We start from the raw sequence: 72,089 nt of genomic DNA on the forward strand, positions 1-72,089 counted from the left end.
GTATGCACAGTTGGCGATTGATTACCCTGCCAGCTTGACACCTCAGCGTGCATAGAGAGTACTGTACGAACAGGGACAGTACGAGCCGAGAGTCTCTAAGGTGACATGCCTCTCCCGGCCTTGCTTACCGCTACATCTACACCGTTCTTAGCCGATTAGTGAATGGACGTGGTGACAGTACATGGGTGTTGAGCCGTCAGGAGCTACTATACTTATACTTGATGGTGCTGAGTGAGCCAATTTACCTTGGGCACATTGTAGTTGAGTATTTGATGCGTCAGGGGTAGTATGAGAGAGTCAGTGTCCTCTTCTCTGGCCCCTACATTACTAGACTCATCATGGGGATGGGTCTTTTGGACGCCATTCGCGGGGCCGAGAAGACGATCACTCCATCCCCTATTGGTATTGAGACAATGAGATTAATTGGGATGGTTTGCAGGTACCAGCCAGGGGTTTATGTGATGGTCACACCTGCAATTAAGATCACCGAGGATGGTGGAGAGCCAGTAGAGGGGTCTTAGCCTATGCAAGAGCCGCAGCCTGAGCAGATGGAGACCTTGGTACCCACTACAGTACAGGAGCCACCACCTGTTCAGTTGTTTTCTCCATCTCGAGCCTATGATCGCTTTGAGAGGATTGAGAGTATGGTGGGGGTACTGCGGACAGAGATAGCTGAGGTTCGCGTGACATAGGCAGCGAACCATGTAGAGGTGATTTCGCGTCTCGGCACACTACAGCAGTTACTAGAGCAAGATGCGACTTCACCATTTGTGATGAGACCGAGGACTCCTTAGGCATCCCCAACACCACTATCATCTCCAGCAACACCGATTGATCCACGAGCATCCATATCTTCACCAGCACAAGCAATAGCAACAACAGAGCCAGTAGAAGACACCGACACTTGATGCATCTTCACTTTATTTTTACTTGTCTTTATGTTTCCGTATTTCATTTCATCATTATGTTTTGGACTTGTATCACTCAGAAAGGATCTTACTTCGGAGTTTATCTTTTATTTTCAGCTGTCTCGAAATGTATTTCATTTTTCATATCTTTATATACTCGAGTTTATTTTGTTTTTGATTGAGCTTCACTGAACCCCTTGTGTATACGTGTAGATGGTCTTGTGAGTATGGAATTTGAGGACTAGTCATTGGCACGGTCAATGTGACATTCACATGGCTGTGTGTTGTCCACAACCCATTGGAACTCAACTCTTAATGAATATAGCTCCATCAAACATGCCATTATGAGTTTAGGGGAGTATTGTTTCAATTGCCCACCTTCACATATGTTTTTCATTGCTTTATATTTTATTGTACTTGCATGCGTACATCTTAAGTGTGTGTGTGTGGGGTGGGGGGTGGGAGTTCACATTACACATGTTCTATACTTATGCTTTTATTGTTCGTGCTCATGTAGCCAATGGCGGTTCACCTTAGTTGCAATGGTGGTATTCTTAAGTTTAGGAGAATTTTTAACATTGAATTTTTTAATGCTCTAGTTTTTACTTGAATTTGAAGGAATTTTTGCCCGATTGACACATGTTGCACTACTCACTTATTAAACCTTGTGGAAACCCAAGTTTGATGTTTAAGGGATTATTCTAGGTTGTTTCTTGTTTTAATTTTGTTGAAAAAAGTTATTTTTGTTGTGTTGTGAATTGATGGTGGAAAGAGCTACCACCTATGAAGTATGAAGCTACTCTCATAAGTCGGATTCTAGTTATGTCCTAATGAGAGAAAGAGCTATCTCATTGGATGAGTGAAAGCTACTACCCCGGTAGAAAGAGCTAACACCTCGAAAGTGTGATAGCCACCTTAGCGGATGCTTCGGAAAGGGCTACCTTAAAGGATGTGTGAAGCTACTACCATCTTTTTTCTTTCTTTTTGTACATAAATGAGTTCCTTATACTTAGAGCTTTGAGGAGTATACGGTGGGTTGACTTGAGTGAGTTTATACACACTTACACGATTTCGGTTTGTTGTCCTTTTTTATTTTAGTTTTTAGCTAAAGCAATGATTTTTCGTATTTGGTGTTGAAATTTTTCTTTACTTGTAGAATGCCTCCCTTGTATGTTTTTGGTGAAACTAATGCCAATCACTTTCATTATTTCCTTCTTCTATGCTTCAATGTTTTATTTTTGCTTGAGGACAAGCAAAAGCTTAAGTGTGGGGGAGTTTGATAAGTGCTTGTGTAATAGTAATACGAAGTATTCTTTTCTTACATTGAGCATTACTTTTCTCAGGTTTTATCGCTTATACATGTGTATTTGTGTTCTTTTGCGCATGTAGGGTTGTGAAAACAATAATGGAAAAAAGAAACCAAAATTAGATCATGGATATAATTTGTTGAAGAAATCTTTGAGTGAACAAACGTGAAGACACAAGTTGTACTCAAAGACATGTGAGTGTGTGCCAACCTCCGTTGTGCTCGAGTGAACATGCAAATTGGAGGGGCATAAAGGCAGTCACACTCATGTGTTCTGAATTGTGAAACACTAGCAAGATCTTTATCAAATGTGATTTTATTGAAGACGCAACGTGATCTACCGTATGGATGTGTGCCCATTCATGTGGCCTCGATGAAAAGTGTGGATTCGGGAGCATTTTAGTGAAGCAATGCAGTAGTTCACTGCAGCAAATCACTGTAGCGATAACTGTTTATAGTGAGTTGAAAATTCAATTCCTGGAAATTCACATGCCCGTGTGGATGCCCGATTCCAGCCCTATTTAAGTTGCAATTTGAGATATTTTGAAGAATCTTATTCCCTTCTTTTCCCCAACTTTGGAGGTGCTCGGGCTAGGATTTGGAGAGGCTTTGGCAAGGTTTTTGGAGTGGTTCTATGCCTTCAACACCGTGTTCTTTCAGAAGATAGTTATTGGAGGAGCTTTCGTCGGCATCGATTCGGCGAGGTGTGCTCTAGACTTGATGAGGGAACTTTCGGAGAAGACGAGGCTACTCCACAAGACCATCGATACGGACTACAAGGGGGTTTTAGTTATGGATTGCATGTTTTTGTTTCGATTTCATTATTGATTGTATCTTGCTCCATGGAGAGCTAAACTCCTAGTGGGTAGCTGGACTTGTAAAACCTAAGATGATTTTGTTTCATTAACCTTTCATTATGTTTTCTTTAATTGATGTTGTAATTGAGTTCCAATCTTGAATGCTTGTTGAAGTGATTTTTCCTTAGAGTGACACTAGGGTTGAGAATCCATCTTGGTAATGCTTGTGGATGAGTGACACACCATGAGGGATAGATAAAGCTAGATTGGAGAGGGTTGAGATGGTGAGTCGAGAGGTAGTGGAACATCTTTTTTCCTTTCCAGTGTGATTTATTCTATCTTCGTGTTCTAAGAGTTTTTTGCGGTCACAATAGAGTGAAGTGCTAAGAAAAGAACTCTGCTAGGGCTTAGTTGCCCAAGCAACAGAGTGAAGCATTGAAGTAATCGTTAGTGCTGGGGCTTAATTGTGACTAGGGGTCTTTCGCCTAGACCAAAGGGTTAGATCTAGATTAGGGAATAAGGTTTATCACTTGGAGTCCCTAGAGCTTTATGCAACCTTGCACAGTTTGAGGTGTCGAGAGCATTCCTTTCCACAAGGGCACAGGGTAGGGTTAGTCGCAGTTGACCTTAGATTTGGCGCCGTGTGTTTAAGGATTTCCACGACTCATTAAACATTAGTTAATAGATATAATGATTAGTCTTGCACTTGAAGCAATAGTCCTATGGTGAGTAATGTCCGGGTGCCCCACTTTCCATCGATTGCCTCTCCTATCATTTTATTTCGTCTCCTTCTTGTTTTTTTTATTTCTATTTGCGTCGATATTGTTCACACCACTTTGAATCATCTTCACCATAGTTAAATAGTAATTCTTCTATTTCTGATCACTATTACATGTGGATACAGCTACCTACTCACTAGGGTACTTTATTACTTCTATAACCCGTGCACTTGCGGTACACACACACAAGGGGTGTGTTAGGGGTCTTATTACCACTATCTGGGAATTGTTGGGGATAAGATTTAAAGGCAAGCGAATTAACCCATGTGATAAAAATAATGTAAAATATGATGGCTAGGATTAAAAATTGGGTGGGGTTCACAAACTCACCACCCATAAAGAAATGTTTAGTTCTGTAAACTCTCACTTGATTGTCAGAAAAGGTACGAGTATTTCTCCTGCATCTCTAACTCTAACTCCCAGGTGGCCTAGCACTCTGAGTGACTACTCTATTAAACTTTGACATAAGTAATGATCCGCCTTCTCAGTACTTGCTCCTTGAAATCCACCACTTTAGTTGGTTGCTCCTCATATGTTATGTCACTATTAAGTTTACAGTAGGAGAACTGTATGACATGGTCAGGATTCGAAATAAACTTCTTTAGCATTGAAAATGAAACATGATAGGGACGCAAGTATACGTGCTAATCGTGTAATAAAGTGTGCGTAAGTGCAAAGTGTTCATCCATGGGGAAAAAAGTGAATACTAATAATAACTCTAAACCCAAAAAAAATTAGCCTAAATGATCGAATCTTTTGTGTGTGAACAAAAGCAAGAAAGTATAAGAAAATACGGGAAATAATGGGAGATATGTCAAGGAAGAAAGTGATATCCAGGCATAGCATCACTCTAGTGTTATACAGTACAGGACATAGGTTGTCTAAACATGCAATTCTATTTAAACTAAAAGATTTCAGAATTATACTCAACCTTAATTTCTCAGGTGAAGAGTAACTGAATAGGTATAGAGCTGATATATATATATATATATATCCACACAATCACATTAACACTCTATGAAACCTTATCGTGGGCTAAAGACAATCTCTTAAGTAGATAATCTCCCCTTGTAGAGAAAGATTATTCGTAATCTGAATACATAGTAGAAATACAATTTCTCCTAAAATCCAGTCCACATGATTATAAAAAGCATGGAGATTATCACTAACCCACTCAGAAGGATTGTGGAAGATTATGTCTTCAAAGTATCCTAATCAGAGGTGTACTCGCTATCCTCTTAAATTGCGGCAAGTCTATGCTAGGCAGGAATTTCTTCTAGTCACTGATGAGTGCATTTTATATAGATATTTTATATACCCTATTGTGTGATTTACTTGTCCTTTTAGCATATTTTTGGTATAAACTGATGCTACATGAGGTATGTTTGCTAATTGTTGCAGATAATTGTGTTCTGACCAAAAGGAATGAATAGAGATAAATTCTGACACAAAGCAGCATTAGAATGCAATTTTCAGAACAAGCATTGTCCAAAGCACACCCGTGCTTGGAAGCACGGTTAGAAGCTCGGCTTGCTAAGGCCCGTGCATTATACTGGAGTCTGTACAAAGCTTGGAAGAATGGTTTCGCCTCTCTTAGCACCCGCGTGTTGAGGGAGCACGGTCGGTAAGCACGGGTATGCTTACTCCCTTGCTTTTTACTGGAAATATATGAAAAATATTAGCATGATCATAAGGCTCCTTATACCATCATGCTCAGGAAGCACGGGCATGTTAAGCCCCATGTGTTTTATTGGTATCATGCCTAAGATTACTTCTTAGCATCTGGAGCCAAGCACGGTCATTAGCACCACTGTCAACATGGCTGTGCTTGCATTGAGATATGGGTATTTATGCCCTAAAGTTAGATTTTAGAATCATCTTTTTCTCTCTTTTCGGAGGCAGGGGTTAGTGTAGCCATCGGCATCATTTAGGGTTGGATTTAGAGAGGAGATAAGCACTGGATAAGAGGATTGCCAGTATGATCATCGTCAAGCTTTCTTCGACGTGATTGTAAAGCAAGAAGAGAGTCTAATGAATCATCTTTGTTCCTCTTATTAATTTTCTATGATTGCTTGTAGAACCATAAGGGGCTAACTATCTTTCAGTACCTCAGATTATGACCCTTGACATTATGATGTATTTACTTGTGTTATTTGATTATTGAGTTTCCTTGTGAACTCCCTTTTGTTTATGTGGAGTATCTTCTTTTGTTGATTGCCATTGATGTTTATATATTACAAAACTCGATGTGGGGAAAACTGATATTTGTGTGAGATTAATGTGGTGTGCAGTGTCCCCTATAGTTGCAATTGCACCTAAGAGTGCATGTTAACCTTAGAATGATTTCTTGCTGTTTAGAGGATAAGCTTTATTCATCTAGCTAGGGCACACATTAGGAAAGGGGTTGAGTCTGCTCTGAGCCTTGAGTAAGGACATTGTTATCAAATTCTCTGTAGATGGTCACTACAGTCCAAGGAGATATCCATGTAATCAATAGCAGAGTCAGTGCATTTATCAAGGGGATTAGACTGGGGCACTGCCTTTCCCATTACTATCTCTACAACCCTAAACCCTGTCTTTTCATCCTTTCTTCTTTTCTTCTTCTTTAGTAATTTTGATCATTGCAAAACCAATATTTGAACTGGTTAGATATTAGGAAATGAACAAGTATTGAGAGCTTTTACTAATCTTTCTAGATTCAACTACCAGATCCTTTTGGGTGCACTTTACTACTTGTACGACCTGTGGACTTACGATTATGCAAGGGGCGTAACAGTCATGTAGTAATTCCAAATATGATAGCTAGGGCTTTCGTCTTGTTAGCAACCAAGCATTCATTCACAAAATTAGGCTCAAATAGATGAGATTGCGAATAAGAAAATAATTAAAGCATCAAAGATCCAACAACCAATGTCAAAAATATAAACCCTAGAGTTTAACTATACCCAAAAACCTACAAATTAACCCTCCATTAATGGAGGTCAAGCATTCAAGATACAACTAATAGGAGGAAACATAAAATCCATGAAAACCACCTTCTCAATTGTGTTGATGAGGAATCATCGAAGAAACCCTAGATAGGCTTCCACGCACACCGCCAAGGTGAGCTTGATGGCTACAATATTCAATTCCCTTGAATGTTGAGTGAAATCTCCCTTGGAAAATTGCTCCTTAGGTGCTGTAGATTTGTCTCTTATCTTCCCTAAATTAGCCTTGAAGAATGGCTCGAAAGAAAAGAATTGGATCCCCTAAAAATCCTCATCAACCCTATTTATATCCGACTGCTTACAGGCTACTTACGGGCATAAGGACAAGGCCGTTAGGGAGCTGGAAAAGATAGTCACGAGCCTTACAGGACTACTTACGGCCTTAAGTCACAACCATAAGGTCTTCTCTTTGTGTTACAGTCTAGCTTACGGCCGTAACCACTAGACCGTAAACTTCACTCTGTTGCTTCTTGCAACTACCTTTACGACCGTATATTGTGATTGTAAACTCCTCTGGATGGTCCTTACGGGCATACTTAAGGGCGTAAGTCATGCCCGTAAGGTCCTCTGAATTGGCTTTGAATCCTCCCTTACAACCATAAGCATGCCCGCAAAGTCTTCTAGAATTGACTTATGGCCGTAAGTTTGGCAGTAAGCTGCCAGTAAGCCACCCAATTTTTCCTTGTCCTTGTTTAAATTATTTCAAGAGAGCTCTAACTTCGTCATTTGAGGTCTGAAATACTTCTTTTGATGCTCTCTCATCTTGAAGCTCTGCCCTAAACCTATTAATGTAAAACACACTAGATTTAGCATCGAATTCCATAATATGATTCTAATACATGCGGCATGAGTGTACAAATTAGTATAGAACACATGCATATTGTACATTCATCAAAACACATCATACACTAGAGAAGGTGCTGGCGGTAGTGTAAGCCAATACGCCACATCACCAATGTGCTCTAAGATCTCAAACGGATTGACATATCGAGTGCTAAGCTTCCCTTTAACACTAAAATGGATAACTCCTTTAGTGGGAGCTACGCTGAAGAATACATGATCACCAACTTGAAATTCTAAGATTTTTCTTTTATTATATGTATAACTCTTCTGCCTACTTTGAGCTACTTGTAGACGATCTCTAATCAGACGGAGTTTCTCCATTGTCATCTATACAATCAATGGCCCTAACAATCTTTGCTTTCCCACATCATCCCAACAAATAGGTGACATGCACCTCTTTCCATACAATACCTCATAAGGAGTCATCTGAATACTTGCTTGATAATTGTTATTATGAGAAAATTCTATCAAAGGCAAGTGCCGATCCCAAGAACACCCAAAATCAAGCATACAAGCTAGAAGCATGTCCTCCAGAATCTAAATTATCCTCTCAAGCTGCTCATTTGTTTTCTAGTGAAAGGCCAAGTTGAAAGTAAATTTACTTCCTATGGCTTTATACAATCTCTTCCAGAAGTGTGCCACAAACTAAGTATCTCGATCTGACATAATAGTGACTAGAACACCATGAAGCCTCATAATCTGATCAATGTAAGGCTCAGCTAGCTTCTCCGAAGTCATGCCAGTCTTGATAGACATGAAATGAGTAGATTTTGTTAGCTTTTCTACCACCACCCACACACTATCAAAACCTTTAATAGTTCGAGGAAACCCAGACAAAAATCGATAGCAATATTCTCCCACTTCCACAAGGAATGGGAAAAGGATGAAGTAGTCCTGTAAGCCTCTAATGGTCCATTTTAACCTATTGATAGGTTAAGCACTGTACCAAAAACTGAGCAACGTGTCGCTTCATGTTATTTTACAAGAAAACACTCTTCAAATACTTGTACATTTGGTGCTTCCAGGATGCATTGAGTAGCTGGTATAGTGAGCTTCCTCTGTGATCTTTTTTTTTTTTTTTTAACTCTGAGTTATTTGGAACACAAATACGATATCCAAACCTTACTGAGCCATCCTTATAAACTCTTAACTGAACTTGGGAGCCACCTTCCACTTCTAGCTGAATCTTATGCAAATAACTATCTTTTTCTTGTGTTGTGTTAATTCTATCAAATAGAGTGGGTCATACCACTAAACTAGCCAAAGATACACTAGTACCTTGCAACACTACTTGTAGCTCCATTTGTTTTATATCCTCCAAGAGAGGCTTCTTGGAAGTAATTAATGTAGCAACACTGTTAAAAGACTTCCTGCTAAGGGCATCATCCATCACATTTTCTTTTCAAGGATGATGCTGATAGCTAAATTATAATATTTTCATAACTTCAACTATCTCCTCTACCTCATGTTCAAATCTTTTTGAGTGAAAATATATTTAATGCTCTGGTGATGTATAAACACCTCACAAGCCTCACCATACAAGTAATGCCTTTAAATTTTCAAAGCAAAAACTATTGTAGCTAACTCTAGGTCATAAGTGGGGTAATTCTCCTGAAACGGCTTCAACTGTCTAGAAACATAAGCCACCACATGACCATTCAACATCAATACACACCCTAGACTAGTTTTATAAGCATCGCTGTAAATGGTAAACCCTTCAATAGGAGACTGAAGTGTAAGAATAGGTGCAGATACCAACCGATGTTTCACTTCTTGAAAACTCTGCTTGCACTAATCAGACCACTAAATCTCGCTCTTTTCCTAGTGGCCCTTGTTAATGGTGCTGCTAACACCAAAAACCTTTCCATAAATCATTTGTAGTAACCAACTTACCCCAGAAAGTTGCGAACTACTGTTACATTGGTAGGCCTCTTCCACTCAACAATTGATTATATCTTCTAATGCTCAATAGAAATTGCATCCTTAGTTACAACATGACCAACAAAAACCACTCTGTCCAACCAAAACTCACATTTGAAGAATATTTCAAACAAATTTTCCTTCCTCAATATCTCCAATACAACCCTTAAATGCTGCTTATGCTCTGGCTAACTCTTGGAATACACAAGAATATCAATAATAAACACCACCATGAACCTATCCAAGAGGGGTTTGAAGTTTCTATTCATCAGATCCATGAAAGCAACCAGGCATTCATCAACTAGAAAGGCATTACAACAAACTCATAATGCCCATAACAAGTTCGGAATGCATTCTTTGACACATTCCCTACCTTAATCATCAACTAGTGATATCTAAACCTAAGGTTAATATTTGAAAACACCTGTGAACCCTATAATTGATCAAAAATATTGTTGATCCAAGGCAGTGGATTCTGATTCTTCACTATCACCAATGATGAGCACTCGACCGTTAAAAAGCAATGACATGACTCCGAGGCAGCAAGTGCACGGGTCATCAAGTAATAAACTTCCCCCGCAATTATGAGAGAGTCGTATTACCTGGGGTCCTAAGATCTGTTATTAATTCCTTCTTGGTATCACTATCTTGTCTACCAAACGGAGATTATTGTTTCAAAATACAAATACAAAAATAAATAAAAGAAAGAACTATAAGAACAATGGACTCAAACACACCATAAAAGCGAAGGAAGATAGCAAATCATAATGGCTCAAGAAGCCTCGGGCAAGGATCCCCTCAGAAGAAGAACAAGTAAAGATGAATTTGGGACTTTATGTGCAATGTTGGCTAGGTTTGGTCCACTAGACTCGAGGGTCGACTACCTTGAAACCTCCGTAGTGTAGCCCTAATCCAATACAGGTTCCTCCATTTGAAAGATAACCCTATGATGTCTTTGGGAACAAGGAGTCTTGGCTAGGGTAATTCTAATGCTCACTCTGGCTAGAACTACCCTATGCTCACGGGGAGCTACTAGCACCCGAAACCTCCCGCGTACCGATACACCGAATCCCCCTTCAAACATTGTGTGACCTAATGCATGCAAGCATCCCACTATACAAGCATCATTCAAGAGTCAAAATCTATAGAATCCATCCATTGTATGTTGAATATGATAACAATAGAATGAAACCATACAAACATGCCAAAAATCTATTCCAAACAAAGATCATCCATATAAACAAGTTTTTCTCCCAAGTTTCATCGGCTGGCAGGTAGCCTTGGGAGTCTAGTTCAACATCAACAAAGAAGAGGGCTCAAAATACATGTAAAACATGACAAGAATCATAGACAAACTCCCTTAAAATGTTGGCAAGAAGGTGGTGATGAGAACTCATCGGATCCATGCTAGTGAGCTCCTAGATGATCTCCTTAATTGCTACCTTCTTCTCCACATTGAATTTGCTCTATGAATCACATTCTCCAACTTGCTTGAAGTGTTGGTTGGATGTGTGGAGAGATGGGTGAAAAAAGTACCCTTCCAAAAATCCCTAGAATAGCTTTTATAAACTCCCAAAAGTGCTTTGCCTGTGTGTGTCAGGCCGGTATGCGTATCGCACACCAGGCCACACAACCCCAGGCATGATGTATAGCTTATGTACGACCCGCACAGGGTCTTCATTGCCTTGCTATGTTGTGAGGTTTGTTCGATTCGTGTCCGGATCTCACATTAACTTTGGTTCTTTGCTAGTTTCCTTCGAACAACTCAAATAAAGCTTCTCCTTGCATATGTGTCTCCCGATGCCTTGTGATGAATAAAGAGCTTAAATATACATCTATATTAAACAGAAGTGATGAAAGTGCAAAGAATTTATCCATGAAACATGGTGTGCTTAGACACTTATCAGTCACCTTGTTCGGTTTTCGGTAGTTGATACACAATCACAAACAGCTATCTTTCTTCTTCACAAACAAAACTGGAGCTCCCCATAAAGAAACACTAGGATGAATAAAACTTTTCTTAAGCAAATCTTCAAGCTGCCTTTTCAACTCCTTTAGCTCAACAGGTGTCATTCTGTAATAATTCTTAGAGATGTGGTTAGTTCCCATAACTAAATCAATAGCGAATGCTACTTGACTATTAGGAGATAGACCAGGAAGGCTTTATGGAAAGATATCATAAAACTCCTTCACAACAGAGATATCCTCCAACACCATCCCTTCTGATTTGGTATCGTTACCATTGTAAGAAATTCCGAGCGGCCACCTAAAAGTAATTTCTGAGCTTGTAGGGAAGAAATCAGACAAGGTGGTGATGCAGAATTATTTTGGCAAAAGGTGAATTCTACCTCTCTAGGGATTTTAAAAACAACACCTTTTGCATAACAGTCGACTACGACATGGGAGATGGACAGAAAATCCATTCCCAAAATTACATCATAGTCCTTCATACTCATTATATGCAATCGAGCTAGTCACTCATGACTAGCAATTTGAATTGGACAATTCACACAAGCTCTATCTATCAAGAATAATATTGACTCCTAAAGGAGTGGCAACACACAAATCATAGTCAATAGTACTAACAAACAAAGTACGCTTCCGAACAAATGTAGAAGAGACAAATGAATGTGTAGCTCAAAAATCACACAATAGACAAGCATATGTAGAATAAACTTACAAAGTACCTGACACCACTGCATTAGAGGCATGTCCATCCTCCTTAGTCATTACATAAACACATCCTTATGTCTTCAACCTTCCTACCTTTTGATGTGTTAAGGAATATGGTTACTTATTGACCACCTCCTTCCCAGTGTGCTGACCTGAGGATGCTTGAGGCTTTGAGGTAGCCACATACCTAGAATTTTACACAATGGATGCCCTCTATGCTCCAGAAGATTGTTGTGGACATTCTGTAATACAATGCTCCAAACTACCACACCTAAAGCAAGCTTTAATAGTACGCCTGCAATCTACTATCTCATGAGTATCTTCACAAGTATCACATCTCCTCTGGCCAGAATGGTTAGGAACAGATGCGAATCCTCGAGATCGTGGAGCTAGTGGTCCATTAATATTCTAAGACACACTCTATCCTGTATCAAACCTAGGTTTTCCTCCACCCTCAGACTAATGGCTTTCCTTATTATGAAAGCTTCTTGGCCTTTTCTTCTAAAAATTTTCTTTTGCTGATCCTTGGTGTTACTCCTCATGGAAGCCAGTTATTCAGCATAAACCACAACCTCTAAATAGTTGGTTAGGTGTAAAGCGGATAGCCTCCCAAGAAAGTGTGCATGTAGGCCAACCTTGATGTGTCAGGCTCTTCTCTGATCATTATCCACTAATTTTGGAGCATACCTGGAAAGTTTATCAAACTCCATCTCAAACTCATCAATGATCATACTTCCTTGAGTCAGATTAATAAGCTTTTTATCAAACTAAACTATCTTGTCTCTGGTGAAGTACTTGCAAAAGAGGGCTTTCCTCGATTACTCCCAAGACTCAAACTCCTACCCCTAACGAATGTGAAACTCTCCTCTGTACTAATGGTTTGCTGGACCCTTGAGCATATACACCCAAACCAGAGCTTTTCTTTATCAGTGCACTTCAACACTGTGAACTCCTTTTCCATTTTCTCTAGCCAAACTTCCACTTCGTTGAGATTGGTAGTGCCCTCAAAAAGTAGTGGACTAGATCTCTTGAATTCCATCATAGTTATCTGCTTTGGCACAGTAGATGGAGGAGGAAGAGGTGGTGCAAGTGCTTCATGCTGCCTTTGCTTATGCACCAATGATGTATACTTTCCACAAGTGCACGGATCATAACAAGTAATAAAGTGGTACCCTATGAGGGGCAGGGTTTTTGAACATCAAGGACTGGGACTCCTCGTACTAATTACTCTTCTAATCTCTAGTCGATCAACAATGGTTTGGAAAAGATTGAACTAGAGTAAGATAAGGGAGAAAGATAGAAAGGATTGGTGGGCAATGGCTGAGTTGTTACAATAAAGAAAAGTAATATCCAGGACCATTTCCCAAGTGTATTAGTGTACTAACTTGCTTCCAATAACTATCCGGTACATTTTAAGATTCTTACGTATACTCAAGAGCAATGTCATATCTATGGCTCTCAAATACATTGAGCTTGTTAATAGTAACAACAAGTCTCATACATGTCATGTTTTGCATTTCCATAAAGCAATTACAACTATGACAATTGACACACATCAAGTTGTACAACTACAACTACACAAATCAATCACATCATGTTAAATGACACAAAATTTAACATAAGAACACAATGAAACTCCATAGCCATTGGAAACAAGTAAATCAAAGTATACTAAGCAACATGGTTCATAAGCTCGGGGCACCGTAAATGGTTAGGTCCTCAAAGGTTCACACAAATGAGAAAAGGGAGAGATACAAAACAATAAAAATTCATGACTCCCTATTCCATGGGAAATCTCCCCGAATGTGCTCCAAAGAACTTCTTCGGTAGTTAAACTTCACTTCTCAATGTGCCTTCAACTCTATCTTGATCTCCCTAGAAAGTGTGATGAAGATTGCTCATGGCCTCCTTCGATGTCTCAAGGTGGAGAAGAAAATCTTGGCCAAAATAATCCCCAAAATGCGCTAGATTCGAGCTTAAAAAACAATTTTTGGGTTGAGCATAATCTAAGCACGATCGTCCTTAAGCCATGATTTTCTTAGGAATTTTATAAATAATGACTAAGTGTCCAGACAATGAAATGCACTAAAGAGCATAGTCGTGCTCAGCCCATGCTCCCCAGAAGCACACCCGTGAAAGGAGCAGAGAAACGGTGCTTCCCTTGGAGCACACCCATGCTTGCTTTGTTGCTCAATCCTTCTAAAACTAGTAATAAGCACTGTCAATAAGAATGACCGTACTTAGGCCGTGCTTAGCTTGAACACTTAGATTTTGATGTTCTTTTGCTGAATTTTTCTTGGAAACCTCTTTTGTTGTTCTAAAACTTGTCTTTCTGCAAAACAACAACAAAATACCTGGAATAACATGAAATATACAGAAATAATGCTAAAGATGAGAAAATCATAAATAGGAGGCAAACAAAATACGATATGAAATGCATTCATCAACTAACCTTACCATTTCCTTATGAAATCCAAAATCACTCCCTGGTTGTCAGCCGCATTTATTCCGCATTTAGCAGAAACTTCCCTGGTTTCTTTAGCAGGGACTTCACTAGCAGTAGATGCCTGGTCCAACAATTTAGCCACCTTCATGTTTATAGCTCTACAGGTTGGCATTCCGCGATACAAACCCAATTAGAAATCAAGACTACAAAAATAATTTTATAATTTTACTATGATCAAGAAAGTGTCAAGCTAAAATAATGAGATTGTCTTGAGTTTCAAATTAGAAAGTTCTATTTAGGATGCTAAGATCAAATTTAACTAAGATCATTGATACCACTTAGATTTGTCATTCCTTGAACCAGGTCTACTAAGCCTAATACGCTGACAAACGGCTGCATACACACAAGACTTAGACCAAGTGAGTATGTAAGGCCTCAAAACTATGTCTCAACAAAGCAAATAACATCTAGCAAAAGTACCAATTTAAAGAAAAAACTACAACATCTGGACACAAGACAAAATCAAACTAATAATGTTGATAAGAAACAACAAATACACAATGCTAATTTTTAGGTCTACTAGAAGATAGAACATTATTAACTTGAAAGAGAACTAGACTGTGCTTTGCTTAATGGCCCTTGTTAAGCTACCCGCCAACAAACCCTATACATGATTTGAAAAATTGACAAAAAACACATTTATGAGCTGAAAAATCTAGTAAGTAACCACTAAAAACATTGGGATCATAGCAATTCTCAAAACTACAAATTTAGTACAAGATAACAAAGCATAGTATAATATTTGTTAGAATACTGCTAAAAAAACAATATATAAATAATCAAAAATTAAATAAAATTTATGATAATTATGATAATAAATAATCCGAAATGATACCTGATATCTATATGTTTGGTTCTTCCAACAAAAGTTGGATTTTTACCTGATGACTATCCCACAACTGCACGGGGCCATCAAGTAATACCATGTGCATGACACAGGGGTCGAATTCCCTAGGCCCAAGGAGTTACCCTTACTTCCTCTTCGCATGTTGTCTAACCTAGAATTCTAAGAGCAAGTGTTCTAAACTACCAAAAATAAGTAAAGAGAACTAAAGAAAAGAGTCTACAGTCAATGTAAAATGGGTGAAAATATGAGAGATGAAAGTGGTCATAGATGTGGATTCCCCCAGGGATACTGAAGTGAGAAGGATGCTAAGATTACCATGCAACTGGCGGTTTGGACAAAGAGATTCCTAAGATAGGTCAACCCGATGGTCATGGCAATTGACCCCTAATCCCATATGAGTATTGGCACTGAATTTCATCTGACCAAATTCTCATATGATTGCATTAAAATCCGAGTATTCTCTAATTAGGGCTAATACTCAAACTAGGTCCGATCCTGATGGTTGGAGGGATACAAAATACCCAATGGTCATGGCGTATTCATACATGAATCTCTTTCAAGCTAAGTCTGTCTAGTAAAAGGGCGTTGGTTACACAACCAAGTACAACCTAGAAAATGACATACAGAGTACTCATGTATACCAATACATCACAATACACAAAGCTTGAATCTCAAACACACCAATTGCAATAAGAGTAAATCAAACCATCCAACTATGCAAGATCACCCCAAGGTTCACCGAAATTTGGTGACCGATAAGTGTTTGTGTATTAGTAATATGAAGTATTCTTTCCTTACATTGAGCATTACTTTTCTCAGATTTTATTGCTTATGCATGTGTATTTGTGTTTTTTTTTTGTGCATTTAGGGTTGTGGAGACAAGTGTGGAAGAAAGGAACCAAAAGTAGATCGTGGCTGCAATTTTTGATGAAGTTCTTGGATTGAACAAACGTAAAGATACAAGTTGTGCTCAAAGACATTTGGGTGTATGCCAATCTCCATTATGTTCAAAAGAATATACAAATTGGAGGGGCATAAAGGCAGTCATACTCATGTGTTCTGACTTGTGCAATACTAGCAAGATCTTCGTCAATGTGATTTCATTGAAGACACAACGTGATTTACCGCATTGATGTGTGCCCATTCATGTGGCCTCGATGAAAAGTGTGGATTCGGGAGTATTTTAGCTAAGTACTGTAGCAGTTTAATGCAGCAAATCAATGTAGCTATTACTGTTCATAGCTCGCAGAAAATCAACTTCTGGAAATTCACACGGGCGTGTGAAAATTCCACATGCCCGTGTGGATGCCCCATTTCAACCCTTATAAAAGCTGTGATTTAAGACGTTTTGGGGGATTTTTTTCCTATTCTCTTCCTATCTTTTCCCTATCTTTGGAGGCGCTCGCGACTAGGGTTTGGAGAGGCTTTGGCTATGTCTTTGGAGTGGTTCTACGGTGTTAAACATCGAGTTCCTTCAGAAGATAGTTATCGGGGGAGCTTTCGTCGGCTTCGATTCGGTGAGGTGTGCCCTAGGCTTGATGAGAAAACCCTTGGAGAAGATGAGGCAACTCCACAATACCATCGATACGGACTACAAAAGGGGGTTTTACTTATGGTTGACATGTTTTTACATTTGATTTTATTATTGATTGTATCTTGCTCCATGGAGAGCTAAACCCCTAGTGGGTGCTAGGACTTGTAAATCCTAGGATGATTTTGTTTCATTGACTTTTCGTTATATTTCAGTAATTGATGTTTTAATTAAGTTCAAACCTTGAATTCTTGTTGCATTGATTTTCCCTTAGAATGACATTAGGATTGAGAATCTATCTTGGTAATCTTTGTGGATGAGTGACACACTATGAGGATTAGAGAAAGCAAGGTTGGAGAGGGTTGAGAGGGTGAGTGAAAAGGTAGCACAACATCCCTTTTCTCTTCCGATGTGATTTATCCTACCTCCACATTCTAAGAATTCTTTGCAGTCATGATAGAGTGAAGTGCTAAGAGACAAACTCCACTAGGGCTTAGTTGCGCAAGCAACAAAGTGAAGCGTTGAAGTAATCCTTAGTGTTGGGATTTAATTGTGACTAGGGGTCTTTCGCCTGGACCAAAGGGTTAGATCTATATTATGAAATAGGGTTTATCACTTGGAATTCCAAGATCCTCATGCAACCTCATACAGTGTGAGGCCTCGATGGTATCCCTTTCCACCGGGGCATAGTGTGAGGGTTAGTCACGGTTGACCTTAGGTTTAGGACCGTGTGTTTTACAATTTCCATGACTCATTGAATGTTAGTTAGGAGATATAATAATTAGCCTTATACTTGAAACAATAGTCCTAGGGTGAGCAATGTACGGGTGCCCCATCTTCTATCGATTGCCTCTCCTATTATTCTCTTGTATCTCTTTCTTATTTTTTTTTTCCATTTGCATTGGTATTGTTCACACCACTCTTTAATTATCTTCACCATAGTTAAATAGCAATTCTTGTGTTTCCAAGCACTATTCCATGTGGATATGACTACCGACTCACCAAGGTACTTTATTACTTCAACAACCCGTGCACTTGCGGTACGCACTCGCAATGGGTGTGTCAAGTTTTCGGCGCCGTTGCAGGAGAATAGGCATTTTAGAAGCTCTTTGCACTTTGCTATTTTAGCTATTCGTCACTTATTCTATTTCGCACTTTCTTATTCTTCCATCGTTCTGATTTGATTTTCATTTTTTGGTTGCAGCTCCAGGTTATGACCCGACGAAACCCTTCAACTTTAGTTGAAGAAGATCCAGACATTGGAAGGATAATTCACAGAAGGAGAAAAGAACCAGTGCAAGAACAGTCAAATCAAGTTGAGATAGAAGGTGAAGGGTCTGATAATATGACAGAATAGAATGAGCAGTAGAGGAAACTCTCTAATTATGCCAGAGCCGGAGTTCTTGGCACACAGTCTAGTATTGTGCGGCCACCAATTACAGCTCAGAGTTTTGAGCTCAAGCCAGGCTTCATCCAGATGTTACAGAATTCGGCACAATTTAATGGTATGGCCGATGAGGATCCAAATAATCACATTGAGAACCTCTTGGAAGTGTGTGATATGCTCAAGATTAATGGAGTAACGGATGATGCTATTGAGTTGAGGGCCTTCCCATTTTCCTTGAAAGGAAGAGTGAAGTAATGGCTACATTTATTACCTAGAGTGTCGATCATTACATGTGGGAGATGGATGAAGCTTTTCTTGCCGGATATTTCTCTGCCGAAAAATATGCGAAGCTTAGGAATGAGATATCTTCTTTTGTGGAAACGGAATTGGAGTCTCTTTTTTAAGACATGGGACAGGTTCAAGGAGCTCTTGCAGAAATGTCCTCAACATGGATTCTCCGAGTGGATAATTATTCAAGCTTTCTATAGTGATTTGAACCCAAGCACGAAGCAGTTACTTGATGCTGCAATAGGAGGTACCTTATGAAGCAAGACCCCCGAAGAAGCCCGACATCTCATTGAAGAAATGGCTATGAATAGTTATCAGTGGAACACACGGGACAGAAAGAAGATAGCCGGACTTCATGAGATCGATGCAGTCACATCATTAGTGGCCCAGGTAGAGTCATTGAGCAAGATGTTAGACACTCTAACTTCTCCTAGATTGACGGCCGCGATGAGTTGCAATGGGTGTGGGGGAGGGCATGTCTCATCTGATTGCCCTATTTCGATTGGTGGTACTACTTTCGTGGAACAGGTTGATTTTATAGGTAATGCAATGACAAATCAAGGAAATCCATATAACAATACCTGCAATCCGGTGTGATGGAGCCACCCAAACCTTTCGTGGAGTAATCAAGGACAACAGAAGACTATGGCACCACCGGGTTTCCAACCACAACAACAAGCCCCAAAAAATGGAGAATAGAGTTTCAGGGCTGGAAAACCGGATGGCCAACTTAGAGAAGGCTTTGACCAAGTTCATTCAATCGTCGGATACAAGATTTCAATCGGTTGAAGCCACACTTTGCAACCACACCGCTTTACTGCGCAACTTGGAGAACCAAGTGGGACAAATTGTGAAGTCACTCTCGGAAAGACCTCAAAGGAGTTTGCCGAGCAAGACGGAGATCAATCCAAGAGAGCATGTGAAGGCGATCGCTTTGAGAAGTGGTCTTAAAGTTGAAAGTAGGCTCCCTAGTGAGAAGACCAATATTGAGTTACCCAAGGTCATGGAGGTTGAGGAGACAGCAAAAGACAAGGATGTGGCACCCCCACCTTATAAGCCAAGAACCCCTTACCCTTCAAGATTGAGCAACGACTAAAATGATGTGCAATACAAGAAGTTCTTGCGTCTATTTAAGAAGTTGCACATCAACATCCCATTTGTGGAGGCATTAACTCAAATGCCCCGCTGATAAATGTCTAAATGTACATATTTTAGTGTATATATTTAATGTATTTAGCATGTATTTCTATAAGGATTGATGCCCGTTTTGTGCTTAATCGTATGTTATTTTCTTTGCAGGGCACAGAAACGCCATGGAGAACGCGAAGATACAATTTGGACAAAAAAGAGAAGAAAACCAGGTCGCGGTACTGTAGCATATTAGCACATTACTATTGCGGGAGTACTGTAGCAGTGGTACTGTAGCGTCGGCGCTGGGGACAATGTACAACACTAGGTGTGGGGATGGGTGTATTTTTTGATCTAGGGTAATATTTGCATGCTAGTTTACGCATGATGGCTTGTTAATTATTGTAAGACTCTTCTAGCATGGATTAATGATTGATTTGAGTTACATATTTGTTATTGTGCTCTATTGAATCTTGTTTCACCTCTAGTATTGTCTTGTGCACTGAATCTTGTGTTGATGCCCTGGGAATAGCCAACTTGACTACTCGAACTCTCTTGTATGCTTAACACACAACTTTGAGTATTTGGTCTTAGAGTATTAAGTTCTTTCATTCAATGAACTCTTAAGAACTTCTAAGTCTTGTTGTGCTAGCCCTAGTTTTGTGGAATATAGAGTAGTCTGAAGACGTGATCTAGGGTGAATGTGAAAAAGAAAATGTGAAAAAAATGAAATGAAAATGAATGAAAAAGAAAAAAAAATGAAAAAAGAAAAAGAAAAATGAGTATATGTCAGTATTCCTCTGCTAGTGAAGCATGAATGCGTCTATGTAGACTATAATCGAGTAGTTGGGTGGCTCTTGTGCCTAACCAGCATGTGCACCCTCCAGAAAGGTTTCTTTGTGCAGTCTATGTTAGCCGGACTTGAAAAAAATTTGATGAAATGAAGTGAAAATAAACCCTAGTGATCTTGTTGACTACCTACTAGAGGCTTTGAAAAGGAAAAGGGATTTAGTTCAAGTTCAGGACTTAGAAGGATCTTACTTGTTTATTGAAGTAGCACTTAGCATTTTTAAGACATAGTACTCTTTGCATGTGGAGTGATTAGCATCTAGAGCTATACTGATTGAAGTCAGTAAGCTAGACCAGGTCAGGGTAGATGAAATACAAGATTCACACACATGGCACAGACATATAAGAGGTGAGACATGATCTTTTTGTTGTTCTTAATGTTTTGTAACTCATTATCTATATATCATTTTTCAATGCTTGTAGAGTCTTGTATTTATTTGAGCCGGAGGTAATACATTTAGCCACTTATCATTTCCCTTGTTCTTCATGATTTATTTGCTTGAGGACAAGCAAACGATTAGGTGCGGGGATATTTGATAAGTGTCTAAATGTACGTATTTTAGTATATATATTTGATGTATTTCTATAAGGATTGATGCCCATTTTGTGCTTAGTCATATATGATATTTTCTTTTCAGGGCACAGAAACGCCATGGAGAACACGAAGATACAATTTGGGCAAAAAAGAGAAGAAAACCAAGTCGCGGGATGGAGAGTTTTCAAGTCAAAAATTGAACCATGGCGTACGGCCTCAATGCTACCAGGAATGGAGCCCGGGATGATTACTGTAGCTATTGAAGAAGATGATTTGCTTGAAGGCATACTGGCTCAATGAGGTGCACATTGAGCCAGTATAGTGTCTATTCTAAGAGCTTTTTGTGTACTTTGGCTATCACAAACAGCCTCAATGAGCTCCTCTTTGAGCCGTATACAACCTCAATGAGGTCCTCATTGAGCCGATATACCACCCATGTAGAGGCCAATTTGTGAGAGATGTTGGGGGTATATGAGGGTATCTTGAAGGCCATTTGAAGGAGTTTTGGAAGATGACTCTTGGCAGCCATTACTTGGGAGAGAAAAGGAGAACGAAGACGTCATTCTTGGGAGTGTTTTGGCTTGAGGCTTGGCGAGATCAAGAGCTTGAACTTCAAGGGGAGAGCTTCATCATCAAAGGAAGAGGAGCATTCGGCCTTCCTTGGGTTAGAGGAATCGTCATTCGGCCGGCATTCTTCATCGTCATCATCATTCGGACTAGTGAGTGTCATTTATGTATTTACTTCTTATTTTTGTTGAGTTTGAGATACTTGTTTGTATGATGGTGCACTGGACCCCCAAGGCCACCAGATGTAGGTGAACCTTGCGGGGTTCATCATGTATTTTGGATGCTACACTTATATTTGGAATGCATTGGTGTGATTTATGGTTTGACTCATTGTGTTTCATGCCTAGAACTATTATGTGGAGAAATCCTTAGTTCTTGTTTGAGTTGTACACGTAGACGTGACCTACTCGCTTGTACCAGATCGTTAATGAGCTAAAAGGGGTAATCTTTGACCAACATACCAAGAATTTGGATGTAGGTAGCCCCTCCGAACCATGAGGATAAACTTAGGTTAAGTGTATCCTTGTTACGTGATCTCCATTCACTTAATGTAGTCGTAGGGATATGATTAAGGAGAGATCCTTGTCATCATTTGTACGGTATTAGGGTTTAATCGCCGAGAAATTGGGGTTGAACTATTGTTGAGTTCCATCGGTCTAAATCACCTTTACTATTTTATTCTTAAGCATCTATACATCATGATGACCCCTCATGGGGATCCTCGTCCATAGGCCTATTTTTATTATCATTGCTTTTGTGATCTCCTTGCTTGCCTTGGAATTGTTATACTTGTGCTCTATTTACATTCTTGCATGTATTAGAGTAGTATACCATGCTCAAGTTGTAAGGTTAGATAATAGTGATGGATGAGTAATAGGAGCACCTTAGCCCCGTGGAATACGATCCTTGGGCCCTTGCTCAAGGTATTACTTGGCGACCCCATACACTTGCGGGTGATCATTCAAGTTTTTGGTGCCGTTGCCGGGGAGCATAAGGAATTCTAGGAAACTTCTAGCTTATTGCCCTAACTAATTTTCTTTTCTTTTATTTCTTCTTTTCATTTGTTTTACTTCTTTTTGAGCTTAACTTTCTTTATCTTTATTTACTTTGCAAGGTATGGTGCATGACACGAGCAAATCCATCAAACCTAGTTGCACCTGATAGTGAAATTGGAGAAGGTTTTTTATGGCATGTTTGGAATTTACACAAGGGAATGAGCAAGCTGTGGTTGATATCTGGAATTATTGGGTACCACCTATACATCATTTATTCCACATACACAATAATTAGATATGTAGATTCAAGCCATTGGAAGGCACTGTTACAGCAGCTGAAGATAATTTTTGGAAACCCATGCTTACAGACTTCATGAATTATGGAAAAGTTCCAACGAAGGAAGAAGTCAATCTTTCCACTGACAACATAGCAAAACTGGAAGCATGTCAGTCAATTCCGATAGCTAAACCCAGCCGAGATCAAATGGAAAATACTGAGGATAATGGGCAACCTGTGTATGGCATCAGCGACAGTTCAGATGAAAGCTCCATATATGCAGATGAAGATGAACCAGAACAAAGTGATGTGTTGCTGAATAAAAATCTCCAACCTTCAATTGAGGAAGCACCTAAACTGGAATTGACAAAGTTGCCTGAACATCTCGAATATGCATTTCTTGGGGAAGGAACTCAACTTCCTGTCATCATTGCCTCAAACCTTATGGTCGAACAGAAGAGTGATTTGGTGAATGTCTTGAAGAAGCACAAGAAAGCAATTGCCTGGAAGATAGCTGATATTAATGGAATAAATCCTTCGTTCTGCACTCACAAAATCTTAATGGAGGATGATCATAAACCCTCAGCCTTACCACAAAGAAGACTAAACCCAAACATAAAGGAAGTGGTAAAGGCTAAGGTCATCAAACTTCTTGATGCAGGCATTATCTATCCAATTTCTGACAATGAATGGGTGAGCCCGGTGCCAGTAGTTCCTAAAAAGGGGGGATGACTGTGATCACCAATGAGAAGAATGAGTTGATTCCTACTTAAACAATCACAGGGTGGCGTGTCTGCATTGACTACATGAAATTGAACAATGCCACCTGAAAAGACCATTTCCCACTGCCATTTATTGATTAGATGCTCGAGAGGCTTGTTGGGCATTCATATTACTATTTCCTTGATGGCTTTTTAGGATATTTTCAAATCCCCATTGCTCCAGAGGACCAAGAAAAAACCACATTCACATGCCCTTATGGAACATTTGCATATCGCCGAATGCCGTTTGGCCTGTGTAACACCCACGCCACTTTTTAGAGATGCATGTTGGCAATTTTTGACGATATGGTGGAAGACTTCATGGAGGTGTTCATGGATGATTTTTCTTTGTTTGGTGACTCCTTTGAATTATGTCTCAGGAATCTTGAGCGCGTTCTCACTCGATGTGAGGAGACCAACCTTGTACTCAGTTGGGAGAAATGCCACTTCATGGTTCAAGAAGGGATAGTTCTGGGTCACAAAATTTCCAAGGAGGGAATTGAGGTGGACAAAGAAAAAATTTCCATTACAGAGAAATTACCTCCCCCAACTTCAGTAAAAGCTATTAGGAGTTTTCTTGGGCATGCAGGTTTTTATAGAAGGTTTATCAAGGACTTCACCAAAATCGCCAGACCTTTAACGAAATTGCTGGAAAACGATGCACCATTCAAGTTTGATGATGATTGCATGGAAGCTTTTATCACGCTCAAAGAAAAACTCACTCACACCCATAATGGTAGCTCTAGATTGGGAGTCTCCATTTGAATTAATGTGTGATGTAAGTGACTTTGCAGTGGGTTCAGTTCTTGGGCAGCGACGAGACAAACATTTCCATCCTATATACTATGCTAGCAAAACATTAACAGATGCCCAGGAGAACTATACCACAAAAGAAAAAGACTTACTTGCCATTGTGTTCACATTTGATAAATTCAGATCATATCTAGTTCTATCCAAGTGGTGGTATACACTGACCATTCTGCTTTGCGATATCTACTTAGCAAGTTTGATGGCAAGCCACGCTTGATTAGATGGGTCCTATTGCTCCAGGAATTTGATTTGAAGACTAAGGACAAGAGAGGGGCCGAAAATCTCACAGCAGATCATCTATCCCGATTAGAGAATCCCAATCTTGATACTTTGATGGAGAAAGATATCAATGATTCATTTCCTGAGGAACACTTGTACAGTATTCGGACAATAGAAGAGTGTGAACCACCATGGTTTGCCAATTTTGCCAACTATTTAGTCGAGGGTGTCATCCCAAAATGGTTTACACATCAACAACGAATTTTTTTTTTTTTTTAGACCTGAAGCACTATGTGTGGGAAGACCCTTACCTTTTTAGGATTTCTTCAGACCAGGATGTTCGAAGATGTGTATCGCAGACTGAGGGTCTAAGTATCTTGAAACACTGTCATTCAGGACCAACTAGGGGACATTACAATGCAAATCGAACTGCAAAGAAGATTCTTGATTCAGGTTTCTATTGGCCGTCATTATTTCAAGACACCCAAAAGTTCATACAATCTTGTGATAGATGTCAGAGGGTGGGTAACATTTCTCGCCGAGATGAGATGCCCCAGAATTGGAATCAAGCTTGTGAATTTTTTGACGTGTGGGGGATTGACTTCATGGGGCCATTCCCAAGCTCACATGGTTGCAAGTTCATTCTCGTGGCAGTCGATTACATATCTAAATGGGTGGAAGCTCAGGCCCTACCAACAAGCGACACAAGGGAAGTGGTAAAATTCTTAAAGAAAACTTTTCTCCAGGTTTGGAACACCACGGACAATCATTAGCGATCGAGGCACTCACTTTTGTAATGCTCAGTTTGCAAAAATTCTAAAGCGCTACAATGTTTACCACAAACTAGCAACGCCATATCATCCACAAACTAGCGAGCAAGTGGAAGCTTCCAACTGGGATTTAAAAAGAATCTTGGAGAAAAATGTTGCTCAGAATAGAAGAGACTGGGAAGATCACTTGGATAATGCTCTCTGGGCATACAGAATTGCATATAAGACTCCTATAGGGACCACTCCATACAGATTAGTCTATGGAAAAGCTTGCCACTTACCTGTTGAACTTGAACACAAAGCTTATTGGGCTATTAAATTTCTAAATCTTGATTCCACTCTTGCAGGTGAGAAGAGGAAGTTTCATTTGAATGAATTGGATGAATGGTGCGCCATGGCATACGAAAATTCCAAACTTTACAAAGAAAGGGTGAAGCAGTACCATGATAGGCATATCAAGTACCTAAACAATTTCAAGTAGGAGGCCAAGTTTTACTATTCAACTCCAGGCTAAGACTATTCCCAGGAAAGCTTAGGTCACGTTAGTTTGGTCTATATACGGTCACTCAAGTTTCTCCACACGGAGCAATTGAAGTAACTCACCCCAAAAAAGGCACTTTTAAGGTGAATGGATAGAGGTTGAAGCTATATTTTAATACCAACAATTCGAAGTTGACCGGGGGAAATTTCAAATTATTCGAACCCCCATGAGGTAGGTGAAAAGGTACGTCAGGCTCGTGACGTTAAACAAGCGCTTCTTGGGAGGCGACCCAAGCATGCCGGGGTTTATTTTGATGTTTGAGTGTTCTTTGTGTTCATGTTCTTGTTATTTTTCGTATTCTCTTGGAGTTATTAATTTAAATAAGTCCATGCTCTCATTATTTTGTGTATCATGATCATTGTCCATGTGATTGTTTACCTATTTTTATTGTTGCGTAGCACTTGTTTGAAGTATCATTTCATGCATTAGATCAAAATTTTGAACCATTATTTCATGTTGGAGATGATTTTAGAACACTTTGTAGCCTTGCCCATGAGTTTGGAGAAGCATTCAAAGCTTTAAAGCATAATTTTAAGTCCAAACGGCCTCAATGAGGAGCTCATTGAGGCAGTCTGGATTTTTCCAGAAAGTTTGGCTTGCTCCAAACAGCCTCAATGAGTTACTCATTGAGGTCGTTTGGAAATTCCAACAACTTTACACTACTCCAAACGGCATCAATGAGCACCTCATTGAGGCTGTATGGAGTCACATTTTACATGGGAACCTTGCCATCTTTTCTTTCTTTCCATTCTTCTTCTTCTCTAGCCAACCCCTAGCTTCCATCATTCATCAAACCATGGCCGAATCTCACCACTTCTTGTTCTAAATCATCTCCTCATCTCCTTGGGAAGTAGATCTAGTGTTCTTCTTCAAGCTAAACTCAAATGCTCTCAAGCTTTTGTTGGTAAGGAACTTGATGAGAAAAATTTATTCTATTCTTTTCTTCTTGGTTTCTTGAGTTTTTGTGTGGATTGTTTCAAACTTTTAGCTTGTATTGTGTGGTATGAACATCATATCTTTGAATTTTCTTGAAAATATGTACAAAGATTTTCGAATTCATGATGATGGGAGACTCTTGCAAGTTGAATAGTATCCATACGGGCTCCATATGCCCGTATGGATCCTATTCTCTTGAGTTTCATCATGTTTTTATCCATTTTCATGCCACATTATGCATCCTCTTGGATTCCTTTAATTCTTACTTGAATTATTATTGATGTAGGAATGCCACACGTAAAGAAACTCGCATCTAAACGGCCAAGGAACGACTCTCACACCCTCAAAGAACCTCGTTTCTCTTGTTCTCTTCACAAGTCTCGTTATGAAAATTTAAAGACCAAACCATTTGGTACTTTTCAGCATATTGAGTGGAATGTCCTAGGAGAACTTGGTTGGGATGAGCAAGTGAGAGATTTATTTGCTCAAAATGGTTAGACGGAATTATTTTCAATCGATGAACCTACTTTTCGCCAACTCACATTGGAGGTGTTGAGCAAATTTGAGGTGAAGCAAGATGAGAGGAGTGTTCTCATTCGATGACAATGTGCAATTAGGTTCCAAGCTTTTGGCAAGATTCATGAAATGAACCACATGGAGTTTGCAAAATACATGGGAATTTATGATGATGAGTTCATTAGCGCGTCATTGCTTAATTGGCCCCTCATTGATTATCCATTTGGCATGAGTGCAAGCAAATATTGGAAGTCCTTAGCACCTAGTGACACCACAAATATGCAGAAGGTTACTCGTTTGGTGAACCTCCTCCACAGATACATTCATGCTCTCATCTCACGCTTTATTGGAGGTCGGAAAGATAGCACGGGTGTAGTTACACAATCCGACTTGTTCACCATGTATGGCATCCTCGAGGAGTATCCTATCCATCTTGGGCATCTTGTTGCTGAATCGTTCATTCATCAGGGTCAGTTTGTTCATCTGGGATCTATCTTTGCAGGGCCCTACATCACAAGATTAATCCACGGTATGAATTTGTTGGACCGCACTAAAGGCATGACTATAATCGGAGATGTGGCACCTCTTGGAGCGCCTGTCTTGCGAGCAATTGGTTTGTTAGAGAAAAAGAGTGTCATATGCAGACTTGCTTCACACTTGACCATAGGAGAATCCAGTCAGCATAATCATGATGAGTCAGAGTCCAAATATGATGGAGTATCCACTCAGGACCCTCCTGGCACTTCATTCCCATCAGACTTTGACTCTAGATTCAAGACTATGGAGGATGACATTCAGGCTATTCATCATTAGTAGCGCGAGATACGAGGACAGATTTAGCAGGTTTTAGAGGGTCAGCGCCAGCTCATGGAGCATTTCCAGCAGTTTATCATCTCCTCCCGTGGATCATCCTCACAGGCTACTACTGCTTCCTGCTCCATTCCCCCGCCACCTTCAGCGCCATTTGATGATATATTTCATTTTTTAGCATGGACACTTGTTTTTATTTCTGCAGTTTGCTTATTTCGATTTTACTTTTAATGCAAGTGTGTTTGTTTAATTTTAATAAGTCGGGAAGGGGATGCCCTACCAACCTTGTGTTCAACTTTGCTTCCTTTTATCTAGTATGTTTGTGTTTGGGTACTCCTTAGTACTTATTTTTGCAATCTTAATTTTTGTTTGGAATGATAATGCCCCTTTATGCCTTGCAGGGCATTAAGGGAGCTTGGTGAGCCTCTCCACATTCCATGGAAGCTGGATCTGACATGGAAAGCTTGCAACACCTTTTGTTTGGGTCATATCTCGCCTTGTGCACAAGATTTAACCAGTGAAGTTCGTTCCACCCTCCTCCATTGTTTTCATTGTATATATTATTATGTTTTTCATGACTAGTGCACATTGGGGACAATGTACAACACTAGGTGTGGGGATGGGTGGATCTTTTGATCTAGGGTATTATTTGCATGCTAGTTTACGCATGATAGCTTGTTAATTATTGTAAGACTCTTATAGCATGGATTAATGATTGATTTGAGTTACATATTTGTTATTATACTCTATTGAATCTTGTTTCACCTCTAGTATTGTCTTGTGCACTGAATCTTATGTTGATGCCCTCGGAATAGCCAACTTGACTACTCTAACTCTCTTGTATTCTTAACACACAACTTTGAGTATTTGGTTTTAGAGTATTAAGTTCTTTTATTCAATGAACTCTTAAAAACTTCTAAGTCTTGTTGTCCTAGCCCTAGTTTTGTGGAATGTAGAGTAGTCTGAAGATGTGATCTAGGGTGAATGTGAAAAAGAAAATGTGAAAAAAAAATGAAATGAAAATGAATGAAAAAGAAAAAAAATGAAAATAGAAAAAGAAAAATGAGTATATGTCAGTATTCCTCTGCTAGTGAAGCATGAATGCATCTATGTAGAAAGTAATCGAGTAGTTGGGTGGCTCTTGTGACTAACCAGCATGTGCACCCTCCAGAAAGGTTTCTTTGTGCAGTCTATGTTAGCCGGACTTGAAAAAAATTTGATGAAATGAAGTGAAAATAAAAACCCTAGTGATCTTGTTGACTACCTACTAGAGGCTTTGAAAAGGAAAAGGGATTTAGTTCATGTTCAGAACTTAGAAGGATCTTACTTGTTTATTGAAGTAGCACTTAGCATTTTTAAGACATAGTACTCTTTGCATGTGGAGTGATTAGCATCTAGAGCTGTACTGATTGAAGTCAGTAAGCTAGACCAGGTCAGGGTAGATGAAATACAAGATTCACACACATGGCACAGACATATAAGAGGTGAGACATGATCTTTTTGTTGTGCTTAATGTTTTGTAACTCATTATCTATATATCATTTTCCAATGCTTGTAGAGTCTTGTATTTATTTGAGCCGGAGGTAATGCATTTAGCCACTTATCATTTCCCTTGTTCTTCATGATTTATTTGCTTCAGGACAAGCAAACGATTAGGTGCGGGGATATTTGATAAGTGTCTAAATGTACGTATTTTAGTGTATATATTTGATGTATTTAGCATGTATTTCTATAAGGATTGATGCCCATTTTGTGCTTAGCCATATATGATATTTTCTTTTCAGGGCACAGAAACGCCATGGAGAACACAAAGATACAATTTGGGCAAAAAAGAGAAGAAAACCAAGTCATGGTATTGTAGCGGCGCTGTAGCAAAATCACTATAGCTACCACTGTAGCACCTGGAGAGTTTTCAAGTGTGAAATTGAACCATGGTATACGGGCTCAATGCTGCCCGGGATGATTACTGTAGCTATTGAAGAAGATGATTTGCTTGAAGGCATACTGGCTCAATGAGGTGCTCATTGAGCCAGTATAGAGACTATTCTAAGAGCTTTCTGTGTACTTTGCCTACCCCAAACGGCCTCAATGAGCTCCTCATTGAGCCGGTATACCACCTCAATGAGCTCCTCATTGAGCCGATATACCACCCATGTAGAGGCCAATTTGTGAGAGATGTTGGGGGATATCTGAGGGTATCTTGAAGGCCATTTGAGGGACTTTTTGGGGGAGGACTCTGGGCAGCCATTACTTGGGAGAGAAAGGAGAACGAAGACATCATTCTTGGGAGTGTTTTGGTTTGAGGCTTGGAGAGATCAAGATCTTGAACTTCAAGGGGAGAGCTTCATCATCAAAAGAGGAGGAGCATTCGGCCTTCCTTGGGTTAGAGGAATCGTCATTCGGCTGTCATTCTTCATCCTCATCATCATTCGGACTAGGGAGTGTCATTTATGCAATTACTTCTTAATTTTGTTGAGTTTGAGATACTTGTTTGTATGATGGCATACTAGACCCCCAAGGCCACCGGATGTAGGTGAACCTTGCGGGGTTCATCATGTATTTTGGATGCTACACTTAAATTTGGAATGCATTGGTGTGATTTATGGTTTGGCTCATTGTATTTCATGGCTAGAACTATTATGTGGAGAAATCCTTAATTCTTGTTTGAGTTGTACATGTTGACGTGACCTACTCGCGTGTACTAGATCGTTAATGAGCTAAAAGGGGTAATCTTTGACCAACATACCGAGAAATTGGATGTAGGTAGCCCCTCCGAACCATGAGGATAAACTTAGGTTAAGTGTATCCTTGTTGCATGTTCTTCATTCACTTAATGCAATCGTAGGGATATGATTAAGGAGAGATCCTTGTCATCATTTGTACGAGATTAAGGAGAAATTTGGGTTGAACTATTGTTGAAGTCCGTCGGTCTAAATCACCTTTGATATTTTATTCTTATGCATCCATATATCATGATGACCCCTCATGAGGATCCTCGTCCCTAGGCCTATTTTTATTATCATTGCTTTTGTGATTTCCTTGCTTGCCTTGGATTGTGCTCTATTTACATTCTTGCATGTATTAGAGTAGTATACCATGCTCAAGTTGTAAGGTTAGATAATAGGTGATGGATGAGTAATAGGAGCTCCTTAGCCCCGTGGAATACGATGCTTGGGCCCTCGCTCAAAGTATTACTTGGAGACCCCGTACACTTGCGGGTGATCAATCAAGTTTTTGGCGCTGTTGCCGGGGAACATAAGGAATTCTAGGAAACTTCTAGCTTATTGCTCTAACTATTTTTTCTTTTCTTTTATTTCTTCTTTTCATTTGTTTTACTTCTTTTTAAGCTCAACTTTCTTTATCTTTATTGACTTTGCAAGGTGCGGTGCATGACACGAGCAAATCCATCAAACCTAGTTGCACCTAATAGTGAAATTGGAGAAGGTTAATTTCCACATGGCCGTGTGGAACCCTACAGAGGCTTTTCCTCCATCCCGAGAGCACACAGGGACGTGTGAGTACCCTGTGAGTACCGTTATGAGCATCCATATGCCCGTATAGAATTTCCACAGGGGCGTGTGGGCCACTTAGCCATTTTCTCGGTAAGCCAGAGAAGCCACATGGGCGTGTGGGTGCCCCTGTGGGTCGGGTACAAGGGCATGGAGAATTTTCATACGCCCGTGTTGATGCGTTCAAAGGCAACTTAAGCTATCCCGAGAGCACACAGGGGCGTTTGTCTGCCCCTGTGATGCTCCCCTATAGAGTCACACGACCGTATGGAATTTCCCCACACCCGTGTTTATGCACAGAACGCTAAGAGGTGTGGTTTTTCTTTAGAACCTACTAGCGCCTCTTCATCTTTTCACTCCCAAACACTTAGAGAACATATCTCTTTGCTCTCCTGACCCCTCACCATCGATTTATAGAGATTTGAGTGAGTTTTCTGGCCGTATTCAAAGTTTTTTCTTTCCATTTCGTTGGTAAGCCCTCTTTCCTCTTTTCTTCGCCAAATCTTAATTTATTTTATGTAAACTAGTGAATGTTGCTTCGATTTCATGTTTAAATGGTTGGTGTATACTTTTAGAAAAAATTTTGAGTGAATTTGTAATGTATTTTTGGGATTTTTGCATAGTGGTCGTGCGGCTTTCACGCCCCGAAGATCCACATGGGCATGTGGAATTTCCACACGACCGTGTTAATTTCTGCACAATTAGGTTCAAAGTTTATTTGATCAATTTCTATTTAATTCTTCCAGATATGGCACCCAGGACCAAGAAAGCAGCCAACAAGCATCCCTGAGAGCATTCTCCTGAGCCTGAGCACATGGAGTTTGCCATTCCTGAGCATCAGGTCCAATTTGAGCGTTTGTCGAAGCTCAAGTTCAAACAATCGCGTTTGCTCGACTTGAGTGCATTGAGAGAGATACAGCTGGGAGATGATATGGCAGGTGAGGTAAAGGAGCTACTATCAGTGGGTAGCTGGAGGCACTTATTATCGATCAGAGAATCGACGATCTGTATGTTGACATTGGTGGTGCTCGCCTCAGTTGAGTTCGACAGAGCTTACAGCAGTTTCTTGAGTATTGACACTATACAGTTTAGAACATTTGGACAGTATCATAGTATGAGCGTCACACAAATCTCGATCATACTGGGTTTGTATGATGAGGAATTTACAGACATCGAGGAGTATGAGCAGCTGCCGACAGACTACCTCGACAGTTTGACACCGTAGCGTGCATACAGAGCATTATGCAGCCAGGGACAGTATGATTCGGGAGTGTCTAAGTTGACATATCTCTCCCGACTTGCCTATAGGTACATCCATGCTGTTCTGAGTAGATTAGTGAACTGTCGTGGCAATAGACGGGAGTTTTGAGTCGGCAACAGTTACTCTACCCCTATTCTATAGTACTGAGTAAGCCACTCAATCTTGGACACATTATGTAGAGTATCTACCGCATCAGGGTCAGTATACCAGGGTCAGAGTCTTCTTCTGAGGCCCGTACATCAGCAGACTCATCATCAGGATGGGTTTGCGAAATGCGATCAGGGGAGCCAAGAAGATGATAGTACCATCTCCCCTCAGCTTGGAGACTATGAGACTCATGTGGATAATCCGGAGATACACAAATGGAGTTTATGTGATGATCATACCCCCACTAGAGCCAACCGAGGACAAGGGTGAGGCAGTAGAGGGTTTACAGCTTGCTCCTGAGCTACAGCCTTAGAAGATGGAGACTGAGGCACCACCTGCAGCACAGGAGCCACCTATAGTGCGTATGTTTTCTCCATCTCTAGCCTATGATCATTTTGTGAGACTCGAGAGTGTTGTAGGGGTGCTAAGGACAGAGCTAGCTAAGGTTCGTGCGACACAGGCTGTGAACCACACAAAGGTGATTGCTCATCTTGATATTCTACAGCAGTTTCTTGAGCGAGACGCGACCTCGCCTTTTGTGATGAGACCCAGAGCTCCACCGACTCCTCTGGCATCACCAGTACCTCCATTACTGATAAGTGCTTGTGTATTATTAATATGAAGTATTCTTTTCTTACGATAAACATTTCTTTTCTCAGATTTTATTGCTAATACATGTGTTTTTGTGTTCTTTTGTACATGTAGGGTTGTGAAGCCCAATGTAGAAGAAAGAAGCCAAAGTAGATTGCGAATGCATTTTTGTTGATGGAATCTTGAAGTGAACACACGAGAAGACACAAGTTGTGCTCAAAGACATATGAGTCTCTGTGAACCTCCATTATACTTAATGGAATATGTAAATTGGAGGGGCACCAAGGCAATCACACTCATATGTTCTGACTTGTGCAAGGGTAGCAAGATCTTCGTTGATGTTATCCCCTATTAAAGAAGTGACTCAATCTATGGCATAGATGTGTGGCCGTTTATTATGCCTCGATGAAAAGTGTGGACTCATGAGATTTTTTGGCAGAGTACTATAGCGGGTACTTTAGCAAATTACTATGGCAATTTATTGTAGCAGTTACGTGATATAATAGTTGGCTTTGCACTTGTACTTGTTAAACATCAGTTTGGGACCGTGTAGAGTTAGTCACGGTTGACCTTAGGATTGGGACAATGTATTTTAGGATTTCCACAACTTGTTAAACATCAGTTGCCAGATATAATAGTTAGCCTTGCACTTGATGCAATAATCCTAGGGGAGCAATGTCCGAGTGCCCTACTTTCTATCGATTGCCTTTCCTCTCATATTATTGTGCCTCTCTTTCTTATTTTCTTTATTACTTTTCATATTGATTTTGTTCACACCACTATCGATTCATCTTTACTTTAGTTAAGTAGCAAGGTGTGTATCAAGTTTTTGGCGCCGTTGCCGAGAATAGGCATTTTAGAAACACTTTGCACTTTGTTATTTTAGCTATTCATTATTTACTCTATTTCACACTTTCTTATTCTATCATCATTCTGATTTGTTTTTCTTTCTTTTATAGCAACTCCAGGTTATGATCTGAGAGAACCCTTCGACATTGGTTGAAGGATATCCTGAACTTGAACGAACACTTCGTAGAAGGGGGTAAAGAACCTGTGCAAGAACAAAATCATTCAGCTGAGATAGAGGGTGAAGGATCTGAAAACATGGCTGAACAAGAGGGCTAACGAAGAACTCTTTCAGATTTTGTTAGACCTACTATTCATAGGACACAATTGAGCATTGTGAGGCCACCGGTAGCAGCCCAGAATTTTGAGTTGAAGCCAGCCTTTATTCAGATGGTTCAACAGTCCGCATACTTTAATGGGTTAGCCGATGAAGACCTGAAAGTCATATTGAGAACTTCTTTGAAGTTTGTGACATGTTGAAGATTAGTGGGGTTTCTGATGAAGCAATTCGCTTGAGGGCTTTCCCATTCTCTTTGAAAGGAAGGGCCAAACAGTGGCTCCATTCATTGCCAAGAGCTTCCATCACAACATGGAACAAAATGGTCAAAGCTTTCCTTGCAAGGTACTTCCCTCCGGGAAATCGGGTAAAGCTTCGCAATGAGATATCTTCATTTGTTTAGATGGAGCTTGAAACTTTGTTTGAGACTTGGGAACGATTCAAGGACCTTTTACGGAAGTGTCTCCAATATGGGTTCCCTAAGTGGATGATTATTAATACATTTTATAACGGGTTGAGCTCAAGTAACAAATAACTTCGAGATGCCGCCGTAGGAGGTACCATAGGGAACAAAACCCCTGAAGAAGCCCGATAATTGATTAAAGAAATGGGTTTGAATAGCTACCAATGGAATGCAAGAGAAAGGAAGAAAGTGGCCGGACTGCATGAAATTGATGCGGTCACATCCTTGGTAGTCCAAGTAGAGGCACTAAGCAAAAAATTGGATGCACTGACTTCACCAAAGGTAGCCGCAATCATAATTTGTGATGGTTGTGGGGGTTCGCATATGCCATCCGATTGTCCTATTTTGATTACTACTTCAACCCCAACTGAACAAGTAGACTTTGTGGGCAATTTGTTAAGAGGACAAGGCAATCCTTATAGCAACACCTACAACCAAGGGTGGAGAAGCCATCCCAAATTTTCTTGGAATAACCAAGGACAGTAAAAGGCCATGGCACCACCGGGTTTTCAACAACAACAAGCCTCGAACATGGAGAACCGAGTTTAAGGCTTGGAAACCCGGATGACCGATTTAGAGAAAGCTTTAACAAGATTCGTCCAGTCATCAGACACAAGGTTTCAATCTTTTGAAGCTACACTTCACAACCACACCGCGTTATTTCACAATATAGAAAATCAAGTGGGGGAAATTTTGAAGTCTCTATCGGAGAGACCTCAAGGGAGTTTACCTAGCAACACCGAAACCAATCCGAGAGAACATGTGAAGACAATCACTTTGAGAAGTGGTCATGAGGTTGAGGGTAGTCTTCCAAGTGAGAAAACCAATGTTGAAGCACCCGATGTCACGGAGGTTGAGGAGAGAGCAAACAAGGAGAAAGAGGTGGCAACCCCACCTTACAAGCCAGGAATCCCTTATCCTTCGAGATTGAATAACAACCAAAATGCTGAGCAATACAAGAAGTTCTTGGGTCTATTCAAGCAATTGCACATCAACATTCCTTTTGTGGAGGTGTTATCCTAAATGCTTGAGTATGCAAAGTTTTTGAAGGATCTTTTGACCAACAAGAGGAAATTGGAGGAGAGTGCATCGGTGATCTTAGATACCTCTTGTTTGGCGGTGTTGCAAAAGAATATGCTGGACTAGAAGAAAGACCCCAGAAGCTTTGTTATTCCATGCAAAATTGGTAATATGGGTGAAGAGATGGCATTAGTGGATTCAGGGGCTAGTATCAACATCATGCCATACTCGGATGACACTTCAATTGGCCCACTCGGATGACACTTCAATTGGCGAACCGAACGGTTAGACATCCGAGGGGCATTATCGAAGACATACTTGTGAAGGTTGATAAGTACATATTTCATGTGGACTTTGTAGTGTTGTATGTCGACAAGGATGTAGATGTTCCTTTGATACTTGGGAGGCCATTCTTGCACACTTCCAAGGCACTTATCGACATAGACGATGGGGAGTTAACACTGAGGGTTCACGACGACAAGTTGACATACCGTCTCGCCGAAGCCACGTGACATTCTCTTGACTTTGATGATACTCTTTACTTTCTTGACACTACCAATGAACTAATGGATGAATATGTGCAGGAAATGATAAATCCAGATCCATATGAAGAAGTACTAGACCAAGAAGTGGAAAATGAAGAAGTCTTGATGCTTGGTCTAGAAATAAAGGTACCATCTATCCTGAGGATCGTGAAGAAGGTGCTCCGAAAAATGAAGCGAGCAAGGAGATGCCACAAGAAACGCCTCAAGGCTAATGGGGATATACAAGAACGGATTGAGGGTGACAAACCCTCATGTGGTATCATGCTCGATAACTCCTCCTCTACTCTCAAAAGATTATGTTCATCATGCTTTCAAGTTATTGGTAAGAAGGAAACCTTCATCCATGAGCCCCCGTGAGGTAAGGAGAGGTATGTCAAGCTTAGTGACGTTAAACAAGAGCTTCTTGGGAGGCAACACAAGTCTTTACTATTTTTCTAGTTTTAAGTTTGGTACTTGTATGAATAAGGCTTTGAGTGTTGGTGTTTTAATTTTTACATGCAAATTGTTGTGTTTTTCTTGTGGATCATTGATGTTTTCATGTGCATAATTGTGTTTGGCGAAGTTCTTGGTCGTTTGAGCATGTGTTTTATGATTCTCTGGTTACTTTGGCATAATATAGGTAGGCTTTGAATAGGTGTAAATGTTCAAAAATTTTCTGCAAGGTTTGTGATTTTTTCTAAGTCATCTAGAGAAGACACACGGCCATGTGAAAATTACACACGGGCATGTGTTTTCGTTCAGAGCTCCTCCCGAGAGGACATAGGGGCGTGTGTCAACCCCTGTGAATGACTTTGTAATGGTCACACGCCCTTGTGGAATTTACACACGAGCATGTGTTTCTCTGCGGACGTTTAGAGCTCTATCCCGAGAGCACACAAGGGTGTGTGTTTGCCCCTGTGTCTGACATTGTGCATTACACAGGGGCATGGATAATTTCTACACGCCCGTGTGATTTCCAGTAGAGAAGACCTTGCCATGCTGAGAAGACACAGGGGTGTGTGAGTGCCCCTGGGTGTAACCCTATGAAGATCTACACGCTCGTGTGGAATTTCCACAGGGGCGTGTGGAACACTTAGAATTTTTTTCTCGGTTGGACAGAGAAGCCACAGGGGTGTATGTGTGCCCCTGTGGGTCAGGCACACGGGCGTGGGGAATTTCCACACGCTCATGTGGATGCGTTCAGAGACAAAGTGTACTATCCCGAGAGCACACAGGGGCGTGTGTCTACCCCTATGAGGCTCTTTTGTGAAGTCACACGGGTGTGGGTAATTTTCAAACGCCCGTGTGGATGTACAAAACACCAAGAGGCGCGGGTTTTCTTTAAAATCTTTTCGCGTTTCTTCATCTTTTTCACTCCTAAACATTCAGAGAACACATCCATTCACTCCCAAAACCCTGTGAAGTTGATTTGGAGAGGTTTTATTCAAGTTTTCCAGCCGATTTCAAAGTTTTCAACTTCATTTTGTCAGTAAATCCTTATCTTCTCTTTTCTTCACTATACTTGTTTTTATTGGATGAAATTTGTGAATTTGCTTCGTTTCTATGCTAGAATGGTTATTACATGTTTAGAATGAGTTTAGAGATGAATTTGATGTATTTTTCATGGATCTTAGCACAAGGGCCGTGCGGTTTTCAAGTCTCGTGGATCCACACGGTCGTGTGGAACTTCTACACGACTATGTGGATTTTTGCAATATTAATTTGTGAGTGTTTTGATCGATTTTCTTTTCGAATCTTGCAGATATGGTCCCTATATTGAAGAAGCAAGACGGCAAGTATCCCCGAGAGCCCTCACCTAAGCCGGAGGATATAGAGTTCTCGATTCCTGAGCACCTGGCTCGATTCGAGCATTTGTCAAAGCTTAAGTTCGGTCAGACGTGATTTCTTGATTTGAGCTCACTCAAGGAGATGCAGTTAGCTGATGACATGGCCGATGAGATTGATGAGCTCCTCTCAGTGAGTAGTTGGAAACGTTTATTGTTAATCAGGGAGCCATCTATCCGCATACTTATACTAGAGGTGCTCTCATCATTTGAGTTCGATCGCTCTTTGATTGCTTCCTCACAAGTGTACGAGATCGCCAAGTAATACCTCATGTGAAGACACGAGGATCGTATTCTACAGGGCTAAGGATCTCCTCTTACTCCTTCTCGAGCTATTATCTAGCCTAAGATCTCAAGTGAGGGAATTTACTCTAGTAGGTGAAATTAAAACTAAAACAAGATTATCAACAAATTAGAGAGAACAAGCAATAAGCAAGCAAGAAACTCAATGTAATGCAAAGGCCTATGGATGCGGATCCCCTTGAGGGATTATCATGAAACATGGATGATGAATAAAAGATGTAAGGGTAAAATGGACAATGAGATTCCAAGATTAGAACAATCCCAATTTCTCGGCATGATAATACAAGTATCCCCTTCTAATCCAATCATGATCTAATACATGCTAGCAAGTCACATCTACATGCATTACTCATAAAAGAGCTACGGATTTCTCCTTAGTGTAGCACTTAGCATGCAAACACTGGATTAAATCTCAAAATTACCCAAGCATGGAATTAACAAGTCATCATCTAAAATACATTATAAAACCCCCCAAGGTTCACCAACACCCGGTGGCCTTGGGGTCTAGTGTGTCATCATCCCACAACAAGTAATACAATCAAGTGAAACACAAAAGAAAAGCATAAGTGACACTACCTAGATGAAATGGTGGAGGAGGAGATAGAATATATGCCAAATGAAGCTTCCACCGCTAAAGGAATGCCGAATGACGCTTCCTCTAGCCGCAGATCTCCTTCCTTCAAATCGTGGTAGATCTCCCCTTGAATGATGTTGCCTTCTTGTCTTGAGAGTCTTGGACCTTGGCCTTGAATGATCTCCTAGCTTCATTGCCCTTCTTCTCCTTCCCAAGGTCCCCCTAAAGGCTCTCAAGTGGTCTCCCAAAATAAGCCCAGCAAAAAGCCCCTTTGTTCTGCCCTTAAAGTCAGTATTTATACCCCCCACGATATTCGGGCCGTATAGGGGTCGTATGGGGGTTGGATAGCACTCAAAACCCCTAGATTCGCATTTCATACGGGGTGCATACGGCCCCATATACTAGGTAGTATGAAAATCTGGGCAGACAACTCCAAATCATTCTGCTGCTATAGTGCATACGGCCCCCATACTGGGTAGTATGGGGGGTGGTATAAAATTCATGTTTTCTTGTCTTTTCACCTAAATGATATCTTCTTGTTCTCCATGGCTTCCTTATGCCCTACAAAGTAAATAGTAGACGATTAAGCGCAAAACGGGCATCAAACCTCACAAAATATATGCAAAGTGAATACGATATATATATGAAAACACCTACATTTAGACACGATCCAGTTTAGAGTAAAAGACAAGAAAACATGAATTTTATACCACCCCCCATAATGGGTAGTATGGGGGGTGGTATAAAATTCATGTTTTCTTGTCTTTTCACCTAAATGATATCTTCTTGTTCTCCATGGCTTCCTTATGCCCTACAAAGTAAATAGTAGATGATTAAGCACAAAACGGGCATCAAACCTCACAAAATATATGCAATGTGAATACGATATATATATGAAAACACCTACATTTAGACACGATCCAGTTTAGAGTATTTGGACATCACCACAACATGAGTGTCAGTCAGTTTTCAATTCTACTTGGACTATATAATGAGGCATTCACAGACATAGAGGAGTACGCTCAGTTACCGACAGACTATCCTGGTGCTTTGACACCGTAGAGAGCGTATAGAGCATCATGTGGTCAAGGCCAGTACTAGCCAGGGGTGTGCAAGGCCATGTGCCTTTCTCGACCTACATATCGCTACATGCATGCCGTTCTGAGCAGGTCGGTGAATGGCCATGGTGATAGCACAATAATATTGAGCAGACAGGAGCTATTATACCTGTACTCCATGGTATAGAGTCAACCGATCCATCTGGGGCACATTATGGTTGAGTATCTGAGGCACTAGGGGCAGTACGCCAGGATTGGAGTTATTTTCTCAAGACCGTACATTACTAGACTCATCATCGGGATGAGTCTACTGTACGCCATCAGAGGGGCCGAGAAGACGATCATACCTGCACCCCTCGGCCTATAGGCCATGCGACTAATGGGTATGATCCACAGGTATAGAGACAGGGTGTATGTGTTGAACATGCCCCCACCAGAGCCATTTGAGGCTGAGGGAGTTACAACAGAGGGGTCTCAGCCGATTTCTGAGCCTCAGCCCGAGCAGATGGAGACTGAGGGACCTCCTCCAGCACAAGAGCCACCACCAGTGCGCATGTTCTCCCCATCTCGAGCCTATGATCATTTTGAGATGCTCAAGAGTGCTGTAGGGGTGCTCCAGACTGAGATTGCCATGGTTCGCGTGATACAGGCCACGCACCACACGGAGGTCATGGCGTGTCTCAATATCTTGCAGCAGATCATTGATAAGTGTCTAAATGTATGTATTTTCATATATGTATGTGTTGCATATAGCATGTATTTGTATAAGAATTGATGCCCGTTTTATGCTTAATCGTGTGTTATTTGTTTTGTAGGGCACGGAAACGCCATGTAGGACATGAAGATATGATTTGGGCGAAAAAGAGAAGAAAACTAGGTCATGGTACTATATTGTATTGACTGTAGCAAAGTACTGTAGCTGGAGTGCTGCAGTAGTGGTACTGTAGCATCAACACTGTAGCAAGATGCCCTACCAACCTTGTGTAGAACTTTGCTTTACTTTTGATGCAAGTGTATTTGTTTGGTTGTAATAAGTTGGGAAGGGGATGCCCTACCAACCTTGTGTAGAACTTTGCTACTCTTCATCTAATATTGTTGTGTTTTGACTACTCCCTATTATTTATTTTTGCAATATTAATTTTTGTTTGGAATGATGATGCTCCTTTATGCCATGCAGGGCATTAAGGGAGCTTGGTGAGCCTCTCCACATCCCATGGAAGCCGGACCCGACATGAAAAGCTTGCAACACCTTTTATTCGAGTCACATCTCGCCCTGTGCACAAGATTTAACCGGGGAAGTTCGTTCCACCCTCCTCCATTATTTTCATTGCACATATTATTATGTTTTTCATGATTAGTGTACATTGGGGACATTGTACAACACTAGGCGGGGGATGGGTATATTGTATGTGTTAGGGTCATTATTTACATGCTAGCGTACCCATGATGTCTTATTCATTCTTATAAGACTCTTCTACCTTGGTTTAATGAATGATGTGAGTTACATGCTTTGTGTGCTTTATTGAATCTTGTTTCACCTCTAGTATTGTCTTGTGCACTGAATCTTTTGTTGATGCCCTGGGAATAGACAATATGACTACTTTATCTCTCTTGATTGCTTAACACACATCTTCGAGTATCTGGTCTTAGAGTACTAAGTTCCTTCATTCAATGAACTCTTAAGAACTTCTGAGTCTTGTTGAGCTAGCCCTAATTTTGTGGCATGTAGAGTAGTCTGAAGACATGATCTAGGATGAATGTGAAAAAGAAAATGAAAAAAAAAAGAATGAATGAAAAGAGAAAAATGAGTTTATGTCAGTATTCCTCTGCTAATGAAGCATGAATGCGTCTATGTAGACTGTAATCAAGTAGTTGCGTGGCTCTTGTGCCTAATCAGCATGTGCACCCTCCAGAAAGATTTTTGGTGCAGTCTATGTTAGTCGGACTTGAAAAAGAAAAAAAATGAAATGAAATGAAAATAAAAACCCCAGTGATCTTTTTGGCTACCTACTAGAGGCTTTGGAAAAAAAAAGGGAGTTAGTTCGAGTTCAAGACTTAGAAGGATCTTTCTTGTTCATTGGAGTAGCACTTAGCATTTTAAGACTGAGTACTCTTGCATGTGGTGTGATTAGCATCTAGAGCTGTACTGATTGAAGTCAGTAGGCTGGACCAGGTCAGGGCAGATGAAATACAAGGTTCACACACATGGCACAGACATATAGGAGGTGAGACAAGATCTTTTTGTTGTACTTAATGTTTGTAACTCATTATTTTTTATCATTTTCCAATGCTTGTAGAGTCTTGTATTTATTTGAGCCGGAGGTAATACATTTAGCCTCTTATCATTATCTTTGTTTTTCATGATGTGTTTGCTTGGGCACAAGCAAATGCTTAGGTGTGGGGATATTTGATGTGTCTAAATGTACGTATTTTAGTATATGTATGTGTTACGTATAGCATTTATTTGTATAAGAATTGATGCCCGTTTTATGCTTAATCGTGTGTTATTTGTTTTGTAGGGCACAGAAACGCCATGGAGGACACGAAGATATGATTTGGGCGAAAAAGAGAAGAAAACTCGGTCATGGTACTGTATCGTATTCACTGTAGCAAAGTACTATAGTTGGATCACTGTAGGGTCAACAATGTAGTAAGACACTGTAGCTTCCACTGTAGCACCTGGTGGGTTTTCGAGTCAGGAATCTAATCACAGCATACAGCCTCAATGCTGCCTGGTATATAGCCCGGGATGATTACTGTAGGCAATGAAGAGAACAAGTTTTGCTTGAAGGCATACTGGCTCAATGAGGTGCTCATTAAGCCAGTATAGATACTATTCTGAGTGCATTTGTGGAGTTTGCATACCCCAAACAGTGTCAATGAGGAGCTATATGAGGACCTCATGGAGCCAATATACCACCTGAATGAGGTCCTCATAGAGAGGAGTATGCCACCCGGGATTGAATTCATAGAGAGTGGTATACCACTAGGGATGGAGGCCATTTTGGAGGGAGGATGAGTGATATATAGAGAAGGATTTGGAGGAGAGACTGGGAGGATCCTTGGCAGCCAGCACTTGGGAAAAAGAGGAGAAAGAAAGAGATTATTTTGAAGAGTGTTTTGGCTTGAGGCTTGGGAAGATCAAGAGCTAGATCTCAAGGGGAAAGCTTCATCATCAAAGGAGAAGGAGTATTCGGCTTTCCTTGGGTTTGAGGAAGCGTCATTCGGCCGGCATTTTTCCTTCTTCATCATCATTCGGACTAAGGAGTGTCATTTATGCATTTACTTCTTGTTTTTGTTGAGATTAATATGCTTGTTTTTATGATGGCACACTAGACCCCCAAGGCCACCGGATGTAGGTGAACCTTGCGGGGTTCATCATGTATTTTGGATGCTACATTTACATTTGGAGTGTATTGGTGTGATTTATGGTTTGGTTCATTGTGTTTCATGCCTAGAACTATTATGTGGAGAAATCTTTAGTTCTTGTTAGGGTTGTATACGTAGATGTGACCTACTCGCGTGTACTAGATTGTTAATGAACTAAAAGGGATAATCTTTGACCAACATGCCGAGAAATTGGATGTAGGTAGCCCCTCTGAACCATGAGGATAAACTTAGGTTAATTGCATCCTTATCGTGTGATCTCCTTGTACTCATTGCAATCATAGGAATATGATTAAGGAGAGATCCTTGTCATCATTTGTACGGGATTAGGGTTTAGCCGCCAAGAAATTGCGGTTGAACTAATTTTGAGGTCCATCGGTCTAAATCACCCTTGTCATTTATTTTTATGCATCCTTATATCATGATGACCCCACTTGGGAATCCTCATCCCTAGGCCTATTCTTAGCATCATTGCTCTTGTGATTTTCTTGCTTGCCTTGGAATTACTATAACTATGTTTTATTTACATTCTTGCTCGTATTAGAGTAGTATACCATGCTTGAGTTGTAAGGTTGGAAAGTGAGTGATGGAGGAGTAATAGGAGCTCCTTGGCCCCGTGGAATATGATCCTTGGGCTTTTGCACAAGGTATTACTTGGCGACCTCGTACACTTGCGGGTGATTAATCAATCATCGAGCGAGATGCCGCCTCATCATTCATTTTGGGACCCAGGACTCCTCATGCATTTCCAGCACCACCATCACCAGTTCAGGTACCAGTCGATCCACCTATTTCATCGTCACCACTAGCAGCAGCAGAGGCGACCGAGCCAGACACTGACACTTGATGCGTCTTTCCTTTTCTTTTAGTTTCTTATTTTTCGTATTTCATTTCTGTATTTTAGTTTGGACTTGTATCACTTAGAAAGGATCTTCCTTCTAAGTTTATCATTTATTTTTGTTTCGAATTGTATTTCATATCTTTATATACTCGTGTTGATTTTGTTTTTGTTGAGCTTCACTGAACCCCCTTGTGTATACATGTAGTTGGTCTTGTGAGTATGAAATTTAAGAACTAGTCATGGACACTGTCTTATGGCTGTGTGTGTTCCACAACCCATTGGGACTTAACTCTCAATTAATATAGCTCTATCAAATGTACCATTCCGAGTTCAGGGGAGTATTGTTTCAATTACCCACTTCCACATATGCTTTTGATTGATTAATATCATATTGTACTTGCCTGCATACATTGAGGGCAATGTACATCTTAACTGTGGGGGGATGGGGAGTTCACATTACACATGTTCATTACATAAGTTTTGACTGAAATACATGCTAACGTAGCCAATGGCCGTTCGCCTTAGTTGTAATGATTGTATTCTTAAGTTTAGGGGAATTTTTAACATTGAATGTTCTCATGCTCTAGTTTTTACTTGAATTTCTAGGTATTTTTGCCCGATTGGCAATTGTTGCATTACTCGCTCATTAAACCCTTTTGGTAATTCAAGTTCGATGTTTAAGGAAATAGTTAGTTTGATTTCTTGTGTTAATTTTGCTAAAAAATGAAAAGAAAAAAAAATACTTGTTTTAGTTGTGCATTTGGGATAGAAAGAGCTACCACCTATGAAGTATGAAGCTACTCTCATAAGTCAGATACTAGTTATGCCCTAATGAGAGAAAGAGCTATCTCATAGGACGAGTGAAAGCTACTACCCCGGTAGAAAGAGCTACCACCTCGAAAGTGTGAAAGTCACCTTAGCGGCCGCTTTGGAAAGGGCGACCTTAGAGGATGTGTGAAGCTACTACCATATCTTTATTTTATGTTGTTTGTAGATAAATAAGTCCCTTATACCTAGAACTTTGATGAGTATAAGTTGGGTCGACATGAGTGAGTTTACACACACTTACATGATTTCGGGTTGTTGTCCTTTTTTATTCGAGTTTTTAGTTAGAACATTGATGCTTCATATTTGGTGTTGAAAATTTCCTTACTTGTAGAATACTTCCCTTGCATGCTTTGGTGAACCTAAGGCCAAGGACTTTCAATATTTTCTTCTTCTATACTTCAATGTTTTATTTTTACTCGAGGACAAACAAAAGCTTAAGTGTGGGGGCATTTGATAAGTTCTTGTGTATTAGTAATACGAAGTATTCTTTTCTTATGATGAGCATTTCTTTTCTCAGATTTTATCGCTAATACATGTGTTTTTGTTTTCTTTTGTGTATGTAGGGTTGTGGAGTCAAATGTAGAAGAAAGAAGCCAAAGAAGATTGCGAATGCATTTTTGCTGATGGAATCTTGAAGTGAACACACGAGAAGACACAAGTTGTGCTCAAAGACATATGAGTGTGTGCCAACCTCCATTATAATCAATGGAATATGTAAATTGTAGGGTCACAAAGGCAGTCACACTCATGTGTTCTGACTTGTGCAAGGCTAGCAAGATCTTTGTCAATGCTACCCCCTATTGAAGTAACGACGCAATCTATGGCATAGACGTGTGTCCGCTTATTATGCCTCAATGAAAAGTGTGGATTCGAGAGTATTTTTTTGGCGGAGTACTGTAGCAGGTACTGTAATAAAATCACTATAGAAATTTATTGTAGCAGTTACTGTTCATAGGCCGCTGAAAAACTAAGTTCTGCAGATTCACATGGGCGTGTGGAAATTCCACACGCCAGTGTGGATTCCCGATTCCAGCCCTATATAAAGCTATGATTCAGCCTGATTTGAGAAGTCTCTTTTCTATCTTTTCTCCATCATTTCCCTAAATTTGGAGAGGCCTGCGGTTAGGGTTTAGAGGGGTTTTGGCAAGGTTTCTGGAGGTTTCCATGGCCATCGACACCGCGTTCCTTTGGAAGAGAGTTATTGGGGGAGCTTTCATCATCACCGATCCGGCGAGGTGTGCCCTAGGCTTGACGAGGGAACCTTTGAAGAGGACGAGGCTACTCCACAAGACCATCAACATGAATACCAAGGGGGTTTTACTCATGGATTGCATGTTTTTCCTTTTGATTTCATTATTGATTGTATCTTGCTCTATGGAGAGTTAAACCCCTAGTGGGTACTTGGACTTGTAAATTCTAAGATGTTATTGTTTCATTGACCTTCTATTTTGCTTTCCTTAATTGATGTTTTAATTGAGTTCCAATCTTGATTGCTTGTTGAATGATTTCTCCCTTAGAGTGACATTAGGGTTGAGAGTCTACATTGGTAGTCCTTGTGAGTGAGGGACACACCATGAGGGTTATACAAAGCAAGATTGGAGAGGGTCGAGAGGATAAGTCGAGAGGTAGCGGAGAGTCTCCTTTCCTCTTCGTTGTGATTAATCCTACCTCCGTTTTCCAAGAGTTCTTTGTGGTCACAATAGAGTGAAGTGCTAAGAGAGGAAGTCCACTGGGGCTTAGTTGCGGGAGCAATAGAGTGAAGCGTTGAAATAATACTTAGTGCTGAGGCTTAATTGTGACTAGGGGTCTTTCGCTTGGACCGAAAGGTTTGACCTATATTAGGGAATAGGATTTATCACTTGGAATCCCTAGAGCTTCTTGCAACTGTTCATAGTGTGAGGTGTTGAGACTGATTGATTTCTCCACCGGGGCATAGTGTAGAGTTAGTCACGGTTGACCTTAGGTTTGGGACCGTGTATTTTAGGATTTCCACGACTCATTAAACATCATTTATAGGAGATGTAATAGTTGGCCTTGTACTTGAAGAAATAATCCTAGGGGTAGCAATGTCTGAGTGCCCCACTTTGTATCGATTGTCTTTCCTCTCATATTATTGCGCCTCTCTTTCTTATTTTCTTTATTCCTTTTCATATTGATTTTATTCACACCACTATCGATTCATCTTCACTTTAGTCAAGTATCAATCTTTGTGTTTCTGATCACTATTCCCTGTGGATTCGACTACCCACTCACTGGGGCATTATTACTTTGACAAACCTGTGTACTTGTGAGTCACATGCAAGAAGTGTGTCAATCACCACCACCAGCAGCACCATCATCATCATTATCAGTAGCAGCAGCAGTAGTAGAGATAGCACATCAAGACACCAGTCTTTTACCTTATTTAACTTTTCTTTATGTTTTTCATATTTTATTTTAGCACTTATTTTGGACTTGTATTACTCAGAAAGGATCTTCCTTCTGAGTTTATCTTTTACTTTCAGTTGTTTTGAGTAGTATTTCATTTCTATATCTTTATAGACTCGAGTTTATTTTGTTTTTTTTAGCTTCACTGAACCCCCTTGTGTATACATGCAGATGGTCTTGTGAGTCTGGAATTTGAGGAATAGTCATGGGCATGGTCAATTTGATGTTCACATGGCCGTGTGTGCTCCACAACCCATTGGAACTCAACTATCAATGAAATTAGCTCCATCAAATATACCATTAGGAGGTCAAGGGAGTATTATTTCAAATGCTTATCTCCACACATGTTTTGATTGCTTTATATTTTATTGTGCATGCAGGCGTACATTGAGGGCAATGTACTTCTTAAGTGTGTGTGTGTGTGTGGGGGGGGGAGGGGAGAGTTCACATTACACATGTTCTATACTTATGCTTTCATTGTGCATGCTCATGTAGCCAATGGCAGTTCACTTTAGTTGCAATATTCATATTCTTAAGTTTAGGAGAATTTTTAACATTGAATGCTGTCATGCTATAGTTTTTACTTGAGTTTTTTTTAGGAATTTTTGCCCGATTGACACTTGTTGCACTACTCACTCAATAAACCTTGTGGAAACTCAAGTTCAACATTTAAGGGACTATTTTAGTTTGTTTTTTGTTTTAATGTCTCTGACAAAATTAGCATGTTTGTTTTGTTTGTGCATTGGGGGTGGAAATAGCTACCACCTATGAAATATGAAACTACTCTCATAAGTCGGATACTGGCTATGCCCTAATGAGAGAAAGAGCTATCTCATGGGATGAGTGAAAGCTACTACCCCGGTAGAAAGAGTTACCACCTCGAAATTGTGAAAGCAACCTAAGCGGCCTCTTAGGAAAGGGCAACCTTAGAGGATGTGTGAAGCTACTACCTTCTCTTCCCTTTTTGTACATAAATAAGTCCCTCTCACTTAGAGCTTTGAGGAGTATATGTTGGGTTGACTTGAGTGAGTTTACACACAGTTACATGATATCGGGTTGTTGTCCTTTTTTATTCAAGTTTTTAGCTAGAGCATTGATTTTTTCTACTTGGTTTTGAAAGTTTCCTTTGCATGCTTTTGGTGAACCTAATGCCAAGTACTTTCAATTTTCCTTCTTATATGCTCTAATATTATATTTTTGCTTGAGGACAAGCAAAAGCTTACGTGTAGGGGAGTTTGATAAGTGCTTGTGTATTAGTAATACGATGTATTCTTTTCTTACATTGAGCATTACTTTTATCAGATTTTATTGCTTATGCATGTGTATTTATGTTCTTTTGTGCATTTAGGGTTGTGGAGACAAGTGTGGAAGAAAGGAATTGAACGTAGATCGTGGATGCAATTTTTGATGAAGTTCTTGGATTGAATAAACATGATGACACAAGTTGTGCTCAAAGACATTTGGGTGTGTACCAACCTCCATTGTGTTCAAGAGAATATACAAATTGGAAAGGCACAAAGGCAGTCATACTCATGTGTTCCGACTTGTGTAATACTAAGAAGATCTTCGTCAATGTGATTTCATTTAAGACGCAACACGATCTACCGCATGGATGTGTGCCCATTCATGTAGCCTCGATGAAAAGTGTGGATTCAGGAGTGTTTTGGCGAAGTACCATAGCAGCTTAGTGTAGAAAATCACTGTAGTAAAATCACTATAGCAGTTATTATTCACAGCTCGCAGGAAATCACCTTCTAGAAATTCACATGGGCGTGTGGAAATTTGACACGTCCATATAAGCGTGTAAACCGCAAGTGCACGGGTGTCGAAGTAATAATACCAGATGACTAGGTATCGTATCCATATAGAGTAGGGAATAAAGACGTTTAAGTTGTTTCTTAACTAATGTGGAAGATGAATAGTGATATGTGTGACAAGATTCAATTCTCAAAAGTAAAAACAACAAGAAAGAGAGCACAAGTAAAGGAGAAAGTAAGGCAATCGATAAAAATGGGGTACCCGGATATTGCTCCGCCTAGGACAATCGTTTAAGTGCAAGAAACCTCTATTATGCTTCCTAATTAATACAATAGTGAGTCATGGAAATCATTAATTGCATAGTCCCAAATCTAATGTCAACCATGCCTAACTTTATACATGTCCCTGAGGAGAAATCGAATAATCTCAACACCTCGCACTCGTATAGAATTGCAATGAGCTCTAGGGATTCCAAATGATAAACCCTATTCCTATGTATAGACCTAACCCTTTGGTCCAGGTGAAAGATCCATAGCCACAATTAAGCCCTAGATGCTAAAATCACTTCAACGCTTCACTCCATTGCACTCGCAACTAAGCCCCAGCGGAAGGTCATCCCTTAGCCCATTCATTCTACTATGGCCGCAAAGAACTCTTGGAACGTGGAGGTAGGATAGATCACACCGGAGGAGAAAGGGAACGCTCTGTTATCTCTCGACTCACCCTCTCAACTCTCTCCAATCTAGCTTGGTCTAACTCTCATGGTGTGTCACTCACTCACAAGAGTTATCAAGAAGAACTCTCAACCCTAGTGTCACTGATAAACGCCTAAATGAACTTATTTTATATGTATTGATCTTGTATTATTTGTGTATATATTAATGAATTGATGCCCATTTAAGTATAATTTGGTTATTTCGGTGTTGCAGATCTTAAAAGAGCCGAACGAAGCTCAAAAATGCAAATTGGATGAATTCGACACCAAAAACGGCATTTTTGGGGTTCCAGCACTGTAGAAGGATCACTGTTCATGCTGAGGGCATTCGACTGTGAGCTTCACGGGCTCCATGCGCCCGCATGGGTGCCCGTGAGGTTTGCTGGAATTTCACAACCCTTCGGTACTGTAGCGGAACTACTATAGCTAAGTACTGTAGCACCGACATATTTTCTGGGCGAAACGGCAGTGAGCTTCACGGGCTCCATGCGCCCGCATGGAGCCCGTATGGATCTGAAGGGATATATTTTTGACTAATCCCTTAGGGCAAAAGGAGGGGGTTTTTGGAGAAGGCTTTTGGGGGAGTTCTTGGAGCCGACTTCCACCAGTTCAGAGGAGGCAAGATCACACGTTTTGGAAAAGGGGAATCAAAGGGAGAAGCTTGATTTGGCTAGATCTTCATCGATCTCTTCTTTGGGAACTTGTAGACGACAAGGGAAGCCGCCCCGATCGCGGTGTCCGTGGAAGCTTTCCACCTCACTTGGCTTGTCATCTCACTTCTATTGTTTGAGGGAGTTTTCTCATGCCATTTGTAGTTGTTTTCATGGACCTATTATTTGAATTTGTTTGCATGGACGAGTAGACCCCAAGGTCACCGGATGCCGGTAAACCTTGTGGTGAACTTGTGTATTTGGATGATCTAGTTTTGTTTATTGCAATTGTTGTGTGTTTGTGATTCATTCTTGGTGCATTTGATGTGTTGCTTACATGAGAACTCTGTAAACCAACTCCTAGGTTGTACTTGGTAGCGTGACCATCGCCCTTGTACTAGACACACCAAGTTTGGAAGGGATTCATGTACGAATACGCCGTGACCATCGGGTATTTTGTACCCCTGCAACATTAGGGCTAGACCAAGTCGTGTTCCGGCTCTAATTAGGGATTTCCCCCTTTGTTAATGCAATCGTATGAGGATTTGATCGGAAGAAATTCCGTATCAATACTTATACTGGATTAGGGGTCAATTACCGTGACCATCGGGTTGATCTAATTTTGGAGATCTTTAGGTCCAAACCCTCAATTGCATGACACTCTTAGCATCCTTTGCACTTTAGTAGCTCCTAGGGAATCCGCATCCGTGACCATTTCTTTCCCCTGATTTTATACGCTTGCCTTATTTTAGACTCCACTTGTAGTTCTTTCATTTTAATTAATAGATTAGAGAAACCCTTCGAATCTTTCGGCTAGACAATACGCAAAGAGGAAGTAAGGGTAGATCCTTGGGCCCAGGGAATACGACCCTCTCGTGCTCGCACGAGAGGTATTACTTGACGACTCCGTGCACTTGCGGATCTCACACCAAGTTTTTGGCGCCGTTGCCGGGGATCCACAAGGAATACTCGGAAAACTTAGAGTTTATTGATTTAGCCATTGTTTCCTTCATTTTGCACATTTGTTTCTTTTTATTTTTTTATTTTTGTATATTCATTTCCATTCATTTGAAATTATTCTCTGCTTTAAATATTTCTTTTTTTTTTTTGCTCAACATTTCTTGGTTATTCATTATCCACTATAATCATGGCTACAGCTAGCGGTTGGGGTGGCGCTTCCTGTCTATAGATCCCATACTCGAATTCCCTATTTGAATATCTAGCGGCATTTGAACTGGAGGGAATGATGAGTACACACATTCTTGATAGTTGCAGACGGTCTGAGCATTACAATGTGGCTAGAACTGTACCCTTGGAAGAACATGACGTGCATAACCTATTCACACATTATATGAAGACCAACAATGTGTTGCCACTAGTTGAGCTTACTCCACTTGTCCTCCCCTCCATCCCCATCGGGGATGAGGAAAGGATCAAGTCCGATAACTCTGGTGTACTAGTTCAGCAAGATGAAGAGAAAATAGATCTTATGGGGGGAAGTGACTCAGGGTCATCCCGATGTGAGATTCACGTTATGGAAAAGTGCATGGATAGTGGTAGCTCCACGGAAGATGAGTATAGAGGGTTCGAGGATTTTGATCTCGGGAAGTTTGGGAGATTAAAATCATCAATTGGGAGATTAAAATCATAAAATGGGGTGTTCTTCCCCTTTCTCTCTCTACTCCAACCTCCATCATCTCATCTTAGTTTTCTCCCATTTCTCTTTCACTCTACCTCATTTCTCCACCATTTTGCTTGGTTTTTTCTTCTCTAATCCCCTCTCCTTCATCTTGCAAACTCAACCTTGGAATTTAATCAGAGTTTTACCATCTTTTTCGCCGGATCCCTTCATTCCAAGCTTTCAAGCCCTAATTTAAGGTTTTGTCACAAACTTGGGTTTTGTTGTGTTCTTATTTTATTTTTGAAGCTTGTATGACATATTTTGTTGTTGTGATGTGGTGTATGCTTAATTCTTCAAGTTTTTCCTTCATTTGTAAATTTTGGGAAGCTCCATGTCTAGGAAAAACTCTTGCAAAATTTTTTTCACGAGTTACTGTGGCAATGGCTGAATTTTTCCTTCTTCACATTGAAAATGTTGTGCACTCAATTTTTTCTTCATCATATGATGATATGGATACCCCCTATGATTATATTCAAGAAAATCGTGGTTTGATCTTGTGTTTTTTTAGTTGTTTAGGAATGCCGGTCAAGCGTGTTTTATCAAAGCGTCCTAGACATGATGCGGCACCTAGTAGAGCGCCATCCTTAGCCTCGCCGCAACATAGGGCACGCTACAACCTCTTGAAGTCTAAGCCCTTTGGTATTATCTGGACAATTGATCGCAGTAACCTCGAAGTTCTAGGTTTGGCCGAGGCCGTGGAAGAATTAATCAATCATGATGGTTGGGACCGAATTTTCTCAATTAATGATCCGGCTTACCGTGAACTCACCTTGGAGGTCCTAAGCACAATAGACTTAATAAGACCGTCCGGAATAAGTTTCCAAGCCTTTGGGACAATGCACACCATTAGTGACACACAACTGGGTAGTTTCTTGGGCTTGTATGATGAGGGATTTGTGAACACACCCGCATGTCATTGTCTTCCTACAGATTTTCTGGCCACCATGACACACACACGGTTATGGAATATTATCTCTGGCCACCGTACGAATGAGTCAAGGAAGGCATCTCGTCTTCACAATCCCGCGCATCGATATGTTCATGCACTCTTAAGTCGAGGTATTGGCGGCCGGGGTGATAGCAGTGGGGGAACTTACACACGCCTTGGATCTATTTTTGCTGGGCCGTATATTACACGTATGATTCGAGGAATGGGTTTACTTGAGCACACCCGGGACATGCACATTGTTGGTGGATTTTCACCCTTAGGGATGGCTACTATGTTTTCTATGGGGATGGTGGAGAAGCACGGTGACACATATGCCGTTATCCGGTACTCAGCCACAGGTGAGCGCATCACTGATTCTCCACCACAGTCTGATTCTGAGCTAGACAATGCACCACCTTCAGTTGAGCTTCGCCTTCAGGAGATTCAGAGCGAGATTCGTTCCCTTCGTCAAGGACATCAAGAGAATACTGAGATACTTAGACAGTTGGCAAGGGATATGCGTGAAGTTCTCTCTTTTGTGCGTGGGTCTTCTTCATCCTCCGGCACCACCTCAGGGACTACCACATCATTAGCACCTACTGCACCTACTGACGGACACCACCCGGCCTAGGAGCAAGACTTTCATGGACTTGAGTTTATGTTTTGTATTTTGCATTGTTTTGTGGCTTGCTAGTTGAACTTCTTTTGTTAGCATGGGTTCACTCCCTGCTAGGCTTGTTTTACTTTTATGTTGACTATTATGCATGTTTTCCTTCCCCTTGATTTTCTTACGTGTCATGATCGCCTTACTTATTCTTGCAGGACTTCTCACGGATTGTGCCCCACCTCCTTTGCTCTTTGCTGGCTTTGTTGCCCACTGACTATGCTTTCACTGAACAATCTTCATGAACCCATTGGGGCAGTCTCTTTACCCTTCCTTTTCATGCTTCATTTAGTTATTATGGATTTTACATCATGTTCTGTTGATTAATGTACATTGAGGGCAATGTACGATTCTAGGTGTGGGGATGGGTTATTTGCACGCTTACTTTACCGGTGATAGCTATGATTTATTGTTAAGAACCTCCTGGCTTGAATGAATGATAGTAATGAGCTGTAGTGTTATTTGTGCTTTAAGGAAGTCATGTCTTCTCTCTAGTGCTTTCTTCACAACTTGACACAGAACTTCTACCTTGTTTGCCCCAGCTAACCCACTGCTTTGATTTAAGTTGTTAGAGTGGTAAATTCATACCTCAATGGTCTTTTAAGAGCTTTTGGTTCTTTTATTCATTTTACTTTATTTCTAAGTGAAGTTTTGCATGAAAGTGCTCAGGAGACATGTAAAAAAAAAAAAATTGAAAAATGAAAAAATGAGTCTATGTCAGTATTCCTCTGCTAATTTAGCATGAATGCGTCTATGTAGACTATAATCAAGTAGGTTGGGTGGCTCTTGTGCCTAATCAGCATGTGCATCCTTCTAAAAGATTATAAGATATTTTGTGCAATCTACGTTAGGCGGACTCGAAAAAAAAAAAAGAAAAAAAAAGAAAGAAAAAAAGTGTGTATTCTCTTGAACTCTTTCATGCATTCACTTAGAAATTGAAGTGTTGACTGTGGACCGAAGGACTCTTAACTCGCTATTGAGGGCGTCTTTAACATTTCTAACACTGGTTGTCATTGATTGTGGTGTGAATAGGGAGAGCAAGGGATGAAATATTTACACACACTCACGAGGAAAGCACTTTAGAGGACTCATGACTACCTCTACTGAGTTGGTTACGGTGCAACTCATTTTCTTGATTTCATTTCATCTGAGCTTGTGGGGTTCTTTACTATTTGAGCTTGAGGTCGTGCATTTAGCCGTTTATCTTCTTACCCCTATTCTTTCATGTGTGTTTGCTTGGGGACAAGCAAACGCTTAGTTGTGGAGATGTTTGATAAACGCCTAAATGAACGTATTTTATATGTATTGATCTTGTATTATTTGTGTATATTTTAATGAATTGATGCCCGTTTAAGTATAATTTGGTTATTTCGGTGTTGCATATCTTAAAAGAGCCGAACGAAGCTCAAAAATGCAAATTGGATGAATTCGACACCAAAAACGGCATTTTTGGGGTTCTAGCACTATAGCAAGCACTGTAGCGTTACTGTAACAGGATCACTGTTCATGCTGCGGGCATTCAGCTGTGAGCTTCACGAGCTCCATGCGCCCGCATGGGTGCCCGTGAGGTTTGCTGGAATTTCACAACCCTCGGTACTATAGCAGAATTAATGTAGCTTAGTACTGTAGCAACGACATATTTTCTGGGCGAAACGACAGTGAGCTTCACGGGCTCCATGCACCCGCATGGAGCCCGTATGGACCTGGCAGGATATATTTTGGACTGATCTCTTAGGGCAAAAGGAGGAGATTTTTGGAGAAGGCTTTTGGGGTAGTTCTTGGAGCCGTCTTCCACCAGTTCAGAGGAGGCAAGATCACACGTTTTGGAGAAGGGGAATCAAAGGGAGAAGCTTGATTTGGCTAGATCTTCATCGATCTCTTCTTTGGGAACTTGTAGACGACAAGGGAAGCCGCCCCGATCGCGGCGTCCGTGGAAGCTTTCCACCTCACTTGGCTTGTCATCTCACTTCTATTGTTTGAGGGAGTTTTCTCATGCCATTTGTAGTTTTTTTCATGGACCTATTATTTGTATTTGTTTGCATGGACGAGTAGACCCCAAGGTCACCAGATGCCGGTGAACCTTGTGGTGAACTTGTGTATTTGGATGATCTAGTTTTGTTTATTGCAATTGTTGTGTGTTTGTGATTCATTCTTGGTGCATTTGATGTGTTGCTTACATGAGAACTCTGTAAACCAACTCCTAGGTTGTACTTGGTAGCGTGACCATCGCCCTTGTACTAGACATAGCAAGTTTGGAAGGGATTCATGTACGAATACATCATGACCATCACGTATTTTGTACCCCTCCAATATTAGGGCTAGACCAAGTCGTGTTCCAGCTCTAATTAGGGATTTCCCCCTTTGTTAATGCAATCGTATGAGGATTTGATCAGAAGAAATTCTGTATCAATACTTATACCGGATTAGGGGTCAATTACCGTGACCATCGGGTTGATCTAATTTAGGAAATCTCTAGGTCCAAACCCTCAATTGCATGACACTCTTAGCATCCTTTGCACTTTAGTAGCTCCTAGGGAATCCGCATCCGTGACCATTTCTTTCCCCTGATTTTATACCCTTGCCTTATTTTAGATTCCACTTGTAGTTCTTTCATTTTAATTAATAGATTAGAGAAACCCTTCGAATCTTTCGGCTAGACAATACGCAAAGAGGAAGTAAGGGTAGATCCTTGGGCCCAGGGAATACGACCCTCTCGTGCTCGCACGAGAGGTATTACTTGACGACTCCGTGCACTTGCGGATCTCGCACCAGTCACTCTAGGGGAATATTCATACAATCAAGCATACAAGATTGGAGCTCACAATAAACATCAATTAATTGAAAGCATAATAAAGAGATTCAATGAAACAAATATATCCTAGGGTTCACAAATACTCAAGTACCCACTAGGGGTTTAGCTCTACATGGAGCTAGATACAATCAATGAAATCGAATGTAAAAACAAAGCATCCATAGAAAACCCCCTCGTTAGTCATGGCAATGGTCTTGTGGAGAGTCCTCTACTCGTCACAAGGATCCCTTTGTCTGGCCTAGGATAGACCTCGCCGGATCGGTGCCGACGAAAGCTCTCCCACTAACCTTCTTCCAAATGGCGTGCGATGTCGGAGCTGTAGAACCTCTCCAAAGCCCTAGCCAATACCTCTCAAAACCCTAGCCGCCGTCCTCCCTCAAGTTGGGGAAAAGATGGAGAAAAGAATGCTAAAATCGAGGCTGAAATCCGCTTTTAAAGGGCTGGAATCGGGATTTCACACGCCCGTGTGGGCGCCCCTATGGATTTTTCACACGGGCGTGTGGAATTTCCACACGCCTGTGTGGATTCTGTGTTTTCCTCTTTTCTCGGCCGGCTATGAACAGTGCTGGTATAGTATTCTTGCTACAGTATCCTACTACAGTACCGGCCCGAAATACTCCCGAATCCATGCTTTCATTGAGGTAACGCAAACGGGCACACGCTTACAACGTGGATCGCTTTACTTCTTCAATAACGGACATGTTGGTGGAGATCTTGTTCTATATGCACAAGTCAGAATGCTTGAATGTGACTGCCCTTGTACCCCTCCAAATAGTTGTGCTAACTCGAATACGAGGAGGTTGGCACACATTCCCGCATCTCGAACCCAACCTATGTCTTCGTGTTTGAACCTTTTAGCAAGATTTCCTTCAAATTGGTGCATTAAGACCCACATTGGCTTCTTTCTCTCATATTCGGCCTCACAACCCTACCTGCATGAAAGTAACATAAACACACACATATTAGCGTTAAAACCTGAGAAAAGTAATGCTCAACACAAGGAAATAACACTTCGTATTCTTATCGCACAAGCACTTATCAAACTCCCCCACACTAAAGCTTTTGCTTGTCCTCAAGTAAAAATTAAAACATTAAAGCATAGATGAAGGAAATATTGGATGTGCTTGGCCTTAAGTTCACCAAAGCATACAAAGAGTGCATTCTACAAGTACGGGAAATTTCAACACTAAATATGAAAAATCAATGCTATAGCTAAAAACTTGGATCAAAAAAGACAACAAACCCGAAATCGTGTAAGTGTGTGAACTCACTCAAGTCAACCCAAAGTATACTCCTCAAAGTTCTGCGTATAAGGGACTTATTTATCTACAAAAGGTAACAAAAATTCAAAAAGGGTAGTAGCTTCACACATCCTCTAAGGTAGCCCTTTCCAAAGTGGCCGCTAAGGTGGCTTCCACACTTTCAAGGTGGTAGCTCTTTCTACCTGGATTGTAGCTTTCAGACATCCCATGAGATAGCTCTTTCTCTCATTAGGGCATAACTAGTATCCGACTTATGAGAGTAGCTTCATACATCATAGGTGGTAGCTCTTTCCACCCAACAAACACAACTAAACAACAAAACTATTTTGTTCTTTCTTTTCATTTTTTCATTTTTTTCTAAATTAACACAAGAAACAACTAAAACTAGTCCCTTATACATCAAACATGAGTTTCCAAAAGAGTTCAAAGAGTGAGTAGTGCAACAAGTGTCAATCGGGTAAAAATTCCTAGAAAATTCAAGCAAAAACTAGAGCATGAAAACATTCAATGTTAAAATTTTTCCTAAACTCAAGAATACAATCAGTGCAACTAAGGTGAACTACCATTGGCTATGTGAGCACGTATATCAATCAAAACTACTATAAAAGAGATGCGTGCACTATGAAACTCCCCCCCCCCCCACACTTAAGTTGTACATTGTCCCCAATGTACACATGCAAGCTTATTCATAATGTAAATCAATTGGATTCAGATGTGGGAGAAACATTCAAAACAATACTCCCCTGACTCCTAGTGTTGCATTTGATGGAGCTAAGTTCTTGGGAGTGTTGTTCCAATAGGTTCTGAAACTCACACGGCCAAGTGCCGAAACACCTTGGCCGTGCCCATGACAAAGTCTCAATTCCCATGATGACAAGACCATCTGCACGCATACACGAGGGGGTTCAGTGAAGCTCAATAAAAACAAAAATAACTCGAGTATATAAAAGATAAGACAATGAATACAACTTGAGATACAAAACGGAAATAAACTCAGAAGGAAAGTCCTTTCTGAGTATACAACTCCAAAATAAAATGCGGAAATAAAAGACGAGGAAAATAAAATCAAGTGTTGATGTCGCGCTCTGGCTCTGCTACTGTTGCTGCTGGTGATGAAGTATATGGTGGGTCATCTGGTGCCAGAATAGGGGATGGAGGTGCCGGAGAAACTGAGGGGGCCTGAGGAGTCCTCGGCCTCAGGACAAATGATGAGCCGACATCTCGCTCTAAGATCTACTATAATGTGTTGAAACGTGCCATGAACTCCGTATACTGTGCGGCCTGCATAGCCCTAATATCGGCAATCTCTGCTCGGGCCTCTGCTACCTCTGTCTGTATCATCCCCACAGCACTCTCGAGCCTCTTAAAGCGATCCTGGGCTCGAGATGGTGAAGACATGCGCACAAGGGATGGGTCCTCTGTCACCAGAGGTGCCGCCTCTGTCTGATTTCCCTCAAGCTGTGACTCTAAAGCTGGTTGAGACCCCTCTGCGGCATTTTTACCAGATACAAGAGGCTCTAGTGGGGACATATTCAGCAAATAAACACCACCCAGATATTTCCTGATCATACCCATAGTCTCATTGTTGCTAACTCGAATGGTGCTGGTACTATTGTTTTCTCGGCCCCTCTGATTGTGTCTTGTAAACCCATCCCCAAAATGAGTCTAGTAATGTATAGGCCCGCGAAAATGACACCAAGCCTACAATACTGTCCTTGGTGAGTCAGATACTCCGCTAAGATGTGTCCTAAAAGAATCGGCTCATTTCATACCATAGAGTATAAATATAGAAGTTCCTGCTTGCTTAGGACTCCTGCACTATCGCCGCGACCATTCACTGACCTACTCAAGATGGCGTGAAGATATCTATAACTAGGTCGAGAAAGGCATGAAGCCTTAGACACTCCTGGTTCATATTATCCCTTACCACATAGTATTTATATGCTTTCTGGGGGGTTAAGCCTCCTGAAATGTCAATTGGTAGATCCTCATACGTCTCCGTCTTAGTAAACCCCTTGTCAAATAAACCAAGCCTAACGGAGAACTGTGTGATGCTCATACTGTGATGTTGCCCAAAAGCTCTGAACTGAATGGCGTCGACGTTATCAAAATGAGCATAAGAGCGGTCAAACTCAAATGATGCGAGCACCTCTAATGTGAGTAGGCGGATAGTAGGGTCAAGAATAATCAATAGCTTACGCCAACTACCCACTGATAGTAACTCCTCAACCTCATCATCCATGTCATGTGCTAACTGTACCTCCCTAAGGGAGCTCACATATGTAATTCATGTTTGACTAAACTTAAGCTTCGCTAGTCACTCAAATCGATCTTGATGTTCGGGAAGTGTAAATTCCATGCTTTCTGGTTCAGGACGCTTACTAGTTGCTTTCTTCAATCTGGGAGCCATACCTGCATGTATTGGAAAAAGAATCGATCAAATTCATTCATAACTTAGTAATGCAGGAATCCACACGGTCGTGTGGAAATTCCACATGGCTGTGTGGATTCACGGGGCATGAAAACCGCACGGCCCTTTGTGGCAAAATCCATGAATACACCTCTTCCTCCATTCTAGAACTCATTAAGAACACATCACAGTCATTTTAGCATAAAAACGAGGCACGAAGCTCAAACAATCGATGCAAAATAGACAGTAGGAGGTCGGGGAAGGTCAAAGAATGTTTCCTGAGTGTTCGGAGGTTTGTTAATGAGTAAAGCTCAAACGGTTTATAAAGAGGAAACACAGCTCTCTAATACCTTCAAAAACCACACAGGCATGCGAAATTTTACACGCCCGTGTGCCTCCAACTGAGAGATTCACAGGGGCAGACGCACGCCATTGTGCACTCTCGGGAAAACACTTAACTGTCAAAATGCAGCCGCATGGGCATGTGGTAAATACCCACGCCCGTGTGCCCAACCCACAGGAGTTGCCGCACGCCCCTGTGGCTTTTCTGTCAATCCGAGAAAAATTACTAAGTGTTCCTCACGCCCATGTGGAAATTCTGCATGGGCGTGGGCATTCACAAGCCCAACTCACAGGGGGAAGCGCACGTCCCTGTGACTTCTCGGGAGAAGAGATCTCCTCGGCAGAGATTCGCACGGGTGTGTGGAAATTACCCACGGCCGTGCGATTTTCACAAGGTCGCCCACAGGGGCGAGTCCATGCCCCAGTGTGCTTTCGGGAAAATCTGCCAATCTCTATAGGAATTCACACGCCCATGTGGAAATTACCCACGGGCGTGCGAGGATTGCATGGTCATTCACAGGGGTGAGTCTATGCCCCTGTGCCTTCTCTGGATGAGCTCACAATACAAACCCATGGGCGTGTGTTAATTCCACACGCCCGTGTGTTTTCTCTAGATACCTTAGAAAATTCTTCAAGCTCTGCAGAAAATTTTTGAACATGTTTACACACTCAGAGCCTGCCCCAATATGCAATTTATACTAGTGAAAAGCATGAGAAATAGCTCAAATGACCAAAACTTCGCCAAATTCACATGAAAACACACAATAAACTTGAAAACCCACGATAAAATCACAGTTGAAATATAACAATCAAGACACCCACACTCAACACTTTATTAATGCACACACTAGACTACTAAACTACAAAAACAGCAAACACTTTTGTTGCCTCCCAAGAAGCGCTTGTTTAACGTCACTTAGTTTGGCGTACCTTGTCTTACCTCACGGGGGTTTATGAAGGAAAAGAACTTCCTTGTCATCATTACCAACCTCTCCTCTGAAGTATGATTTCAGCCTGTGTCCATTCACCTTAAGTGTACCCTTCTCCTGATGAGTGATCTCAACAGCTCCATGAGGTGAAACTTCGGTTACTGTATAAGGACCAAACCATCTAGACTTCAGCTTTCCCGGGAATAACCGTAAATGAAAATTGAATAGTAACACTTGATCACCCACTCTGAACTCTTTCGGATTCTTGATATGCTTGTCATGCCATTTCTGAATTCTTTCCTTATAAATCCTAGCATTCTCATATGCTTTGATTTGCTAGTCATCTAGTTCGTTGAGATATAACATTCTTTGTTCCCCTGACTTGCTCAAATCCAAATTCATAGATTTGATTGCCCAATATGCTTTATGCTCTAACTCCACAGGTAAATGACAGGATTTTCCATACACCAAATTATAGGGAGTAGTCCCTATCGGGGTTTTGTACGCTGTTCTATGAGCCCAAAGTGTGTCATCTAACCGTTCACACCAATCTCGCTTCCCTTGTTCCACAGACTTAGTTAAAATCTTCTTGAGCTCCCTATTTGTAACTTCTACTTGTCCACTCGTTTGCGGGTGATAGGGGGTAGCAAGACGATGATGTACTCCATAGCACTTCAACACTTTCTCAAGTTGTGTGTTACAAAAATGGGTTCCTCGATCGCTAATGATGATTTGTGGAGTCCCAAATCGAGTAAAGAGGCTCTTTAGAAATTTCACCATAGTTCTTGCATCATTAGTTGGAAGAGCTTGAGCCTCCACCCATTTAGAAACGTAGTCAACTGCTACAAAAATATATTGATTACCATTAGACATCGGGAATGGTCCCATGAAGTCAATTCCCCAAACATCGAACACCTCGCAGAACTGCATCGGATTCTGAGGCATTTCATCCCTTCACAATAGGTTTCCAGCCCTCTGATAACTATCACAACGAAGAACAAACTGATGAACATCCTAGAATAAAGTTGGCCAATAGAAACCAGCGGCCAGAACTTTTTAAGCAGTTCTGCTCGAAGCATAATGTCCTCCAACAGGATCCAAATGACAATGCGCAATAATGCTCCAACCTTCCTTCCTAGAAACACATCTGTGAACCACATGGTCTGCACAAATACAGAATAAGTAGGGATCATCCCAAAAATAGTTCTTCAAGTCACTGAAAAACTTTTTCTTTTGTTGAAAACTGAGGCCTTGCTTCAGTACCTTTCCTGATAAATAATTTGCAAAATCCGTGAACCATGGAGTATCTTCTGACTCTGACTCCTGTACTGCATACAGATGTTCCTCAGGGAAGAAGTCATTGATTTCCTTGCTTGCCGGTTCTTGCCCCTCACAACCTTCTAATCTTGAAAGATGATCTGTGACCACATTTTCGGTTCCCTTTTTATCTTTTATTTCCATATCAAATTCATGTAACAATAAGATCCAGCGAATTAATCTTGGCTTTGCGTTGGACTTGTTCATGAGATAACGGAGTGCCAAGTGATCAGTAAATACTATAACCCTAGATAAAATGAGGTATGACCTGAACTTGTCAAAAGCAAACACCACTGCTAACAACTCCTTTTCGGTGGTTGTATAATTCTCCTGGGCAGTTGTGAGAGTATTGCTAGCATAATAAATTGGTAGAAACTGCTTGTCTTTCCTTTGTCCCAAAGCTGCTCCCACAGCGTAATCACTTACGTCACACATGAGCTCAAAGGGTTCATTCCAATCTGGTATAGTCAGAATTGGTGCTTGCACTAATCGCTCCTTCAACAAATTGAATGCACTCAAACAGTTATTCCCAAAATCAATAGGAGCATCTTTTTCTAGGAGTTTGGTTAAAGGTTGCATGATCTTCAAAAAGTCCTTGATAAACCTTCTGTAAAACCCTGCATGCCCCAAGAAACTGCGGATCCCTTTAACATTTGTAGGCGGAGGAAGCTTTTCAATGACATCAATCTTTGCCCTATCCACCTCCATACTTGCTTGGGAAATCTTATGTCCAAGGACAATGCCTTCTTGGACCATAAAATGACATTTCACCCAATTTAAGATGAGGTTTGTTTCTTCACACCTAACTAGCACTCTTTCCAAATTCTTCAAGCATATGTCAAAAGAGTCCCCAAATACCGAAAAATCATCCGTGAACACCTCCATAATATTTTCCAAAAGATCATAAAAAATGGTCGTTATACAGCGCTGAAATGTTGCTGGTGCATTACACAACCCAAAAGACATTCTTCGATAAGCAAAAGTGTCGTAAGGGCAAGTAAATGTGGTCTTCTCTTGATCTTCTGGAGCTATGGGGATTTGAAAGTATCCCGACATGCCATCAAGGAAGCAATAGAATTGATGACCTGCCAATCATTCCAGCATCTTATCGATAAATGGTAATGGGAAATGATCTTTTCGAGTGGCATCATTTAATCTTCTATAATCAATGCAAACTCGCCATCCTGTAACCATCCTGGTTGGGATCAATTCATTCTTTTCATTTCTCACCACTGTTATTCCTCCTTTCTTCAGAACCACTTGAGTTGGACTCACCCATGCACTGTCGGATATAGGGTAGATCATTCCTGCATCCCAGGAGCTTCACCACCTCTGCCTTGATGACTTCCTTCATGTTCGGATTTAACCTCCGCTGAGGTTGAATCACCGATTTGTAATTATCTTCCATTAAGATTTTATGAGTACAGAATGATGGATTTATGCCCTTAATATCGGAGATCATCCACGCAATAGCCGATGTATGCCTTTTCAACATGCTAACAAGCCCTCCCTTTTGATCCTCCAACAAGTTTGAAGCTACAATCACTGGGAGTTTAGATTCTTCAATCAGTAAGGCATACTCTAAATGTGATGGCAAGGTTTTAAGCTCAAGTTCTGGTGGTTCATCAATCAAAGGGCTCAACTTGCGCTCCTTCAATTTGTCAGTCTCCTCAAAATCTTTCTCTTCATGTTCGCGATCATTCTCCCCTCCTTCTACTTGTAAATGTGTTTTGGTGTGGTCTTCTACGGCAAACAAAGCTTCCATTCCACAACTCTCTCCGCCTGACATCAACACACCCAAAGAGAAAAGTTCCTGCTTTTGTTCATGATAAGATGAATCAAATATACCTAGGACCCTCTCTAGACTTTCCTCTAAGTGATCATTCCTTGATCCCAATGCCGATCTCTCAAACTGATCTAATACATTATCTAATTCACAGTTTCATTCTTGAATTCTGGCAATATAATCTTCAACTGATTCTTCTATGGGCTATTAAATGTTATACGTCTCTTGCAAGAAACGACATGGTGTAACCTGTGCTGCAAACAATTGACCCTTTTGTTTTGCATTTTCAACCATTCCTATGATACAGTCAAATAACTCGGGTATTTCAATCATTTCTGTAACCAAAAGAAAGAAAACAAAATCAGAACGATGATAGAAAAGAAGATATAAAATAGAATGAATGAATAACTAAGAAAACAAAGTGCAAAGTATCTCTAAACGCATACTCCCGGGCAACGGTGCCAAAAACTTGGCACGTCCGTATATGCGTGTAAACCGCAAGTGCACAGGTGTCAAACTAATAATACCAGATGAGTGGGTATCGTATCCACAGAGAGTTGGGAATAAAGACACTTAAGTTGTTTCTTAACTAATGTGGAAGATGAATAGTGATATGTGTGACAAGATTTAATTCTCAAAAGTAAAAACAACAAGAAAGAGAGCACAAGTAAAGGAGAAGGTAAGGCAATAGATAAAGATGGGGTACCCGGATATTGTTCCGCCTAGGACAATCATTTCAAGTGCAAGAAACCTCTATTATGCTTCTTAATTAATGCAATAGTGAGTCATAGAAATCATTAATTGCATAGTCCCAAATCTAAGGTCAACCATGCCTAACTCTATACATGTCTCGGAGGAGAAATCGAATAATCTCAACACCTCGCACTCGTATAGAATTGCAATGAGCTCTAGGGATTCCAAATGATAAATCCTATTCCTATGTATAGACCTAACCCTTTGGTCCAGGTGAAAGATCCCTAGCCACAATTAAGCCCTCGATGCTAAAATCACTTCAACGCTTCACTCTGTTACACTCGCAACTAAGCCCCAGCAGAAGGTCATCCCTTAGCACATTCACTCTACTATGGCCGCAAAGAACTCTTGGAATGTGGAGGTAGGATAGATCACACCGGAGGGGAAAAGGGACGCTCCGCTACCTCTCGACTCACCCTCTCAACCCTCTCCAATCTAGCTTTGTCTAACTCTCATGGTGTGTCACTCACTCACAAGAGTTACGAAGAAGAACTATCAACCCTAGTGTCACTCTAGGGGAGTATTCATATAATCAAGCATACAATATTGGAACTCACAATAAACATCAATTAATTGAAAGCATAATAAAGAGATTCAATGAAATAAATACATCCTAGGGTTCACAAATACCAAAGTACCCACTAGGGGTTTAGCTCTCCATGGAGCTAGATGCAATCAATGAAATCGAATGTAAAAACAAAGCATCCATAGAAAACCCCCTCGTTAGTCATGGAGATGGTCTTGTGGAGAGTCCTCTAATCATCACAAGGGTCCCTTTGTCCGGCCTAGGATAAACCTCGCCGGATCGGTGCCAACGAAAGCTCTCCCACTAACCTTCTTCCAAACGGTGCACGATGTCGGAGCCGTAGAACCTCTACAAAGCCCTAGCCAATACCACTCAAAACCCTAACAGCCACCCTCTCTCAAGTTGGGTAAAAATGGAGAAAAGAATGCTAAAATCGGGGCTGAAATCCGCTTTTAAAGGGCTGGAATCGGGATTTTACACGCCCGTATGGGCGCCCCCGTGGATTTTTCACACGGTTGTGTGGAATTTCCACATGCCCGTGTGGATTCTCTATTTTTTTGTTTTCTCGGTCGACTGTGAACAGTGCTGGTACAGTATTCTTGCTACAGTACCGGCCGGAAAATACTCCCAAATCCATGCTTTCATCGAGATAACGCAAACGGGCACACATTTACGTCATGGGTCACTTTGCTTCTTCAATAACAGACATGTTGGTGGAGATCTTGTTCTATATGCACAAGTCAGAATGCTTGAATGTGACTGCTCTTGTGACCCTCCAAATAGTTGTGCTAACTCAAATACGAGGAGGTTGGCACACATTCCCGCATCTTGAACCCGACCTATGTCTTCGCGTTTGAACCTTAGCAAGATTTCCTCCAAATTGGTGCATTACAACCCACATTGGCTTCTTTCTCTCATATTCGGCCTCACAACCCTACCTGCTCAAAAGTAACATAAATACACACATATTAGCGTTAAAACCTGAGAAAAGTAACGCTAAACACAAGGAAATAACACTTCATATTCTTATCACACAAGCACTTATCAAAATTCCACACGCCATGTGGATGCCCGATTCCAGCCCTTAGAAAAGCCGCAATTTCAGACATTTTGCGGGATTCTTTTCCTATTCTCTTCCTATCTTTTGCCCATCTTTGGAGAGGCTTTGGCTAGGTCTTTAGAGTGGTTCTATGGCCCTCAACATCGAGGTCCTTTTGAAGATAGTTATTGGGGGAGCTTTCATCAGCTTCGATTCGGTGAGGTGCGCCTTAGGCTTGACGAGGAAACCCTTGGAGAAGATGAGGCAACTCCATAAGACCATCGATACAGACTACAAGGGGGTTTTACTTATGGATTACATTCTTTTATATTCGATTTCATTATTGATTGTATCTTGCTCCATGGAGAGCTAAACCCCTAGTGGGTGTTTGGACTTGTAAATCCTAGGATGATTTTATTTCATTGACTTTTCATTATATTTCATTAATTGATGTTTTAATTGAGTTCTAACCTTGAATTCTTGTTGCATTGATTTTCCCTTAGAGTGACACTAGGGTTGAGAATCTATCTTGGTAATCTTTGTGGATGAGTGACACACCATGAGGGTTAGGCAAAGCAAGGTTGGAGAGGGTTGAGAGGGTGACTCGAGAGGTAGTGGAATGTCCTTTTCTCTTTCGTGTGATTTATCCTACCTCCACATTCGAAGAGTTTTTTGCAGTCATAATAGAGTGAAGTGCTAAGAGACAAACTCTCTGGGGCTTAGTTGCGCAAGCAACAAAGTGAAGCGTTGAAGTAATCCTTAGTGTTTGGGCTTAATTGTGAGTAGGGGTCTTTCGCCTGGACCAAAAGGTTAGATCTATATTAGGGAATAGGGTTTATCACTTTGTATCCCTAGATCTTCATGCAACCTCACACAGTGTGAGGTGGCGAGAGTATCCCTTTCCACCGGGGCATAGTGCGAGGCTTAGTCTCTATTGACCTTAGGTTTAGGACCGTGTATTTTAGGATTTGCACGACTCATTAAATATCAGTTAGGAGATATAATGATTATTCTTGCACTTGAAACAATAGTCCTAGGGTAAGCAATGTCCAGGTGCCCCATCTTCTATCGATTGCCTATCCTATTATTCTCTTGCGTCTCTTTCTTATTTTCTTTATTTCTATTTGTATTGATATTATTCACACCACTCTTGAATTATCTTCACCATAATTAAATAACAATTCTTGTGATTCCAAGAACTATGCCCTGTGGATACGACTACCCACTCATTAGGGTACTTTATTACTTTCACAACCCTTGCACTTGCAGTACAAATTCGCAAGGGGTGTGTCAGTGACCTTGGGATTTAGTTGTTCATGCTAACAAAATACATGCTCAAAACAATAAAAACAACTAAAAAAAGCAACATAAAACTTCCTCAAGTGATGAATGGGAAGTAACAAACCGTAGGATGCTTCCACCCATGCCACCAAAGGGGTAGCTTCCTTGTTCTCTACAAGCATATACTCAAGGAAATGATGAGAGGTCTTGCCAAAACTTGCTTCTCCTCTTGATTTCCACTCCTAAAACCTTCTCAACGAGTGATTTCTAGCCAGAGATGATGATGATCCTTTAAGCCTAGGGTTCCTTCTCCAAAAGCCCAAGTTTCCTCTTCCAAAAGCCCCATTTGATTTACCCTAGGATGTAACTCAAAGGATTTCGAGATGGCCATACGAGCACATAGTTGCCTGCATAGGTCTCAGGATTTCTGCCAAATTCTGCGTTTAAGTGCTACAATATTTTTGCTACCATACCATACTATAGTATTTTTCTACGGTGTTTTGTTACAGTGCTCGACGCTCTAAAAAGTTATTTTCGATGCTAATTTCTTCATAGATTGCTTTGTTGAGCTCACCTTGGCTTCTTTAAGGCATGTAACACAAATATAACCAATTAAACTACAAAAAGGGCATCGATTCATTCAAATATGAGTGAATAGTATATAATTTATACATATAAAAGACATACATTTAGGCTCTTATCATTAGTAATGGTTATTGTTGACCGGTTATCACACTAAATAATAGTTGCTTGGCCTTCATTCACTCAAAAATCAAACAATAATCTCTTTAGCCATACACCTTGGCATGCAGTAGAGCTTCATTTATGGAGAGAGGCACTATGTCTTGTTTCTTAGAACACCAAGTGATTGCATTGGATCCAAACCGAAATACCATGCCAGTAGTGTTCTTTCGATCAACTGAACAACCATCCTAATCATGTCAGAGAACCCTTCAAGCTTGGTGTTGGAATCTATAGTATACCAGAGACTATATTTCTTTGTACCAGCCAAATATCTCATAATGAGCTTGGCTGTTTCTAGGCGTTTCTTGCTTGGATTGCATAGGAGTCTAGAGAGAAAACTAATAGAATAACAAATGTCTGGCTTGGAATGGATCACATACATTAGTTTGGCAAGCAAAATCCTGTAAGCTTTGGGTTCCGCCTTCTTTGTTTCATCATTAACTTGTAGATTGTCACCAGTGCTCATTGGTGTAGTCACTACTTTACAATTCTCCATGTTAAGATGCTGTATCAGGCCTTTTACATATCTCCTTTGGGTGATTAAGACACTATCTGACATTTGCTTCACCTGTAGACCAAGGAAATAACTAAGTAATCCAAGATCAGTTATAGCAAATGACTACATCATATTAGTACTAAATTCTTCTATTAACTCATGGGATGAGCTCATGTATACAATATCATCAACATACAAACATAACAATAGAATTTTCCCATATACACTCACCTTTTTGTAAAGAGTATGTTCATTTTCGGTCCTTGTCAAGCTCAGTTGTTTAAAATGCTTGTCAAATGGACTATACCAAGCTTTAGGAGCTTGCTTCAACCCATATAAAGCCTTCTTTAGCTTATACACCTTGTTTTCATTGTTCTTCACTTCATATACTTATAAATGTTCCACAAAGGTGTCTTCTTGAATATCTCCATTCACAAAAGTTGATTTAACATCAAAGTAAAAAACTAGCCAATTGAACTGGGCTGCAAGTGAAAAAATAATTCTCACTATTTATGGCCTTGCAACAGGTGAAAACACCTCATCATAATCCACACCAAATTGTTGGGTGTAGCCCTTTGCAAACAACCTGGTTTTGTGTTTCAAAATTTCACCATTTGGTTTATATTTTGTCTTGTAGATCCATTTAAGTCCAACTGCTTCTTTGTTGAGAGGAAGTTTGATTGACTCCCAAGTGTTATTGTTCTATATATGAAGAAACTCCTCATCCATTACTTCTTGCCAAATCATGTGTTTAATTACATCCTTATACTTCACAGGGTCTGAGACGTTCAACACAAAATTGCACGTGTTGTAGATATCAATCAGTGACTTCATCTTATGAGGATGTGAGTTTTCTGTGGGTGCAATCTCAATGTTTGAAAAGTTGCACCTAGTCTGGAACATGAAGAAAAAGCAGCCTCTATTTATGAGTTGATGGTTAACTCCTCAGATGAAGTAGTGTTAACTTGTTGATGACTATCTTCTGAGTTAATCTGCAGGTCTCCTACAACAATAGCAGGACTCTACTTGAATTGGTCTCCCAAGACCAATGTGCTTCTTCATGAAAAGAAACATCTCTACTTACAATGACCTTGATAGTCAATAGATTGAACAACTTATAGGCTTTAGCATCAACACAATAGCCCACAAATATACACTTCTCAAACCTATCACTCAATTTAGAGTGTTTTTGTGAGGGAATCAAAGTATATGCAATGAATCCAAATACATTTAGATGTCTTACCGATGGCTTACTACCTTGGCAGAGCTCATACCAAATTTTATCTGTAACAGCTTGAGTTGGAGATAAGTTGATAAGTTAGACATCAATGGATAAAGCTTCATCACAAAACCTATTTGGCAACCCTCCACTCCTAAGTAAGCTATGGCCCTGTCAATCATAGATCGGTTTTTTCTCTCCATGACACCATTCTACTAAGGTTTGTATGATGATGTGAACTCCTGTTTGATGCCAAGCTGATCACAATGAGCTTTGAATTCATTTATCATGAACTCTTCACTGCTATCATTGCGCATTACCTTCAGTTTGTCACCTGACTTCCTTCTTACAAAGCCTTGAAAGGCTTTGAAGTGTTCAAAATTTTCAGCTT

The 72,089-nt window shown here is 40.7% G+C and overlaps 2 non-coding genes across 2 annotated transcripts; both read right to left on the reverse strand.

Moving 5' to 3' along the window:
* Positions 1 to 18,831: 18,831 nt before the first annotated feature.
* Positions 18,832 to 18,939, reverse strand: LOC120283065. The gene has a single exon (XR_005543067.1). It is a non-coding gene; the product is annotated as a small nucleolar RNA R71 (small nucleolar RNA).
* A 16,548-nt stretch (positions 18,940 to 35,487) lies between these two features.
* Positions 35,488 to 35,594, reverse strand: LOC120283189. Its single transcript, XR_005543187.1, has one exon. It is a non-coding gene; the product is annotated as a small nucleolar RNA R71 (small nucleolar RNA).
* Positions 35,595 to 72,089: the final 36,495 nt, after the last annotated feature.

Source organism: Dioscorea cayenensis, chromosome 18 (genome assembly GCF_009730915.1).
Source record: "Dioscorea cayenensis subsp. rotundata cultivar TDr96_F1 chromosome 18, TDr96_F1_v2_PseudoChromosome.rev07_lg8_w22 25.fasta, whole genome shotgun sequence".
Classification (NCBI taxonomy): Eukaryota; Viridiplantae; Streptophyta; class Magnoliopsida; order Dioscoreales; family Dioscoreaceae; genus Dioscorea; species Dioscorea cayenensis.